Genomic DNA, 72,089 nt, shown 5'->3' with positions numbered 1-72,089 from the left:
CTCTTCCCCAAAGCATGTGCGCCAAACAAAATGCCTTTGCGTGCCATGTTCTGGCATGCATGCTGGGGGTTGCCTACCCCGTTATGCATAGTTTTGTTCTCCTCTAAATTTCGGTTGCTAATAGATGCATAGAGCATAAAGCAACATTGAAGATATGTGCAAGATTTCTAATATATAATTATATTAAATTAATACAATGAAAAGTGTGCATAAGTGATACTTAATAAGTGTAGATAAAGGAAAAATCTTAAATCAATTTAAGGAAGTCCTGAAATTAAAGACATAACTGTATCATCAGTCTAGACTAAATTGCTCAAGTTTTGTTACATCGTTGTAACAAGATTTCAACTTATCTCATAAAAGTTTGAAGCAGAATGAAGCAGAAGAGGATTTTATTATCAGTAAAGGAATAGTTAATATCCAAAAAAATAAGAACTGAAGCAGCCAGTTACAGCCGAAGAAAAAGTAGCTGAAATGAGAAATCTACATGAATAAATTATAGGGACACCCCGTTTGTCAAGTTGCTATGCAAGTAATTACGACTGTACCAACATTTCCGTTATGAATCTCCATTTCCAAGGAATTAATATTTCTTGACAGTAGAAATAAGCTTGAAGCAGAACCAAGGCTTATTGTATAGGGGCAAATTTTTAAATTAAAACTGGCCTCTCAAATTACTTCAGCAATTTTCTGAATGTAATCGTTTCCATGTGCAGAGACTCACATTTGCTCCTGAAAACTTGGTAGTTTTACAATCTAACAATCTACTGCCGAATCACGCAAACACTTACCACCAAACTGCAGTTCTTACTAGTGTGAATATTCCCTGGACACCAATGGGACTACTCACCATAGTAAAACCTGTGCCTGAAATGAAGTGTTGGTAGAACCTAGATTTTTATGCAAATGTTTAGTTTCATTTGCAAAGTTTTGGAAGCCAGTTTTAATTTATTCACTTAACTGTCCTACAGAGACTCAGACCAAGAGCAATTGTTTTTGCTTATTTACAGTTGAGTCTGTCATGGCGCGGGGTCCTGCGGGATGGCCGTGATCTCCCCAAGGCCCCCTTACTGTGCCAAGTTGGCCCAAAGGGCACCCTCGATTCTTGCCCACCACGTCTTTGTTGGTAAAGATAATAGGGAGGCTGCCCTTATGTCGTCTTGGACACGGTTCTGCTGTACTCTCTGACCACATGGATTCCTGAACCCCTTGTGGGTCCTGTTCTACAGTGGGTGTTTCAGGGCACCCTAGCCTTATGGGCTATGCATGGCTCCAACCACCCCTTAACCATGCCCCAAACCTCGCAGATGGAACTGAGGTTGTTTGGTCTGGGCCTTGTTATAATTTGGCCCCCTTGTCCTCCCTGGGCTTTCTGTGGCCCTGTCTCGCTCTGCGCCCTCACTGGCACTCGGGCTCTCCGTGGCGCTATCTCGCTCTGCGCCTTCCGGACGCTGGGGTCGGTGCACCCCAAATGCTGTTCCCTCTCTGGCACTGGGGGTCAGTGCACCCCAACTGCGCCCTCTCTGGCACCGGGGTTGGTGCACCCCCAATGCTGCGCCCTCTCTCACACTCGGGGTTGGTGCACCACCAAAATGCTGCGCCCTCTCTGGCGCTGGGGTCCCCACGCTGCCGTGGGTCCCCTATGAGGCCTCCTCCTTCCCCTAATAGCTCCTAATAGCTCCCCTTGCCAGCTGTCCAGGTCCTCATGCAGGCCTTCTATCTGGTCCACCTGGCTGTGGATTTCTTTCTGGAGGGCTTCTGTGAGGTTCTTTGATATTTCCAGCTTCTGTAGTACCTCCTTTTGTTCCATCATCTGGGACATACTGGATTCAGGGGATTTACTCCTCCATTCAGCCATCTCCTTCTGCATCTCTTGCAACTTCTCCTCCCGCTGTCTGCTATTCTTGGCCTCATCTGCCATGAGCCATTCCAGCACTTGAGTCTTCTCTGCCTCCACTGCAATCAGGCACTTGATCTCCTTAGACCTGCCTTCTTTCTTCCCGAGTTGTGCTCGCAGCTCTAAAGCAGCCACTTTCACCTCACCTTGCTCCTTTTGTAACTTCATCATTTCCAACTCGAACTCTAGACGGGCAGCTTTTTCCTCCACCTCGTCCACCCACAACTGCCAGGTGAAGGCTTCTTGCCACCTGACTTCCAGAGTTGCTACTTCTGTCCTAGGCCAGACCCAATGTCTTCCCTTCTACGACCTCTGATGGCAATCTAATCTCTACTTGAGGCTCATTTTCCTGAGCCCTGGTCTCAGTGCCTTGCACTTCACTATATCTGTTCTAGCCCTAAGGTTTCTTTCCCTTCTCAGGGACACGGGTTCCTCCCCATGCATGGCCTTACTTTTCCGGCCAATGCACCAATTTGTCACAGCGCAGGGTCCTGCGGGATGGCCGGGATCTCCCCAAGGCCCCCTTACCATGCCAAGTTGGCCCAAAGGGCACCTTCAATTCTCGTCTGCCACGTCTTTGATGGTAAAGATAATAGGGAGGCTGCCTTTACATTGTCTTGGACATGATTCTGCTGTACTCCCTGACCCCGTGGATTCCTGAACGTCCTGTTCTACAGTGGGTGTTTCGGGGCACCCTAGACTTATGGGCTATGCATGGCTCCAACCACCCCTTTACCATGCCCCAAGCCTCGCAGATGGAACTGACGTTGTTCGGTCTGGGCCTTGTTATAATTTGGCCCCCTTGTCTTCCCTGGGCCCTCCGCATCCCTGTCTTGCTCTGTGACCTCACTGGCACTCAGGCTCTTCACAGCCCTGTCTCGCTCTGCGCCCTCACTAGTGCTTGGGATCTCCACGGCCCTGTCTCACTCTGCGCCCTCACTAGCGCTCGGGCTCTTCGCGGCCCTGTCTCGCTCTGCGCCTTCCTGGCGCTCGGGCTCTCTGCAGCCCTGTCTCACGCTGCACCCTCACTGGTGCTTGGGCTCTCTGTGGCCCTGTCTCGCTTTGCGCCTTCCTGGTGCTCAGGATCTCCACAGCCCTGTCTCACTCTGCACCCTCACTGGCGCTCGGTCTCTCCACGGCCCTGTCTCGCCCTGTGTCCTCACTGGCACTCAGGCTCTCCGCAGCCCTGTCTCACACTGCACCTTCCTGGCGCTTGGGTTCTCCACAGCCCTGTCTCACACTGTGCCTTCCGGACACCCTGGTTGGCGCACCCCAAATGCTGAGTTCTCTTTGGCGCCAGGTTTGGTGCACCCCCAATGCTGCACCCTCTCTGGCGGTAGGGGTCAGCGCACACCCAATGCTGCACTCTTTCTGGTGCTCGGGGTCAGTGCACCCCCAAAATGCTGTGCCCTCTCTGGTGCCGGGGTCCCCACGCTGCCATGGGACTCCTATGAGGCCTCCTCCTTCTCCTAATAGCCTCACCCAAACCACTGGTCTTAAACAGCAAACACAAAATACAAGCCCCTGGGCTATAACATAAATCCAAGCCATCTGGCTATAACATCATTCAAGCCACCCCAGGCGTGCTCCATCCCTCACCAGTATCAGAGGCTGTACCTGCAGTCAGGCCTCTCCCCTTTGCTTGCTCCAGGAGATCTCCTTCCCCCTTGGCTGCTGGCAGGGAACTGCTATCCTGGCCTCAGCCCTGGGGTTTAAATGTGAGCCAGGCCCTGCCCCTTCTGGTCAGCTGACTGCTGGCAGGTGTGGGTCACTAGCTAACTCTGGTTGCCCTGGCAATCAGTAGTTGAGGCTCCTCACTCACTGCTAGGGCTCTTTCCCTAGCAATTTCCCCTCTTTAAAAGGATCAGGGCACTTAAGTGCTCTGCGACAGAGTCCTTTTATATTATAATACAGGAAAAAGGAGTGAGAGGACAGGTGTCAAATTCTGAAATTATTCTCAAGGTTGCAACTTAAACCAAATCATATAGGCAATTTGATCCTTAATTTATAAGCTAACTGCTTTTGAATTCAATTCCCTTGCTATTCTATTAAATAGCTGTTTACTTAGGGGCTAGGGACAGACATTCAAAAAGCCTAAGCCTGAATTGATTCAATCATTGTAGGTTAGTTTAACCTGGCTATGCTGGACCTGTTTGTAACTGGACAGACATTCTCTCTTGACTGAAGAAATTCAGGCACACGCCTGCAGTGGCTCAGGCTAGAAGCCAGGGGGTGCTAAAGCAGCCCTCCCTTTCCTTACCTAGTGCTGAGCTAAGGAGGGCGTGGCCAGGCCTCTGATTAGGGAGGTCTGCCTGCACCATCTCAGGCTTTTCTCCACTGGCTGCTTGTCACTTGAAGGTGTTATACAGCTTCAGCCTTCTCTTACCGGGCATCTTGCCCTGAAGTGATGTCAGGGTGGGGTTCAAGCTCAGATGCCACCTGGGTGGCATGGATGCTGCCCTTACTCGCCTGCCACAACTTTGATGTTCTAATTGGGGAGGCAGTTCCCATCAGGTGGCTCCTCCAACCCGAGAATGAAGACGCTTCAGTCCCTGCTCTTGCTTCGTGGGGCTCCAAACCTCCCCTTTACCCCACCCTTACCACATCCACAGCTAGGATAGATACTATCTTCTATCGGCGTCTGCTTTGGACAGCTCTTCCTCCTCACTTGACTTGCCAGGCCCTGATCTGGGTCAGGCCATCCCAGTCAGTCTGCCCTTCACTGTAGCTGGTTCCTTGGCTTCAGGTTGACTAGTGTATCTGGGCAGGCCCAGTCTAGGGTCAGCTAGAGCTTTCAACAAAACTCAACACCCGGATTTTCACTGGAGTGTACCCCCTGGGATCTTGTCTCCTAGTGTCCCTTTCAGAGTCCAATGTAAAGGGGAAACTTAGAGGACTGAATAAGGGACCCACGCAGGGTTTCTTATGCCCCACCCTGTCGTGCTCCCCGTGTGGGATACCTGCTCCTGCTGGTGCCTCCCACCTCCTGTGCCAGGGCCCTTGGCTTCCCTCCTCTTGCCTGCAGCTGGGGAATCCTCCTTCTGGCCACTTGCATGTCTGGGTCACCATATGTTCTTCCCTCCACCGGTGTCCCTGGATTGGTGTTTTCCTCTTCCTCCAGCAGCGTCTCTAGGTCAGCTTCCTCCTCTTCCTTCCTCAGTGGTTCTAGGTCAGTGTCTTCTTCTTTCTTCCCCAGTGTCTCTGGGTTGGTGTCCTCTTCCCCTGCCATTTGCTGCCCAGCTGCTTTTCTGGCTGCCATTTGAGCAGCCATGGTTTCTGGAGGCCCCCTTCCCCCACTGATCCTCAGCTGCAGGCAACTCCAGAACCATGGGACCACTGCCTGCATTTCCTCCAGGCTGCCACTCTCCGGGATCCCTAAGTTGAGTCCTGGGGTGCATGGGGTGGGGGTCTGGGACCCCTTAGAGGGGCTTCCACTGCCCCTTTCACACTGCTCAAGGGGCAAGAGCATTGCTAGCCCCCAACCCCAGGCTAATACTCGGAGGCAAGGGGAGGAGGGCGGTGTGCAATGTATGCATCAGTTGATGATATGGAGCTTTTCAATATCCTTCTCCCTGCTTCTTTATATTGTCTGCAGCAAACTGACAGGTGAGCAAGTCAGCAGGAGGCTGATAACAGTGATTACCATCTCATCAGCAAAACCATAGGCTCTCTCCATTTGTTCAAACTCTTCTTAAACAGCTTACAGCTGACCTGTTCATTAGCTCCAAATAGCCCTAAGTGGTCACCGTTCTGTCTACCTGTCCCAGGGAAATTGTAGAGAGACACACACATAGACACCTCTCAGCATTTGCTAGCATACCATGTGCCTAGTGTCCATGGGGCTGGTGCCTGTACTGTGGGAGACAGAAGGGGTGGATTCCTGCTTAAGCAGCAAGCAGCGAGGGGGTATAGGGAAGGGGGAAGCCAGGCAGATGCATGCAGTCTCTACTGGAGCTTCAACCAGGGAGCAGAGGAGAGGGGCCAGCTCTGGTGTGGAGCAGAGAACCCTGCCCAGCCCAGAGAGCATGCTGGGGCTGTCTGGTTTCCAGCAAGGGGTCTGGGATAGACGTTATATAAACCAGTTTGACCCAAATCAGTTAAGTCTGATACTACATTCAACCAGGTTCATCTCAAACCAGTTTCAGCCATCCTCAGACTCATTTATGTGCACAGAACATCTGTTCTGTTACAGGTTTAAACCAGTTTCTGATCACTTAAACTGGTTTGTGTGTAATGTTGGTCCCTATCCAGGATGTTAAAACATTTTTACTTCTTTGTGTACTAATAAATATATTAGTATCACAACAATGTCATTGTTTTAGGATAAGATACACTATTTTTAAAATTAAAAATGTTGTCTGTATTTTGATTAGTCAAAAGAAACCCTGTAAAAGAATAGCAAGGCACTAGGGATACAGGTTGTAGCCATATTGGTCTACAGACAAAAGGAATCAGAACTCATGTTAGAGGTGATATCTTTTATTAGACCAACTAGATATTTGCAAAAAAAATCTTTATTTGCAAGGTTTTGGGCACACTCATTTTTCTTCAGGCATAGGAGAATGCAAAGATCATAAAATTTCTCTGAGGTGGAAACAAAAATTCATATATCAGAGGAGACCTGAAGGTGTTGTAGGATCTCCTGGTTGGAAAAGTTCATTTTGTGCCAACTAGGCTCAGATAAAAGAACAATCTATTTACCTTGAAGTTGTCTGATGTTGAAGTGTTTCTTGTTTCCTTATGGTTATGATGTTTTATATTCGTTCTGGTTATGATGATTCATATTTCACAGGAGGATGGGGTGGTAGAATGCTTTTCTGGGAAAGCCTCTTTTGTGTTGAGGCTGTTTTGTGTGCTGTGGACATGCAAATTTTAGCTTGAAAACAAAGGCAGGAGCAAGGGTGTCAGCTTTCTGGTTTCCAGGTGTTGAATTCAGTTTCTTTCTTGTAAAATTATGAACTTTTCATTTAAAAAATGGCTAAATTAAATATCTTCCATGTTTCAGGGATACAGGTTGTAGCCATATTGGTCTACAGGCAAGGAATTAGGACTTCTTGTTAATTAGTCAACAGAGAAAAGCCAAGTTACTTTTTCTTTTCCATTGAAAGAATGTTTGCACTATTTAGAAAACAATTTTTACTTCCCAAGGATATCCAATTCTGTGCAATATAGTCGTATGTAATAGATATGTACTTCCTCTAGGTAGAAAGCAATTGTCAGATCAACAATCCATCTAGCTTACTACTTTTTCTTTAGAAGTAGGCTTTTGAAAATAAAATAATTATGAGTTTTCATAGAATATGAAATAACCTGTCCACCAAAGAAGATTCCTTCTAAGCCTACCCAATTAGTGGTGATACGAAATCATTATATAGTCTTATATTCTTTTTATCCTATAAGTCAATAAAGACATTTTCCTCTATTTTATTTCAACAGTATATTTTATGATTTCTGTAGCAACCTACATGCACTTGGAATGGTGTGTGTGTGTGTGTGTGTGTGTGTGTGTGTGTGTGCACGCAGAGAGAGAACAAGCATATTTTCTCACATACAACATGCCCTGGAATATAATATAGAAGGGCTAGTTTCTTTCCAGCTTCCTTGTTTTTGAAAACAGAATAAAAAAGACTTTTTCTAGAGCTATGGCTGCATAGAGTAGGGATAGGCCCTAATCTTCAGCTGATGAACCCTCCCTTTCCTGCTTAATTAAAGCTGAAATTAGAGGGGAGAAACCAGGAGCATCTGGCAGACAGCAAAATTGCTCTCAAAAAAGTTGGCCTGATTAGTGGAATATCAAGACCATGAAAAAGGAGTGGCCATCTTTAATTCCCCCAGAAATGAAGAACAAGGAGCCCTTAGGTCTACTGATTTCCTTAGCTACCTAAATAGTAATGCAACAGCTGCTGCTCTATTGAGCAGGAATCAGAGCAGCATGCTTCTAGCCTCTGTAGAAAACCAGTTTTCCTACTCAATACATGCACCCCAATTTTGGGCAGCTGATTAAGGGGGGAAAGTTGCATGTTATAATCAAAAAAATATAGTAGTTTTCAAGAGATAAGAATTTGCAGGTAGCAGGGAGGATTTTGGAAGAAGTCAGTCTGTATCCCCATAACTTGAATGCTAGCCAGAAGGACACCATGGGCACATCCAGACAAGCATGCACATGCCTGTTGCCCCGCCTCTAACCCCTTTGCAGTGTGGGGAGAAAATTAGACCCCTGGATATCCAGGGGTCTAAAAAAAACACTCCGCATTAAAGCGTTCAAGACCATGCCCGGAGCCAGTCCTCCAAAAGAGATGCTCTGGTTTTGGCCAGAGCATCTCTCTTTGGTGTTCCTGCTGCCCCTCAGTGCTGTCCAAGGTAAGTTGGGGATGGGGTTTCATGGGTGTCAGGGGGAGTGAGGGGACCACGCAGCTCATGCTGCCTGGCCCGGCATGTGGGGACCATGTGGAGCCAGGGCCCGCAGGGACCATGCGGAGCCAAGAAAGGTCCTGTCGGCCTTGGGCCTGCTTGTGCCACCCAGCTGCCAGGCAGCGTGAACAGCCTCAGGGCCAGCAGGACCTAGCTCAGCTCTGCACAGTCCCCACACACTGGGCCAGGTCCTGCAGCTATAGGAAGGGCCCAGCCGGGCAGCAGGACCCAGCACAGCATGTGGGAACTGAATGCCACACCAGCTCCTGTCAGCATGGGTCAGGCCCCAGGGCCAGCTCCTGTCTTTGCCCCATGCCTGGGGGGGGGGGGGCGGTGAGGACCTGGTCCAGCCCCATGTGGCTTGCTAGTCCAGCTTTGACCACAGTGGGTCACAGGGCTACGGGAGGCGCGACTCCTGTGCATGCCTCCCAGAGCCATGCAACCTGCTCTAGTGCAAGCCCAGACTAGCAAGCCACAGGGATCTGGGCCCAGACCAGCTGGGCTGCAGAGGGTCCCTAGGACCTGGCTGGGCCTGGCATGCAGTCCCCGCATGCCACACTGGGTCCTGTCACCATGGGCCCAGCCTGGATGGGCTACAGAGGGGGCCCACGACCCGGCTAGGCCTGGCACATGGTCACAAGACCAGCCCAGCTGGGCAGCAAGAGCAGCTCCAGGGCTGGCAGAACTGGGCTGGGCTCAGGGCATGGTCCCCCTGCTGCTGCTGTTAAAGGTTAGTTATGGACCTTGGGCAGGGGGGCTGGGGCCCTCCAGGGTGGAGCTGGGACCCTGGGAAGGGGGTCTGGGGCCCTGTGGGGGATAGGGTGGAGCTGGGACCCTGGGTGAAGGGGGCGTCCAGGGTGCCTGGGACCCTGGGCAGCAGGGCTGGGACCCTGTGAGGGATAGTGACTGTGGCCCTTCAGGTTGGAGCTGGGACCCTCGGCAGGGGGGCTTGGACCCTGTGGAGGATAGGGGTTGTGGCCCTCCAGGGGGGAGCTGGGACCCTGGGCAGGGGGGGCATTCCATGTGCAGGGGGGCCTGCACCCTGTGGGGGCCAGGGGACCCACCCCTCCTGAGCAGCCCCCACACAAGGTCCCCCACACCCACAATGCCCCCAGCAATTGCCCCACTCCTACCCACAAACCAACCCACATCCCTCCACATCCACCCACACACCTTCCCCCACACCCTTTACCACCCCCTTTCTACAAGCACCACATCCTCCCATCACATACCCATCATGTATGAAGAAAACCAAAAGCACACATCAACACATATAGGTATTTATAATTAATTTTTTCATGATGGTAGAGACACTGGTAGGCTTCCAAATTGCTTTAACATCATAAATATACCAATAAAGCATTACCCAACTTATCACTGTCTCTCTCTCTCTCTAGATATGTGTGTGTGTGTGTGTGTGTAGAGTATTTTTTTTGTTTGTTTGTTTTAAATGTGGGAGAACATGGATTTTGGGATATTTTAAAAAATGGATTTGGGATGGTGCTGCAGCAGTCCAGCTGACACAAGGGGTAGTGTCCCCAGGTATCAATTGGCTGGGCCCCAGAAGCTACAGAGTGCATAGCCCCAAGCTGCTTGCCAGGGCAGCTTTTTGTATGGATGGAGTCAGGACAGGGCAGCTTTTTATACTGCTGGGGACAGCACAGGTGCTGGCCCCAGGCTCTAGCTCCCCCTGGCTGTAGATTCGGGAGGAGCCAAGCAGGGTTATTTTGCCCCAAGTAGCACAATTTGCTCCACACCAAAGTGCACGCCCAAGCACATGCGCTGAGGCAAAAAGCCCCAGCTCAAATTTGCACCACTTCTATTTGAGCTGCTGCAAGCACATGTGCTTGCATGTGTGGATGCGCCCCATGTCTTATAAAAAGCCAGTTTATTTCTAGACATACTGAGTCCTCTCATGTTATTGCCTAATGTGTGGTACATGAAACAATTTCTTAAGGACCCAAACTTCACTAGTACACCATTGTGCTAATAGTTGTAAACATATAAATGACAAGAAAAACCCTGTCATCTATTGATCACAGTCTAAAATTATTTGCTGAAAGTGAAAGGGTGGCCCATTTTGATAAGACTAGAAACAACTTTGATGCTTTTAATTTTCAAGCTTAAGATAGGACAACAGTTTCTATCTATCATCATTACAGTCCCTTGTGTAACTAAGCCCCATTTCTTTCAATAGGACTGCGGTGTCACTATAGCCTGAATCTCCAACGTAATTATACTACCTCCACTAGACCTCTTCAAGGCAGAATCTTAATTCCACCTCCATCCTTACAACACATCTGTGATAACTATACACAGATCTGATTTTGAAAAATGCACAACTAATTTCACGTATGTGATATGCATATTGTTGTATCCTGGTTGTTCAAATGGCCAGCTATTGCTTTTTCTGGCCATCAGACATTCCTACACACAAATGTTTATTTTTATATGACTTGTATTAATTCAAGTAATACTTCGTTAAGAGTAGGAGATACAGTTGACCACTGTATAGGAACCTAAGTAATGTATCTTTGCTCAACAGGTCAGGGAAAGAGCCCAGGACCCAAGATTCCTGGACAGAAGTTTTAACCACAAAATCCTACTTCCTCTCATTAATTGTTAGAAGGTGATCTGCACTATTTTTCCCTCAATTTTTGTCCTTTAGCTATCTTGTAGTTCACAAACTTAGAGAACAAGGCTCCTTCCCAAGAGACTTTTCCCCAAGTCTTCAAGTTCTAGGACTAAATCTTTAAAACAGGGTGAAACACAGTATAAACAGTAATATTAGAGTTCTTTTGAACTGCATCATCACTGTCATCTTTATTCTCTATTTTTTAACTCTTCCTGCTGTTATGAAAACAAGCTAAGAATCAAAGAGGGAAATATATGGCTCTGATAGAGGAAAAAAATATTTCATAATCTCCTTGTCTTGTTAAAGCTTTTAAGACAGTGCAAAGAAACACCATAAAAGTTTTGATAATGTTTAGCTGTGGAAAACAAGCAGTTGACTCTTCTCTTTATCACTGAATTTTTACAGCCAGAATCCTTCCCTTGGTTACAGCCCTTTTGTGCCATGGGAGTTGTGCAAAGGAATAGACTTTGGCACGATCTGTCTAGCTGATCATTACCACAGTGGAAGATCTTCCAGCTAGTCAAAAGCTGGAGAAAAAAAAATAGCCCTTCTATTAATTGTTCCCTTATTCCTGTTAAAAGGGAGCATTATTGGTCAGAGGAGTAGAAGAGAATGCAATTCACCTCTGCCAGTTCTAGTGTATGTAGAATCCTTTAGTAAACAGCCACCTGCTGCAAATTGCACTAATCTCCCAACTGCTTTCTGACAGTGAGTTTGGAGCCAAAGTGATTTCAAAAAACAAGGGAGAATCCACTTCTTTACACTGTCACCCTCTACAACCTCACAGATTTTTCTGGTGATAAGCAGATTTCAACACATTAAAAAATCTGGCCCTTTTTGCACCCATCATTAGAATATGCCAAAGCAACAATCTAATTCCCACTAATGTGGAACACACCTATGATTCTTAATCATTTCTTTAAATTTAGTTTAAGTGACAATTTCTTTTGAAGAGTTTCCTCTCTTGATCACTAGTTTCTGAAGGAAAGGAGAATCTGAAATGAAAGCGGGGGAAGACAGAAGGGAACAAAAACAGAGGCAAGTTATTTGGTCATTAAGAACATAAACTTGTCTTTAAAAAGGGATTGGACAAATTCTTGGAGAAAAGGGGCATCACTAATTATTACTGACCACAGGAGTTAAGAGATATAGTCTTTGAATTAGAACTCCCTAGACCTTAAATGCTGGAGGCTGCAAGTGAGAGGAACAGTAGAAACCCCACTGGCCATACCCAGTTTACTCTCCTTTTCAACATCCACTCTCTGCCATTGTGTGACACAAGACACTGGACAAGATGGACCTACTGTTTGACCCAGTAAATGGCAATTCTCATGTTCTTATGACTTGGCTCTCAGCACTTCACCATCAAACACCAATAGTTAAGTTCAGTTTTAAAAGTTTGTGGTTATACAGAAAACTCTTCTTACCAAAACGATAGGATAGGACATTTACAGTCTTGTTACACATTAATTTTGGGTGGCTTTTGGTGCTTTTGGATTGTCTACAAATTAACACCTGACATTTGTTTTAAGCACACTTTAGGTGGCTTAAAGTTAAGCCACTGCAGGGCAAGTTTATTTCTGACAGGTTACCCAGCTCATATTCCATTAATGTCTGGCCACTCCTCACAGAGAAGCCACCCAGTTGCAGGCCTCCAGCATCCCAGGATGCAGTGTCCTTTCCCCCACCCTCCTGTTTTGAGTGGGCTGACTTTCCACCCCAGGGAAAGGGTGGGAGTTCTGGCACCAAGCCAGAGTGCACCCCAGGAGTGTGACTTTCCTGCCCCCAGGTATGCAACCCTGTGCAAACAGCCTGAAGAGCAAATGCCAGCTAACTTGATCGCAAGGCCCGGACAGGTATGGGAGTGTGGGCAGCATGGGAGGGGCAGGGGGAGGAAATGAGGTAGGGGACCAGATTGGGTCCCTATGACCTGGGACTTCCTTCCTGGGAAAGGGACAGCAGTTCCCACAGTCACCTTTCATCACTGTCTCTAGCTCCCAGCCATCCTGGGAAGCATGACTAGCACCTCTGCACCCCAATCCCATTCCCAATCCCAATTTATTAAAACATGAAACCTTTAAATGTACTTCCTCTTTATTTCTTTTTAAATTCCTTTTTTTTTTTTCTTTACTACTTTTTATTTTATCCTTCAGTGGCTGTCTTCTTTCATTTCACCAGCCATCCCTCATCCCTATTTCCTTTCCACCTCCCATTTCATTACCCACCCCCACCCCATTAACTCTCTGGCTCCCAGCTTCATGTTCCTGCCCCTCCCAACCCATCTCTGCAACACACCCCCACCTAAAGCAGGGATGGCTCCTAATCTGGCCACTAGGCTTCTAGTGGCAATTTACAGCTATGCAGGTCAGGGACAGTCAGAGAAGGTTTTACCCTTAAGGTCTGACTGCTTCAAACTCAAGGTGGTTCTAATACTGATCAACATTTAAGCAGCACATAGTACAGTGTGTAATAAGGCCCTTAATTTTATCAGTACATATTGGCACCACCCTTTAAATGCACAAATCTTTTTTAATTCTTTGCTGAACTGGGGCCTGAATTGTTTAACTAGCAAAGAGGTTATGTTTTTATATGCTTAGGGTCAAACCTAAACACCTAACTAGGAATCAGTGAAAAAAGTCTGAATTACTTTTTGATGGTATATGAACATTTCTTTGAAGAGGTAAAGTGCTCTACAAGCATTGTGTCTATTGTCTAAAGAGATGTTTAGGTAAGGTCTTGTGAAAGATACTTAAAAATGCTTCTTTTATAGCCAAGTCTTATCTGGCTTGCTGCTTCTAATTGATGAAGGAGCTATACTGCTTTACCTAAGTTTACTTTGAAAGGTAAAATACTTTAAAATTTTGAACTGACAGCTCAAAACTGCAGTTTCTAAGATGACAACAAAGGCTTAAATTACTTGTACATATGTCCAAATACATAGAATAATATAATTTTACAGCTGTAGATTAACTATCCACAGGAGGCAGTTTCGGCTGGACTTGTAAAATGTTCTCTACTTTGTACATATTAGTAGTTCTTGTGTTCCAAGAAACACTGTGGCTGGGAAGAGAGACTTTTGGTTAAGCGTCCTGCATCTGCTTCTCTTTCTTTCACCAAGAGATGAATCCTAATAAAATGGAAATATTTAAAAAGAGTCTATTCTTATTTAATATGCCCTGTGGGACAGTTTTATTTGTAGCATAAGCAATATTTTTCTTGTGCCAAATTGCAGTCACCCTAAATAATTGAATGTATCTTTTCCTAATAAGCAAACTAGAGAGAATAATTGTGGATAGGAAGCCAAATTTAGCTTCTAGCTAAACCAGGGCAGTTATTTCCACTTACTTGTGTTGCACTGGTATAATAGTGGATAAAAGTTGACCTATGAATTGTAACAATCTCTTCCTTGACTACAGGGGCAAATAAATGTCAATGGCATGTGTCAGTATTCAGCACCCATGGAAAGCAGGTCAGGTAGGTGGCTAAAGCTGTTTATGTATGCAAAGGAGTTGAGGTATGTCCCAGTAATGGGAACTACTATTGTAGAGGTTTCCAGGATTAGGGAACCTCATGAAAATTTAGGTGTCTAAATTAGGTACTACATTTGCAGGGTAAATGCCTTGTTTTAACACTCTATATAGAGAAATGCCTGTTTGTTGCATGCTTTGAGTTAAAGAAACACCACACTGAAGGCATAAGGCAAGTGCTATATCCTATTGTTGGACAAGGTTCCTTGGGTGAATTTGATATCTTTTATTAGACCAACCCAAATAGTTGGAGAATAGTTATTAAGCAAGCTTTCGGGTTCAAAAACCCTTCATTAGGCTAAGGAAGTTTCAGCAGTTGGTGTGTGCTCTTCCTGGATGGAATGAAAAGTAAAGAAGCCAGGGGCTGGGCTGGGGAGTCAGTTGCCAGGCAGATTATAATGTGTCAAAAATCCAGTGACTATATTTAGTCCATGATCTCTAGTATCCAGGAGGTTGATGAAATGGAGTTCATAGGCTCGTCTCTGGGAAGTGTTGTGTAAGTTTCCCTTGAGGATCAGGACTGAGAGATTGGAGAGCGAGTGGCCCTCCCATGAGAAATGTGCCCCCACCGGTAATTGGGTATTTTTGTCTTTGATAGATTTCCGGTGTGCATTCATTCTGGTGCGCAGTTGTTGTTTGGTCTCTCCTACATATTTTCCATCAGGGCATTTGGTGCATTGGATGAGGTATATTACATTTCTGGAGGTGCAGCTGTAAGATCCAGGGATGCTGATGGCTCTGTTGTGGGGTGTAGTAATAGTGGGGGTGGTGGAGATGTGTTGGCAGGTTTTGCATTTCTTGTCCTGGCACGGTCTGGATCCTTTTGGTGTGTTCTGGGCTTGAGGAAGTTTGCTTCTGGTGATGAGGTTGGCGAGGTTCGGTGCTTGTTTGAAGGCTAGGATGGGTGGCTCTGGGAAGATCTTTTTTAAGTATAGGGTCTCTTTCTAGTACGGGTTGCAGTTATTTGAGGATTTTTCATACAGGTTCAAGGGAGGGGTGATATGTCATAAACAACGGTGTGCAGTTTGTGGGGGGGGGGGTTCTGTACTGCAGCAGTTCTTCACGTGGTATCTGGGTGGCTCTTTCAAACATGCGATCTACCTCTCTGGAGGAGTGTCCTTGTTGCCTTTTTAAGATTGGTGAGGTGGCAATCCCAGGTGTTCTCTTCAGTACAAATGCGGTGGTATCTGAGGGCTTGGCTGTATATCACAGCTTTTTTGGTATGTTTAGGGTGATTGCTGGTTCTGTACAGATATGTATGTTGGTCTGTGGGTTTCTTGTATACTGTGGTCTGTATTTTATCATTTTGGATACTGATCATCATGTCTAAAAAGGAGATGCTGGTGTTGGAGTATTCTAGAGAAAGTTGGATGGAGGGATGGTGATTGTTGAATTTCTGATGGAACTCAATCAGAGATTGCAGGTTTTCAGTCCAAATGATGAAGATGTCATCGATATATCTTAAGTATAGCAAGGGTTTGATGGTGCAGTTCTTGAGGAAGTCTTCTTCCAGGTGGCTCATAAAAAGGTTGGCATACTGTGGGGCCATTTTAGTGTCCATAGCTGTTCCCATCATCTGGAGGAAGTGTTGATTATTAAAAGTGCAATTGTTGTGTGTGAGGATGATGTGTATAAAGTCAGTAATATCTTTGGGTCTGTAATCTGTGTTGTAATCTTGTTCCTGTTGATATGTAAGGCAGGCTTGGATGCCATCCTGGTGTGGGATGTTGGTATATAGGCTGGTAACATCCATTGTGGCTAGGAGTGTGTTGCTGGGAAGGTGGTCTATTTTTTTTAAGTTTCCGTAGAAAGTCTGTAGTGGCTTGCTCGGTGGGTGACGAGCGGTTTTACAATTGATTCAACAAAACCTGATATTTCCTCATTTAGTGTCCCATGGTTGGATATGATAGGTTTGCCAGAGTTCCCTTGTTTGTGGATTTTAGGGAGCATGTAAAAAGTCCCTGGGTTAGATAGTGGGGGGATCAAGGTCTGTAGTTTTTCTTGTTCCTATTGTTAATATTTCTGATGGTTTGTTACCTCCCCCAAATTCAATTTTTTAGGTGATCCTCCTACAGAGAAGCAAAACTCTCCAAGAGTTCTGACATTATTACAGTCTAAGAAACTCAGTGTCATCAACCCCAAATTCACCATGCTGGGTTTGTTGTTACCGCAGACCCCTCCTCGCCGTACAAACACAGCACACCACTCTTTATTCTCCCTACCTACTGTCGCCCCTTCAATATCCCCTGCTTAGTCTGCTGGATAGAGACTATCCAACAGAGACTACTGGGAGTCTGTTCCAGCCTCCTGGCATGTTGAGGGTATGTTTACACATTCCTTTAACCTGATTTACAATTACATGGTTTACTTTAAACCACATGACCATAGATTGGGTCCTGTTTGGGCAGACATTCATCAGTGCCACGAGCTATGACAGGAATATGATCTAAGTAAACTGGGGGAGGGGGCAGGAGAGATTGAGGGGATGGAAAGGTCTGGAGTGGGGGTTGGCCGTCTGATGGTGGGAAGGAACAAGGGTCTAAAAATAGCCAGGCCAGGTTGAGTAGGGGTAGGATGAGCACAACCCTGGAGCTAGAGCAAGCAGCTTTCATATTCATAGATTCATAGATGTTAGGGTTGGAAGGGACCTCAATAGATCATCGAGTCCGACCCCCTGCATAAGCAGGAAAGAGTGCTGGGTCTAGATGACCCCAGCTAGATACTCATCTAACCTCCTCTTGAAGACCCCCAGGGTAGGGGAGAGCACCACCTCCCTTGGGAGCCCGTTCCAGACCTTGGCCACTCGAACTGTGAAGAAGTTCTTCCTAATGTCCAGTCTAAATCTGCTCTCTGCTAGCTTGTGGCCATTGTTTCTTGTAACCCCCGGGGGCGCCTTGGTGAATAAATACTCACCAATTCCCTTCTGTGCCCCCATGATGAACTTATAGGCAGCCACAAGGTCGCCTCTCAACCTTCTCTTGCGGAGGCTGAAAAGGTCCAGTTTCTCTAGTCTCTCCTCGTAGGGCTTGGTCTGCAGGCCCTTGACCATACGAGTGGCCCTTCTCTGGACCCTCTCCAGGTTATCTGCATCCTTTTTGAAGTGTGGTGCCCAGAATTGCACGCAGTACTCCAACTGCGGTCTGACCAGCGCCCGATAGAGGGGAAGTATCACCTCCTTGGACCTATTCGTCATGCATCTGCTGATGCACGATAAAGTGCCATTGGCTTTTCTGATGGCTTCGTCACACTGCCGGCTCATGTTCATCTTGGAGTCCACTAGGACTCCAAGATCCCTTTCCACCTCTGTGCCACCCAGCAGGTCATTCCCTAGGCTGTAGGTGTGCTGGACATTCTTCCTCCCTAGCTTAGTTTTCCCAGCCCCAGGCTGTGCTTTGAATGTGCACAAGTATTCAGTAGATCAAGCTAACCCACACCCAATCTAACTTAGTACACCTCCTCACGTGAATTTAGTTATAACAGGCCAGTTATTTTTTGTCCAATCTAACCTCCCCAAATGTATGTGCAGATCAGTACTTAGACTGACCTAACCATAGTTAGTCAATCTAAGCATAATGCCTGTATGTACCATTAAGTTACTGACAAAGACAAGAATCTTTTTCTTTGGTGATTTTAAGGCAGGTTACATTTTGGAGCTTACTATCTTGGCAGTATCACTCTAGGACTTCTCTCCAACTCTATTTATTTTTAAATCCCCCTCATAGGTATGAGCTCAACCCAAAAAGCCACCATCCCTTTACCATCTGAAGATAAGTATTTCCAATTACTAATAAAGTGTAAGGTTGGCCTGGAGTCATCAAAGTTTTATGGTTTGGTTTAATTGTACATGAATTTTGCATTATCTAAGCTACTTTCACTACTAAAAAGTAGGAGTTTTGGAGAAGTCCTGGGCACATTTAATTTTAAATTTGCACACTAAATCATCTTCAGCATTACAGCTCTTATGTAACCAGTCCATGTGACACTCACTGTTTTAAGACTAGTACTCAAACTATAAACCCCTGGGCTCAATTACAGCTAGTATTTTTAGCTATTTTCTTTCTTTACTATTAATTTTTTCCAGTGATGTCATTATAGATATTTCTATCCACTCTGGATGTTTTACAACATCCTTTGTCCAGTTAAAAAGAAGTCTTGCACTGGAACTGTTTAGGTTCCCTAGATCTATTATGTTAATAGATTATTAACATTCACAGTATTTCTGTGATGGCCAATTCTGATTCTGCTGATTAAAATTCAGAGTTGTTCTCAGGTAGCTATTCTATGGCACTAATCTAGGAGTAGGTCACAGGCTTTATTATTCCTATGGCATGGTAGGCTGACCTATCTCTACATGATAAACTTACTGTGCAAGCCTCTAGTAAGTTATGCTGCTTGGAAGCTGTATAAATGTGCCTGAGAGGCTGCATGGGTGGGGTAGTTTGCTTGAGTGAGAGAGATGGCTAATTGGCCTTTCAGCAGTGGTAATTAACCCGATAGAAGCACTGCACAAAAGTAGCTTCTGGTTTAGGACATAGTCTACCTGGACCAGCACAGTGTTTGAGGGGCTAGTGCCAGGCACAGTAAATTTCCTGGGTAGACATAGCTTTACTGTATTCTAAAACTGGAATTCTGCTTTCTCTAAGTGAACTGGGTAGTGGGCACATGTTCCCTTGGCAACAGTCAGGTCCCAATCACCACTAATTTCACTCAGGCATTGTTGACAGAGGAAGGGAAAAAAAGAGAGCTTTAAAACACATAGGCATGTTGGGACTCACACCATGGAAGTACCTTTCCTGAGAACATCTTAGTAACACCTGGGTATAACTGGATCATAATTAGTCTCCTAGTCCAGCCTCAAAGCATGTAAACCTATGAAGCCCCCACCCCAAAACCTGTCTATGCATCTCAGTGGAGTAGCACCTGTGAAGGGGAAAGCAGCAGAGCACTGAATGCCATGTGTGATTATTTGTCTGTAAAACACAGGAATCTACTACAGCAATACATAATTAATGTCTTTACTTCTGTTTTTGTCTGATAGAAGTGCCATTTTCTGGAAATCAGGGTGAACAGGAAAGAATGCAGGAAGACATTTTGAAATCTATCATTTTAACTTAAAGAAACAGGGGCTTTTTCCCCCCAATGTATCCCAAGGAGATAGCCAAAATGGTGCACAAAAGTAAATAAGAGGGAGAAAAACAACAAAAAACTCTTGGCATACCACGTTTTGCACTTGTGATTTTCCAGAGTCCCTGCTCATCAGTATTTATTATTTACTTTTCAGCTTCACGGTGTTTCTGTTTCATTTGGGATATGGGTTATTGCTTTGCAAATTGTGAATTAATATTGCTTACCTACAAATAGGTTAGGTATGATCTCATGGGTGGTGTTGAAATGCATGTTAATGAACATTTGAACTCTTCTTATATTCAATACAATTTATTTTCACCAAAATGACAAGATAAAGTTGAGTTTCAAGTTTGATGATCAATTTGCAGTTCTTTATGCTTAAAAAGTGACTTATATAGAACACATTTTACCCCTGTGCAAAGGATTTGCTCTACTTAAACCACCTCAATAATAGAGTTTATGTGGTACATAAAGCAAGTCCTGGAATTCTGTACCAGGGGCAAATTCACCATTAATTGAGGAAATTTCATATAAAATAAGTGGAAAACAAAAATAATTGAAAGTATAACTGAGTTATTAGAAAATTTGTGACTGTAACAACTTGTAAAGGAACCAGGCAGGCTGGTTTATAAAATGAACAGTTGTTCCCTCTTTAGACATTAGTAAAACATCATGAGAGAATTAGGACAGCTAAAATACTCTCAGATGTTTTTAGTGATCATTCCCTAGTTTTGTATTTGGAAAATAGAACATATTAAAATTTCCCATAAACAAAGGTATTTAAAAAATGTCAGTTCTGGGATGTTCTTGGCAGAAATTGCTGGAACTGATCAGAAAAGATTTATGAATATAAATACCTGATGTGGATTATGTTTGGGAATATTTATAATAATAAGCAAAAAGTAAATTAAAATAACAATAAAGTCATGAGACAAAAACCTGACAAAGCCAGGAAATGGAGTTACAGCTGACTCTCCATCTTCGCTTATTCTATTATACCTCATTATGGTAGCACATGTGGTATGGTACATAACACCATATACTAATCCTAGAACTTTCCTTCCAACTGGGACTGTGTAAACATGGGCGTGATCTTTCCATGCTCTCTCTGTCCACATAAATGGCATTGTTTTGAACCAGTATGAGTTCCACACCATAGTGTTCTAAGATGCGAGAAACAGCAATTTCCCTCATTAATAGAGTTTCTGAAGTGCATGGAGGTTGTCCAGAAGGCCATGGGCTGTAATAATGAAGGACTATGTCGCAGATCACTGAGGCGCCCTGCTCCTAAAGAGGGGAGACTGCTGGGGAAAGAGCCCTAGCAATGAATAAGGAGCCCAGCTGTTGGTTTCCAGGGCAACTTGAGCTAGCAAGTGATCACACCTGCCAGCGGTCAGCTGACTGAAAGGGACAGAGCCGGGCTCCCTTATAAACCCTAGGGGCTGAGGCCAGAGGCAGTTCCCTGCCAGCAGTCAAGGAGGAAGGAGCTTTCTGTCATGGAAGAGAGGCGAAGCCTGATGCAGGAGCAGTGTCTGACTGCGATGAGATGAAGAATTCCCGGTAGGCTTGAATGGGGTTATAGCCAAGGGGCTTGCATTTGTGTTGCTGTTTGTTACTGGTGGTTTGGGTGAGGCTACTAGGGGTTGGAGGAGGCCTCATAGGGGACCCACAGCAGTGTGGGGACCACAGCTCCAGTGAGGGTGCAGCAGTCAGGATGCACTGACCCCAGCCCCAGAAAGGGGGCAGTTGAGAGGCCCCAGAGAGAGAGGCAGTGATTAGAAGCCCTAGTGTGGGTATGGCAAACCCCAGAAGGGGGTGGTGTTATTGAGAGAACCTGGAAGAGGGAGTGGCGTTATTGTGGAAAAGGCCCGGAGGGAAGGTGTGAAGAGAGACAGTACTGAGGAGAGCCTGAGTGCCAGAGAGGGTGTAGACCTGGACCAAACAATGTCTATTCCAGCTGCAAGGCTTGGGGCATGGTAAAGGAGTGGTTGGAGCCATGTGTAACCCATAAGGCTAGGGTGCCCCTGAAACACCCATTGCAGAGAGGGACCCACAAGAGGTCCGGGAAACCATGGGGTCTGAATGTCGAGCAAGAAGTGACCAAGAGGGTGTAAAAAGCAGTCTCCCAAATATTGTATCATCAAAGACATGGCGGGTGAGAATTTGAGGGTGCCCTTGGGCCAACTTGGCACGGGAAGGGGGCCTTGAGGAGATCACGGCCCTCCTGCAGGACCCTGCCCTGACGGACTGAATAACAGTTTGTCTTTAAATTAGGGACAGAAAGAAAGAAGAAATCTAGGAACACGAGCATGAAAAAAGAAGGCCAAAGTAGTAGAGGATGACTTTATTCAAGGGAAAGGATCCATAAATATGCTTGCTGTTCCTACCTTTCCCAAGAGCAGATAGAAATGTTCTATTTTTCCTCCCCTCCTTTCTCCCCCCTCTGAAAACTTGATTCTGTAGAGAAAATGCAAAGATCAGCACACTTTGGCTGAAATTTAATCTATTTTGATTATTCAGCTGTGTTGGTTTTCCATTGTGTTAGTTCATGAGAATCGTAGTTTGGATGCTTCAAATGGGAAGAAAAGGGAGACCCCCCCACCCCCCAAACTCTGAGAGCTTCAGTGTATTTTAATTGAAAAATCTGAAACTTAAAAAAAACAAAAGCAAAACAAAACCCTCAAACTATTCAGTATTTAAATAAGGCCACTTTTATTTTTCTAAAAGGTTTGCAAACAATAAGCATTAGCCATCTCTTTTTACCATTCTTCTCACCTCCCAGTGAGGAGATAAAACTAGAGCACGAGGTAGGAGTACTGACCTGAGGAAGCTCCTTTCCTTAGGGGGATATGCAACTCAAAGCCTGTTTTGAAGAATAATCTCTCTCCATTGCTATCCTGAAATTGCTCATTTACATATCATTTTCACTTGCAACTTTCAGACTGTACTAGTCATCACAGGTATTTACTAAATGGCCCTTTCCCTCAGAATTATAGCAAAAATGCACTCATGAAGGAACAATCTCCTGATACCAGTTTTGGCACTTCTTAAACTTCAGGCTCTTGCACCATCCACCTTCTCATCCTTAACAAAGAAAAGTCTGGAAACACAGGTGTGTACAACAGTCACAATCCCCTCCCTAATAATAATCAGGCATTACACTGCAGTTATTTAATCCAGGGATATCTTAATACCAACATAGCAGATAATCTCAACTAGAAAATATCTAGACAAGATTAAGGCTAGGTACAGACAGTTAAAAAGCCCGAGGTTGAATTGATTCAGTCTTTGCAGGTTAGTCTAAATTACAGATTAAACTGAAACACAAGTGAACAGACATTTACCTTTGTTTCAGGGAATGCAGCCCCAGGCCTGCAATGGTTCAGGCCAGAAGCCAGAGGGTTCTAGAGCAGGCTGTCCAGTGGTGTGTTTACTTCCTCTTCCTGCTGCCCCAGAGGTCTCTGGGATTTGCAGTCAGACTTAGCAGCAGGACTTCCTCATCCTGCTTCCAGATGCCTCTAGGATTTGTAGTCCACAGTTGCAGCCAGCAGTAAGTTTGAGTGGGGACGTTTAACCCCTGCCCTTGACCCCATCTCCCAGATGGTGTTTACTGGGATGGGGGGAAGAGTCCCTCCCTGCAGACAGGACTGCATTCCCAACTGGGCTTATTCCCCCATCAACTAGCCCTCACTGCTCCAACTAGGAAGCAGAGGGGCAGGGCCAGTCCTACTATCTGGAGCAGATGGCATAGTCCAGCCCAGAACTACAAAGCATCCTGGGATGCTGGGGGAATGTGATCTAACTTGAACCAGAAGTTTCATAAGTCAGTTTGACCCAAATCAGTTAAGTCTGATACAACATTCATCCAGGCTTATCTTAAACCAGTTTCAGCCATTTTGAAACTGGTTCATATGAATTGAGTTTATGTTCTGTTATAGGTTTAAACCAGTTTCTGATCATTTAAACTGATTTTATGTGTAACTTCTCTCCCTAGCATAAGAGAGGTAGCTAGTAGGGCTATGCAAAACAGCAGCGTGCCACTTTGGCATCCATTTCAATAATACGACAGAACAGTGTTTCATTTTGAGGTTTGCTTTTTTTTTAGTTTCAAAAGCATTATTCCGTTCTGTTTTATCGAAATAGTTTCACTGCTTTGACACTGTTTCGATGTTTTGCCCATAGGCTGTCATGGGGAAACCTGAAACAGCCTATACCTTTGTCACTTCTTGCCTAATTCTAATGAATCCTGCTGAGACGGTAGTCCCTTCTGAGGGCATGAACTCTGCCAAGTTTCAAAGAGATAGGTGCAGGGGTTTTTATGAAACTGCACCTCCAGCTGCTGACAAGCAGGAGCCAGGGAGCAGGAGCAACATCCTGTGATCCACCAGGCAGATCGGGGGTCTGCACCCCCACAAGGAGTCCAGCAAATCCCCTGAAGCCCTCCAGGGTGCAGGTGGGCCCTAGTCTGCCTGCCAGATCACAGGACACTGCTCCTGCCACCTGAGACTCAGCGCTGAGGAACTGAGCCCGGCTGGGGGAAGTGTCTCTTCCAGCCAGGCTGAGTTCCCAGCTGATCGCAGTGCTAGGAAACTCAGACAGGCTGGAGGAGGTGTTTCCTCCAGTCTGGCTGAGTTTCCCCAGTACCACGGTCAGCTGGGAACTGAGCCTGGCAGCAGGAGGCACTTACCCCTGCCAGGCTCAGTTCCTAGCAGCTTGCAGCCCAGTGAAACTCCGCCTGGTGGTGGGAGGCAGAGCACAATGCCAGTTGTGCCTAGCTTCTGCCACTGGGCTGAGCTCCATAGGGCTGATGGAGCTGATCAGAGCACAGCCTGGCAGCAGGAGGTGGGCAGAACTGGTGCTGAGGTCCCATCAGCTCTGCCAGACCCACAGAGCACAGCCTGGTGGTGGGAGATGGGGAGAGCTCCCTGCTCTGCCTCCCACCACCAGGCTGGCTGCTTCTAAATTTGAAACACTTCAAAATATTTCGACTGTCCTCATTTAACTTCAAGGCTGTTTTGAAGCGCTTCATTTTGTTTCAGTTTTGCTGTTTTGAGCACAAAATGAGTCGAAACGGTGTCAAAATGAAACAGCTGTCAAAGCTTTGCACAGCCTTAGTAGCTAGATGTATTAGTCTGAAGTCGGGGAGAAGGTAAGACATGGTAGCATGTTAGAAAGGTTCTGTCCTGCCCTGCCTTCTCCTTAGCCAGAATTTGTAGCTTCTACAGAGCTTAGATCTCTAGAGAATTTCCTGCAGACAGCTCACTGTCATTGCAACATGGCAGCACTAGACTTTATTTATTTATTTCCCTTAGCACTGGCCACTGGCAAAGTGGAAGAGCAAGGTTTAGGGTAGCAATTGATATTTTTGTTTATTTAGCTTTCACTGGGATCCAGGAAGTGTCACTACTACTAAAAGATCTAATTTTTATATATATTATTTATTTATTCTTTGGACAGGTAGGAAGAAACAATAGTCCTGCCCAGTATTGACTAGGAGCCTAAAGAAGAATTCCCTGTTTACTTCCATAGTCTTGGCAAAGCAAATACTCTGCTCAGTTTAACTATTAAGTCAATCTTTTTTCAGATAGGTTAGCCAAATACATTTTCTATGCAAGATTTTTTTTTTTTTTCAGTAATTTCCCCTCCCACCACTTTTCTTCCCCAAAAGCTATGCCATAGCTCTACCAAAGATAGAACAAGCCAAATGTGCTGAACACATGGGTATTAAAGGAAATTATTTCCCTAGCTACAACCACATGAAAACTCTCAGAATTTCCTTCCGTGGCTCATGGCTTTTTAGTGGTTTGGATGACATTGATAGGAAAAGCATATATTAAGCCTCTGATTTGAATTTTCTATGGCATATAAACACATACCAAAAAGTCTGTAACATTTACTAAGCAGGTGAAATACCCTGTATCGACAATCCATTTTTCACACAATTTAGTGGGCGCAAATGCAACTGTCTTTTTCCAAAAATATATTCAGTGCCCCAAATACTGCTGCCACCAAGATCCTGAGAAATTACTTCATCTTGATTTATATTTCTGTCTTGGGTATTTGTGCCATAGTAGTTGAGCACTGGATGAACTTTAATGCATTTGTCCTCACAGTTCCTCTATAAGGTAAGGAATTAAGTATTACAGATGGAGAATGAAACAAATACTACATTACACACAAAAATAATTGTTGTGGGGTAGAAACTGAGTTCAGGTCTCCGAGTCCCATATTAGCTTCTTTGGGTTTGTCTACACTGCTGAAGTAGCCTGCCTCAATTAGTTAATTCCCAAGCATGTAAATCCATAAGTCTCACAGACATGCCCCAAATGCTCACTTATGTACTTCCATATTTGAAGCATGCATGCAGGTGTGAGAATATAGGAACACCTTCAGAACCTGCTCATCTGGGACGCTTCACTTTTGCAATGTGGACAACCCTTTAATCACTGCAGCCAAGTACAGACACTACACTTTTACTACTATAAGTGATCGGAAGCCAGTCTATAACCATAACAGAAGTTCAGCACACAAAACCAGTTTATGCCTGTAACAGAATAGAAGTTTGGCACACACAAGCTGGTTTAAAAATGGCAGAACCTGGTCCAAGATTTGTCCCCATCACCAAAAGGTGATTGTGTGTTTTGTTCGTTATCGATCTAAACAATACCACTTACAGAAAACTGTATAACTTGGATGGATTCTGACTCAGGCTTTTTGAATGTCAGTACCTTGCTTGGATGATCCTTTTACTCCCGAGTCCTATTCACATATTTTATTATTTTCAGAAATGATTTAGAACCATGAGTCCCAGTGACTTTTAATGTTCATGTACCTAAAAAGAAGGATAAATCACTTCATATATGACAATTGTTGCAGATCTTCTTAGTAGTGATTGCTGGCATGATCCTTGCAAGAATCGCACTCAACTACTTTACTTGTCACATAACTGAGAAATGTCCGCATGACAAAGAATGCGGTTTTAGATGGGGGACAGGAACAAGAGATACAATCTTAGTTGCATGGCAGAGTGCAGAGAGCATAATACTGACCTCCATTGTGTCTTCGTTGATCTTGCGCATTTGATGTCATCAGCAGAGAAATTTTATGGAAATATTATCTAAGGCACTTCCATCTAAGACTGACTCCCTAACAAATTCATTGCAATGGTTAGATAATTTTGTAATGGGGTGATGGCACAGATATAGGTGGGGATAGCTCTGACCCACTTCCAACAAAAAATGGTGTAAGACAAGGCTGTGCCCTTGCACCCTCATTATTTAGTCTTTCTTGATGTTGCGCTGTTTGTTCCTTTGTATGACTTTGTGATAGGTGTTTGGATAAGGTTCAGGACTAATGCGAATCTGTTTAATATGAAAAACAAGGGTGCTTGAGAAATTTGACCACAAGCTTCAGCTCACTGATGACTGTCTTGATTGTTTAGAAAGACATGCAAACCATTACGGATCTCTGCAAGTGTATGCTCATGATTTGTAACTATTAATTGATTAAATTGTTCCAAGGGTTAATTACTTTCACTTTTAAAAACTTTTACCTTATTTCTAGTCTGAATGCATCTATATTCAACTTTCAGCTACTGGATGTTGTTATCCCTTTGTCTCCTAGAATAGAAAACCCTTTTTACCAACATGTTGGTTCCCTTATTTGAACATCAAAGTCAGTGGTAATTTGGTTCCAAAGGCACTTCTGTAAATCCCTGGACACCTATCTGCATTGCTAGGTGGCTAAGGGCATGGACAAAGGATCAAATTGCTGGGAGTTAAAAGGGACCAGGGAATTACTGCAATATGGCAACTGTCCATCTGCTTTCTCTTACCCCACCATAGTAAAAGCTAAACTGAGGCAATTTCCTTTTGTTTCATTCAGGGATAACTCTGCCCATTCTTATGCCATGGTAAGTGAAAGCTAAACTAGTAAAAGGAAAAATTTATCCATCGCTTCTCTCTGGTAAGTCACCACCTCCTGTTAACTTGCTATAGTTTAATCATTATCCATATCCTTAAGAGCTTTGTAAATCTGGCCCTGGAATGGAAGTTCTGGAAGGAATGCAAGATACAAGAAAACACATCTACCCCATAGAGGTAAATAAACCTTAAAATATTATGACTTTGAGCTGTTTAATTTTAAGCAGAGTTTCCTGGGAAACTTATGCCCACACATACACCCAAAATTCTTGATTAGTAAACACAAACATACATGGTTCTTACTATCAAGCTGTTTGTTTTGTTTTTCTGTTTTAAACAAAAAACATTGAGTAAACTGAGAGAAACCGCTGGCAGAAAATCAGGTGCTGTTCTGCAGCATGATTTATATTTTCCACTGAGATTTAATGCTGTTTTCTTGACCCCTTCCTTTACATAACTTAATTAAATGCTTTTAATAATTATGGTAATTTGGTCATGAATAAGAACAAAAGAATTTCAGAAAGGGAATTTCCCTGCTTGTATCTATATTTACTGTACATTGCATGGATTTTTTCCCTGTGTAATAGAGAAGCAGAAAATCATCTGTCAAGGGATGATGGATGATCAAGCCTGCTAGTTAGGCCTCGGGGCCTGGCCCTGCTGCTATACTTGACTTAGCCTTCAGTAGGCACTAAGTGCTCTGTCAGATTCATGCCAAGGGAAAAGCATATGCCTGTAACTCCCAAATGTGTGGGAACCAGAGTAAACAGAGACATTTTTAATGTTACCGCACATTTTAAATCTGCTGTGTCATTTTTCCTGTAAGCATTGTCCATATTTTTGTAATACCCGCAGTCATTATGGGTTTGTGGCTCTTTCCATCACTGGTGTTCTTTACTGTATGTTAACCAAGAAAACAAACGAAAAATAAAAGGAATGCACAGAATACATGACTATTTGGCTGACTATTGCATACTGTTAGCAGGATACAAAGTAAAGATGAGTTTTTTGGGGTATTTTTTTTTTTTTTTTTCCTTTCCCCTTGCTCCCAAAGACACTTTTATTGGTTTACTGCAACAAGGCTTTTCTCACCTCCCACATCTTTATTAATTCAGCATTTCTCAGAGTCCCCTTGGGCACAGTATCACCACACATGGAACTGTTACAACAGTGCCATAGTTAAAAGCCACATTCTACTTTCCTTTCCACCCAGAAAATTCCATCAATCAATAGTGCTGTCTGGGTAGAACGGATGGCAGCAACACATTCAAAATCTTAAGCTTTTCCATTACGAACCCCATTTCCCATGTATCCAGCCATAATGGGATGGGTAAATGATAATATTTCAAATGAGAAACATTGTTTTTGTAATCTTTAGTCTCTTTCTACTTGCAAATACCAAAACAAATTTATAAAATCAGATTCTGACATTGGATCATTTTCTTGTCTTTGGAAATCAAATGCATCACTGATGGCACTTCCATTCAGTAGATATAGGTCAGGGATTACTTTCTTTATTCATCTTTTTTCATAACTAGCTTAATATATAAAAAGGAGTTATGAAGTGATTCCCATATTTTTTTTCCCTCTTGTGGGTAATATGATTCCATGCAGATCTCCATGGAAAGATTATAAAATGCATCAGTTTCTCGTCTCCCTTTAATTCAAAAGTGCCTTTCTCTACCACCTCATATTATTTTTTTTTTTTTTTTTTTTTTTTTTTTTTTTGTCTGATTTCTCTTACAAATGAAGCACACACAGACATTTATACCATCAACCTTTTCTCATATACCGGTACCCTCTGTGTGTGCAGAAAGTAGGTTCAGTCAGCTCAGAGCACAGTACAAAAGACTCTAAAGCATCTAAAATGCAAGTAATAAGAAGCAATTGGAGCCTTTTGAGAAACTTGGGAAAGAAGATTTCCAGGCCGGCTAAAATCAACCTCAAAGTTCCTACTAACTTCGAGCTTCCTTGACTTTGACCTGAATGTTTATCAGAGCTGCAGTTCCTGCTCATGAAAGCCATCATCATTTTCTTATCAGGTGAAAATTGCCACTTAGATTGTCAAGCTTCAAAAGAACCATTCCCTTGGCTCAACTCATTTTAGCATCTCGGCTGAAGATCCAACCCTCTCTGGAACTTCTGATTCTTTCTTTATAATAGGCATTTATATAAGAATGTATCCAAATGTCCATTCAAATTGTTTTACAGGTTCACAAGATTTTGGGCTTAGCTGACAGGTATGAGTCTAACTTGTCTTTCATATCAGTTCATCCATCCCAGCACCACTCCAGGCTTCCCTACAATAAAGGCTTGTCACACTGCCTGCTGCAGAACACTTCAAATTCTCTTATGTGCTCAGTGGAAAATCCCTAGGGCAAACTGTTCCAGATGATCCCTTCCCTTCTCCTGAATCCAGTGCCCTGAGACCTAAGACAGCATTATGACCAGAGACCTGTGTAATGACAGTAATAATAATAAGCAGTTTAGCATAAGCTCCTTGTTGCAAACTTTACTAAATCTCATACAGTAGCCAACAAGTATCCAGAGTCATTGTGTCAGCAATTCTCTGGTACTATTTTCAATGCTATCAAGTTGAATAAAACTTAAACTTGCTATTACAACAAAGTACACAGTGTACTCTGTGTTCTTTTGAAATTGATGGAATAAGCCAATTTTTCCAGGTTTGTAGGCATAGCATGTATTGCATTATAATAAGAAAATGGCTATTTAAAACCATGAAATGAAAAACTGGGATCTCCACTTAGAGGTCAACAAGATTTTTTTCTTTTTTTTAATTTTGTGCTTTATTTGGAGGTACTGGGAGACAGCAGATGGGACACTGGACATGCACAACTGCAGGTGTGTCATTTCCCCTGTCTGGCTTGCTGTGTAAACCTTTCTCTGTTCCATGCTGACCTTGTTTACTGCATGCGAGGGGAAACCACCTACACTGCCTCTTCCGCAGCTGCCTTCACTGGTTATGACAAGTAGTTTTCACTCTAGAAGAAGCTTCTATTCTACAAAGAGCAGAAAAAAGGCATGGGTTTATAGCTAAGACAATGAGCTAGGGAACCAATAGAGCTAGGTTTTATTCCCAGCTCTACTATGAATTTTCTTTGTGACTTCCATTAAGTCAGTTTTGTATTCTGTGCCTTAGTTTCACTAATATCCTTGTAAAATGTGTATATTGACATGTCCTTATTTTACAGAGGATTTGATATCCATTAATGCTTGTGAGTTACTTGGAAGCAACAGGGTTTATCACCATTAAAAGCTCATAAAGGAATACCCAAGCTGAGTAGAATCTCATGTGCAGGAAGACTTGGTCAAATCTGACTTAATTTATAATGGCTTTTTATCATGGCAATATTTATTCTTAAATATATTTTTAATCAAAGTACACTTTTGAAATAATAATTAGTATTGAGATTTGTTTCAAGTACTATCTGAGCCTTTCATGCCATAATTTAATTCTAATAATTTGAACTGGACACCAGAAGGTGCAAAAGTCTAGGCAAATAACCACTCTACAAAGGAGACGTTTTTTAGTAAAATTTTCAGAGCAGTGTACCACTCAGCCTGGATCTGCACACATCTTCCACAGATGTCAGTAGTATCTATACACATGGATACAGGACACAGCATGAGGTTTATTTGGGAAATGGCTTTGCTCTGTTAACAATTAAAAGGATTTTTCCAAAATTTTCATCTGGGCCCTGATTCTGTTAAGCATGCAGGCATGTACTTAACATTATACATGTGCTTATGTTCCATAGGTTTCAATACAACTTCCACTGATTCTGCCAATGCTGTATGTATTTAGTGCACTAAAGCATGATTTCAAGTCTTTTGAAGTCAGAATAATGCTTTTCATTGTCTTCAATGGTAACTGGATCAGGGTCAATCTAGGAAACAGTAATCCCTTATGCCATTAACCTGGCACTTGATGTGAGCATTATATTCAATGGAATTTAATGATTTATGAAATATGTTATTTTTTAGGGGGAAAAACTGACAACATTGTACAAATATATAAAACACAACCAGGAAAACTTTGAATATGGTCACATACATAAATTCAAGTACTTGATGATGTTTATCATAAAATTCCCAGGACTCCTAAAAGTGCAATTGTGGTTAGGATATTATCATCTTGGGATACATGACATGTTAACACCGGTGTAATTTACATCAATTTTAAACACCAATCTGAACAGACAGACAAACAGTTATCCCAGGGTAGCTATCTAAGCAGATACTGTTACAGTGCCTTGTCACTGGGGGTGCAGACATAAGTGCAGCTCCCCGCTGTAATTGAGAGCACTTAGCAGGAAGCGTTCTGAGTTGCTACAATCCCCTGGACCAAACAGACATTCACCGTTGATTCTAGGGGACTAGGAAAACTAACTTCTGGCTGCAAGTCTGCAGCCAATTTCCCCTGGCAATGGCCTCTCCCTCTTTCCCAGCCTCTCCCTTTTTCAGAATGGGAGGGGGGGAAAGCGAGGAGAAGTTGTTCATTGTAGGGGTTCCCCAGCCAGTGCTAGATGGTGGGGTGCATGAATTGGAGCCCCCCCACCTCAAGGGGGGCTCCAATTCACCTACTCCAACCTCCAGTGTGGGCTGAACAATCCCCAGATCAAACTCCCTCCACTCTTTTTTTTCCCCCCCTCCCATTCTTCAAACAGCTTGAAGCTGTGAGGCAACACAGACAGAAGTTACAGAAGACACTGTATTTTCAAAAGTCTTGATCTGACCCCTCATGCAATGAGGATTCAGATTTTCATCTGATCAGCCATTTTTTGGAGCTGTCTGCAGCTGCACACTCCTGTTTGGTCATGGTTATAGACCACTTTCTCTGACTAGATCTGCTAAAAATTGTCACTTCTGTCTGCACACTAGGTATTGGGGTAGCAAGTGACTACCTCAACATAGCGGCAGACACATAACACTTATACCACTGCATTTTTTGCTGCTGTTTTTTTTTTTTTTTCTGGGGCAATTCTACACCATATTCAAGTAAGTTACACCACTGTAGACTCCCCACCTCTGGCACTTGCAGTTGCCTTGGCAACCTTGCTTGGAGACACTGGGGTGCCACAATCAGCTGATTATTGGTATGGGGATAGGGCAGCCTGAAGTTTTCCACCCAAGCTGGGGCTACCCTCCTCCCAATGCTGACAATCATCTGATAATCATGGGGAGTTTCAGAATCCTGCATGGGATAGCTACACATGCCATGAATTCAATTTAAATTGTGATACAAACAAGCCACAAAGATGTTCCATGTTATATTAAAAAATCTGTGCAGAGTATTTCTTGTTTTGTCATACAAGTTCATATTACCTAAGCTGTGTCAGTGTTACTAGTTATGGCATAATTAACATATTAACAGTGCCATAAATGTAATGTTTTTACTACATTTTTAGTACTTTCCACTCCTATAATCTCTGCAAAGCCAACATAGCCCTTGGAGAGTAATCTGGATTCAACTCTGGCTCATTTATTTTTTTTAAACAGAACTTTTTTTTTTTTAAATTTATTGAGAAATATGAATTACTTGCAAAGAAGCCAGCTTGACTTTCATATCTTGCATTGACTTTAAAAGAGAACAAAATTTGGCAGATAACACAACCAGAGGTTCAGAGCAAATGTGAGATAAAAGTAATGGAAATAAACATGGATTCCACAGAGCCATTTTTACAATTACTCTATCTTGTGTCAAAGTTTTGCACCTTACATGTAACACTGTAGTAACTGGGTAGCTCTATAATATGAAATGGTGTTTAGTTTTGGCATATGATTATGACACAACTGTATAGCCCAAGTTACTTGCTTAACAAGCTTACATATTATACTCTGCATACAAGTACATCAGTGTAATAGGCACACATATGTATACCATATGGCTATCTCTCCTTTTATTTTCAGATCACAGTCTGTTGCCATATGAATAGACTTCCGAAATTGCACAGTTCTCATATTGACAGTCTCTGCTCAAGGGAACTAGAGTTGATTGACTATAGACACACAAATCTCCTTCAGTCAGAGGAAGGATTTTCTTTTGATGCAGAAATGATAGCTCTGCCCTATACAGAGAATCCATCTTGAACAAAACTGCTTTCGACATAACTCAAAGATGCAACTAAGTTAAAAAAGAGGATTTATATTACTTAGATACTTATAGTTTTAATAAACAATGTCTCTGTGGTTTTTCTCTCAAAAATTTGAATATAGAAGCATTAGCGTGGGATAAATATGATCCAAAGGTATTTCGGGGTTTAAAATCACAACCTATATATATGCTGTGTCATTTACAAAGCTTAGGAATTAATATTAAAAACTCCAACTGAGAAAATTAATGTCTATTTTTAAACCATTTTTTATACCTGGTATATTTAATTTAAGGAGTATAAGACTGCACATGAGATGAATATTCTTGGATCTTAGTCATAAAATTAAATCACTGTTACAGATTTACTGAATGGTTAAATAGTATTCATAAATTAAAGTCACGACACTGTAATAATTTAGATTGTCCTGAAACAATACTAAAAGTGACTAAAAATAAAACACTCCATCTGGCCATTTCAATTAAAATAAAGCCTGTTATATTCTAATAAAGTATTTAGAATTAATATGGTAAAATATATGGTACAGAGTCCTTTGCTCTGATTGACTGAGACTGATTCAATTCTGCCGTGGGCTCTGGCCACCCCAGGGAAACTGCACTGGATTACACAGCACTACTGAGACATCTTCTTTAAATAGGTATTTTTAAAAAGTCATGATCCCCTTTTCCACTAGATGTTCTCTGTAAACATTTGGGAAATGAATCACTCAACAGTCACAGAATAGAAGAGAAGGAAGAAAAAACCCTTAGAACATGGGAAAAAATGGTCGTGTTTTTTTTTTTTTTAAAGAAACACAAGGCATTCTATAATATGAGAGCTAAATGAAACGGAAGATCTTTGGGTATCCTAATTGTGTGAAGATGAAATTCACCTTTGTGAAGGGAATTAGCACACAACTTTTCAACACTTAGATCCTAATTAAGATCTTAATTGGGACATAAATGGAGGTTGGACTTTGTGTTGGCTCTCTGCATTCAGATGAGTAGCATCCTAAGGGTAAGTTTTCACTGCAGAGTTAACTGAAATGATCTATTCTTGATTTACCTGTCTTGAGTTAGCTCAACTCAAATGAGAGTGGCCATACTGAAAAACAACCCTTGAATTGCTGTGTCCATACTGGTGTTATCCTCATTCAAGTGTGGGGTTTTTTACCATCTGGAGGCATCATATTCAGTGGCTCTAAGCAATGCAGTAATCTGACTTGGTCTATGAATGCTATTCTAGTCAGTTGTAGGATAATTTGTCTGTCCTTCCTGGGTACGCAGAAGAACTATGAGAAGGCAATGGGGAACTAATGGTGATCCAAGTTGTATTAGTCTGATCCTGGACTAAAAGCAGCCAATGAATTGTGCTTACTTCAGAAAAAGAACCAGAATAATTAAGTTAAGCATCTGTATGCCTGTGTGAACAGAATTTATCTAAGGGTACTACTTTAGTTGTTAATTGAGTAATTTTACAATTAAAGTCCTAAATAGAGACCATTATAATACATATTCTGGAAAGACATTTGCATTGAATATTGTTCATGAGTTACTAAATTCTAAACCTCAAATGCTTGGGAATTCAGTTTACAGAAGCACTTACAAATTTAGGGGTCAAAGGCCTATTGCTCCACTAAATGGTGTATTTCCTTGGGGGGGGGGGGGGGGGGGAAACTGTTTCCCTGAATTCTTATTGAAATAAACAAATCTGGAATTTCCAACTCTACCAAAACTTCCATTATGTAAATATCAAGTGGAATTTAGCCTGAGCAATTACTTCAGATTTTCACCCAAAAGGAAGCTGAATCAACTTGGTGTCTTCTAGTATTTTACCTGGGATATTTATACAAACATCTTAAATCTCTTCATTTTAAAAATTTGTCTGAGCTTTCCAGTCACATTCAATGTGTTCTCAGATCTTCTCATTTTGTAATACTGTATGCTTCCAAGAGCAATGCAAAAAAAAAGTGTGTTTATTACTATTTATTAGCACTTACTTATATCTACAATGCTTGAAGAGTTATTTGGGAAAATAATCAAACTGGGTGATGGATTTCAGGGTATGCTCTGTCATTTTGCGTTTGTAAATTAAAAATCTGATAAATTGCACAAACAACGGTTTTAGATATGCAAAAACCAGTTTGTGTATACAAGTTATGTGTGAATGCAGAAATATGCTAATACATTTTTGTTAGCCAAAAAATAAGTTTGACTATTGATACATATGTTATCCTAGAGATCCAGCCTCCCCCAAAATGTACAAAAAAAGTAAGAAGCAAGCATGTAAATTGTGATGAGCATTAAACTGAGTGAAATTTTCCCAATAGTAGGAAGCTGGCAAATTTATATTTTTTTGACACTTGTTCTGGAGTAACTATAAGCCATTTTTAAAATTTCCTCAGCTATTTAAAAAAACCAAAAAAACAAACAAACAAAAAAACCCCCAAAAGAGTAAAAGTATCTGGATGTATTCTCTTTTGGCAGTCAGAGGTGGAGTAAGAAATGGAGTTCAGATTCAATGGTCCACAGAAATCCAAATATGTTTTTAAAATTGTTTCCACACTGGACATCACATGCTGTGTTTTTGTGGAAAGGAAAGTCTGGATTTAATGAAATATGTTGCAAGGCAAATATTTTTTGCAGTCTTATAGGGACAAAAGTTAATGACACGTTGAAGTAAAAGCTTTATGGAAGTCTTAATTTCCCCCAAAAAATGTATCTTTAGAATTATGTGGGGGGGGGGGGTTGTTTTGTTTTTTAAAAAAGAGAGAAAAAGCAAAATTTTTGTTGAATAATCTCAAAAAATAGCCTCAACTCTTTCTTCAAAGAAATGAACACTAGACAAACAACACCCCCCCCCCCAAAAAAGTTTTCTAGTCAGTCTAAGTGAAATCAGTCATTTCTGAGAGAAATCCCAGTTTCCCAATATCAACCATTCTTAATTGGGATAAAAACAGCATAGCTTAATCACAATGATCCAATAATCTTTTGCTTCATGCAATGGTCTGCCTTTACAGCTACATCTTGTTCCAATTTTGGTTTTATCCATTCCAGTTTCCAAACAACCATAACTTTCATATAGGTTCTCCATACACCAGATCCCATATGTTTGTGACCTTGAATAAACAAGGAATCTTTGATGTTCTTGTGCACTTCAAAACACTTTGTCGTTTCCAGTGATATATGAGCCACACTGTAGTGACATGCAGTCATTATTGGTTTGTGGAGTGCCTTCTGCTTCTTCCCTTGATGTAAGTTTACCAGAGAACAAATTTACTGTAATCTTTCTGTTAACTGGTGCTTCCCTACTGCAGCACAGGCTTAGGAGAGGGTCAGGAAAACAACATTAGGAGGCTGAAAAGAGAATTGCTGCACATACAGTATTGTGTTGTACTGTAAGATGCAAAGATGTGATTCTAAAAGAGAAAGAACACCCCTCTCCCCCAACAGACTAATTAAGGATCAGAAAAAGAATTTCCAGAAAACAAATATTATAAAAAATGTGTTAAGTTACAGGCTGACTTATGCACCCAGCACAACAGATTTGTTGTGGTACTGTGTATTCATCCTATTACATTTCAAGGCTGCTGTTCAAGGCTGTTGGTTTTTGGCACTGTCAAAATGAAACAGAGATTATGTAGTACCATATGTCAGGCAGCTGAAGTAAAGAGTTACTGTTCTAAATTGTTTGCTTTTCCCGTCTGGAGGAGAGAGAGAGGGAGTGTATGAGCGGAAGAAGTGGGAGGTAGTGGGGGACAACAAAAACAAAGGGCTGGTTGCATGGAGTAAGGTGGGGAAGGCAGGTGTCCCTCTTGCCCCTGATGTTTCAGCAATTCTGGCAGTATTTCTGTGGACAAATGCCAGGTTATTTCTGTTCCTCTCAAATAATACAAAACAATTAATGCTTTTCTCCAAGGGGGTAAAAATAAAATCCTTCAGCAATTATTTTTTAATGTAAATGCATGTTTATTTTATGCCCTCAGGCTTTTTAGTCCTGCTTGTTTGTGACAAACATTCCACAATAGCCTCTTTAAAGACTGGCATATGTGCCAGTACTAAAATACATGCAGCAGTAGACATTAGGCAATTCAAATGAAAGATGACAATAACATGTTGCTAATGGTTTTAAATTATTACATTGTAGAATATTTACTTTTATAGCCTGGGCTGGCTATTCCCATTGCTTGATGCAAACCTGTACTCCATCAGTTAACTGATCTTCATGTAATACCCAGTTCCCCTCTTACAATGTTTCTTCTGTGTTATGTTCTCTAACATAAACAAGGGCCACATCCATGGATGTTTAGTTCCCTGGCAACAACTAGTGGTGGTGCATCTAGTGCCGCTGCTGGTTGTCCCTGGGGAACTCCCATGCCACGCGTGCTCTGGCATATGGCAAGTTATCCTAGGTTGGGAAGGGGAGGCTGGGGCCAGCACTGGGCTGGCCCTAGCAGCCTTACCTAGGGTCCTGGTGGCCTTCTGGGGCTACAGCAGTGGCAATCCTGCCACATAGAGCCTAGAGCCTTACTGATATTCTAATTCTATTGGGCCATACCCTTTCTTTGGCTATCACTCAACATCTCATTGGTTTCGGTACATGTTTTTCACATATGACAGCATAGGCACTGTCTCTATTGTATGTACTATCATGTAACATTATGAGGGACTGACACATGATAGCCAGATTAATCTGAAAGTCCATTTACCTATTTTATCATCTTTCACTGGGAAGCAGAAATAAATGCAAAATCAGATATACCTTAAGGCTGCACTTTTTGGTTTAAAATTTCCTCCTTAGTTAACTATTTGAAAACAAAACAAAACAAACAAAAAAAAAAAGGCCAGCCACATTCAGACCAGGCATACATAGGCTTTATTCCACTGACTTCCATGCATTTTGTTACTTTATGAAAGTCTGAGTTGGCCTTCAAAGTAAATTGCTGAGAAGATAATTATGGCAAAACAGACATTATGATCCATCATGTTTTTCCTCTGCTACAACAGACCTTAGAGTAAGAGCTATGGTAAATCATTTACAGATCTGTAGTAAAAATACTGGTGCCATGAGGTAAGATTTTTCAATTATGGACACCTGTATACATGCCCAATGCCTGCTCCAGTGTGTACTAACTAGCACACATCATGGCAGACTAAATTAACTGAGTCTGCTGGAGCGTGCTAATTAGCACATTCCAGCAACCTTGGCATCTCTTGTATTCAATGTCTCCATGCTTCAAAATGGCGGCGGGGTACTTTAAAGCTTATTGAATGACCTTTGGTTAAAGTGCCCCACTGGCATTTTGAAGCATGGGATACTGAATATACAAGACACTGCAGGCACTCTAATTAGAGTAGCTCTCAGGAGATGCTCTAATCAAAGTGCCACCCCCTTCTCATTGCAGAGCACACTTAAAGATGTCTTAAGTGACCTTCAAGCCTAAGGGAATCTCTATACTTCAGACTACAGTGTATTATAGCAGGGGTAGCAACCTTTTTTTTTTTACTGCAGGCCAGAATGACCCATCCTGAGTCAGAAGTTGGCAGGTGCTAGGACCCAGCTGTCACTACTCCTTGTCACTGCGATGGCTGGGTAGAGTGCCAACAGCCAGCACTTGTCCCTGTGGTGGAACAGGAAAAGTGCTGAAAGTCAAAGACCCCTGCCGCCAAATGCTGCCGAAGTCCCATATCTGCAGGTTGGATTCAGTGGTTCTATAGGCCTTAGGTTGCCAACCCCTGTATTATAGTTACCTGAATTAGCTTTGAGTAAGCTAAATTGGATAGTGGAAGCTGTCTAGCCACAGTGAAAAGGAGGTCTGCATGAGAAATGTTACTTTGCCAAAAGGCAGGTTGAAAGTTATCCCTAAGATTTGTCTACAATAGACTGGAGTCAGTCACTGTGACTTTGGCTAGGTTGTACTTTCCAAAAGCATATAAGTGATTGCCAAAAGGTATTTAAGCACTTTAGAGCCTAGGTGGGTTGCATTTCATGTGAGAAAAATGTACCCATTTCTTGTATTTCTGTAACTGCAAAAAAAAAAAAAGTGGGAAGAGCTCTCTGGAAAAAAGAATTATTTCATAAAAAATATTGATATTTCAAAGTCTGATTTTTGTTTTGTAGCAGAACTGGCCTTTCTGACATCTTTCATGGGAAAGAGTACCGCCCCTGCAACATCTTCCTTCAAACAGATTTCAGAGCATGCTCTGTCATTTTGCATTTGTAAATGAAAGATCCAATAAATTGCATAAGCAATAGTTTTAGATATACAAACTGGATATAGACACACAAATAGGCAATAACCAAGTGGTCAGGGAAATCTCTTGGGATGTGACAATTCAGGTACAAGTTCGTCACCTGCCAGATTCACTGTTTACCTATATTATAGATGAATGTCCTAACCATTTAGGCTGTCAGCCATTGTAAAACTGGATGATTCTCATTGGAAGAGGTAAGAGAGAAAGGCTAAAATTTGGTTTTTCAGATGTTTTGAGCAATTCAGAGCTCCAAGTGAAGTAGAAGCTGCTCAGCATCTCTAAAAATTAAACTTCTTATTTTAGAAGATTAAATGTGGCTTTAGGATCAATGGAAATTTAATTTTAAGTACCCACAACTAAAAAATTTCCCTGCCATTTTAAAGCTTTTGGAAGGATGCTGCACACATAAGGGAACCTTTTCTTCCTTTCCCCACCCCCAAAAATGGATTTATTATTGTCTCTTTTTGTAAATATTATGGATAAGAGCTGCAACATTTTTTTTGAAAACCCATATAAAGCTTCACAAAATCTTAATTTTGGTCTCTTTCCCATCCCATTAAATTTCTATTGCTAAACATGTTACCTGTACAGATGCATCAAAATAGCTCTTACAGAAGCTGGTACGAAGTAATAATTTAGAGTTAGACCTGCATGCAAATGATTCTATACAAAACTGAATTATGGCTAGTGTCAATTTTGTTTTTAACAAAAAAATAAAATAAAATACCAGGAAAAACTATCATTTACGGATTCTTATAGTTTTTCAAGCTAATGGCATAAGTGTAAAGCCCACTATAACTTTTGAATCCATGGCGCCTGAATAATCTATACTACTGAAGTATATGAGCACTGTATACTCCTAAAAGTGTCTGTTCTCACAAAAACCCTGTGAGATAGGGAAGTGTCGTTATCTCAGATTTATACACAGGGAATTGACACAGAGACTGTGACTTGTCCAAAGAACACAGGAAACCTATGCACAGCAGGGAACAGAATCTGTGTATCAAAGGCAAGCAAGCACTAAACAATCTGTCCTCCTAATGGTGCAAAAGTAGGTTACAAAACATTCAGAATAATAGCAACCTAATTCACTCACTGACATTTGACAAAGCTTTTGATTTGTTAAATCTGATCTAATACTACTACTAGTACCACACACATACATATATACATACACACACTAAAAGTCACCATAAATTCCACAAACATCCACATCCTTTAAATACATCTATGTGTAACTAGGGTTGTTGGTTGTAGCCATGTTGGTCTAAGGCCATAGGCAGAGAGGGTTCTTTGGGTAAATGTAATATCTTTTATTAGACCAATTTAATAGTTGAACAAATTGTTCTTTGCAAGCTTTTGGACACAAAGACTCTTCTTCAGGCATAATGAGAGTCTGGTGGGGATTGGCGTGCTCTTCTGGGTGGAATGAAAGCCAATATGCAAAATGCACATCTGTGAAAATGCAAATGCGTGGCAGTGAGGATCAAAGGTAATGGGAGACAATAGGCTGAGACAGGTAGGTGGGGAGGGGAAAAGGGGAATGTTGAACTGGTGATAGCATATAGCTGGTGAAATGCAGACGGGTTACTTGGGTTTATCAGATGGCAGGCAGCTTGTAATGTGCTATAAATCTAATGTCTATATTTAGTCCATGATTTTTTGTATCCAGAAGATTTATGAAGTGAAGTTCATAGGCTTATCTACAAAAGGTATTGTGTAAATTCCCTTTTGAGGATTAGAAGTGAGAGACTGGAGAGAGAGTGGTTGTCTTGTGAGAAGTGTGTACCCACAATTAATTGGGTGTTTTTGTCTTTGATAGATTTTCAGTGTGCGTTCGTTCTCGTACGCAGTTGTTGTTTGGTTTCTCTTACATATTTTCCATCAGGGCATTTTGTGCACTAGATATTATATTTCTGGGGTGCAGGTGTAAATTCGATGAATGGTGATGGTTCTGTTGTGGTGTGTAGTTGTGGGACTGACTGGTAGAAATGCATTGACAGGTTTTCACATTTCTTGTCCTGGCATGGTCTGGATCCATTCAATGTGCCTTGGGCCACAGGAAGTTTGCCTCTGGTGATGAGGTTGGTGAGGTTTGATGTTGTTTAAAGGCTAGGATGGGTGGTTTTGAAAACATCTCTTTAAAACTTGGGTCTTCTTCTAGTATGGGTTGCAATTGTTTGAGGATTTTCCATATAGGTTCCAGGGGAGGATGGTATGTCATAACTAATGGTGTGCGATTCGTGGGGATTTTTTGTTGTTGTACTGCAGCAATTATTTACATGGTATCTGGGTGGCTCATTCAAAAGTGTGATCTCTCTCTGGAGAAGTGTTCTTGCTGGGTGAAAGCCCTTTTGAGAGTTGTGGGGTGATGATCGCATGTATTCTCTGCAATGCAAAGTCAGTGGACTTAGAAGGTTTGGCTGTATATTACACCTTTCTTGATGTGTTGAGGGTGATTGCTGTCTCTGTGTAGATATGCATGTTGGTCTGTGGGTTTCTTGCATATGGTGGTTTGTATTTTACCATTCTGGATATTGATCATAGGGTCTAAAAAGGAAATGTTGGTGCTGAAGTTTTCAAGAGAGAGTCTGATGGAGGGGTGATGGTTATTGAATTTGTGATGGAAATCAATCACAGATTCCAGGTTTTTGGTTCAAATGATGAAGATGCCATCTATATATCTTTGGTATAGCATGGGTTTGATGGTGCAGTTCTTAAGGAATTCTTCTTCCAGGTGGGCCATAAGAAGTTTGGCATATTGTGGGGCCATTATGGTGTCCATAGCTATGCCCACGGTCTGGAGGAAGTGTTGTTGGTTATTGAAAATGAAGTTGTTGTGTGTGAGGATGAAGTGTATAAGTTTAGTAATATCTTTATTTTTGTACTCGGAGTTGTACTCTTACTCTTGTAGATATGAGGCAGGCTTGGATGGCATCCTGGTGTGGGATGTTGGTCTATAAGCTGGTAACATCCATGGTGGATAGGAGGGTATTGCTGGGAAGGTGGTCTTTAAGTTTTTGTAGAAAGTCCATTGTGTCTTGGACAAAATTCAGTCTTTGGGTGACAAGAGATTTTAGGATGGATTCAGTGAAACCTGTTTCCTTAGTTTGGGATCCATGACTGGATATGATAGGTCTGCCTGGGTTCCCTTGCTCATGGATTTTAGGGAGCATGTAAAAGGTCTCTGGATTGGATAGTAGGTGGATCAAGTTTTGTAGTTTTTCTTGTAGTTCACATGGAAATGATGTGATGGTGGTTTTAAGTTTTAAGGTGAAAAGGGGAGTTGGATCTTTTTCCAGTTTTTCATAGTAGGTGGTGTCAGGGAGTTGTCTGTTGGCTTCTTTTACGTAGTCTTCACGGTTAGAATAACTATAGCTCCTCCTTTATCTGATGGTTTTATTGCTCTTTAGTGGTTGGATCTTAGAGATTCTATGGCCCTTCTCTCTGAGGGAGAGGTTGTTGTGGTGCTGTTTGTTGTTGATTATTTCATTTTTCATTCTTTCCCTGAAGCAGTCAATACAGTAGTCAAGGTTTGAATTTTATCCACTGTAAGGTGTCCAATCTGATGGCTTTTTGGATTTGTTGGTGTTAATCTTTTCCTTGATACTCACACAGGATGAAGTGTTGTTGAAAGTGGATTTATTTTGGTTGTGGAAATATTCCTTGAGACAGGTGTCAGAAAATTCTTCTAGTTTTCTACATTGTAGTAACTTTTTAGGGTATTTTTCTAGACGGAAATTAATGCCTTTAGAGAGGATGGATTCTTCGTGTTTGGTAAGTGTGTCTGTGGAGAGACTGATAATATTTGAGGGTTGACTGGTTCCTTCAGTTTCATCAGGTGTGAGATTGAAATGTTGTGCAGTATCAGTGTTGTTTTTCTGACGGTTGTTTTGTGGCTGGGAAAGTTGTTCCTGTAGTAATAGTTCTATTTCTTCTTTGTATGTTGGATGAATGTTGTAAAAAATCTTTGGTAGTCTTTTTGTGTATGTTGTATAATGTTTGGGAAGATATCCAGATTTATCTCGTTTAAGTTGTTATAGCATGTGTTGATTTCTTTCTTGAGTTGATCTTTTTTGGAGTAGGTTATATGAAGGAGATAATTTCTAAGTTTTTCTGTAGTTCTCCTGCATAGTTGTAAAGCATATTTGGAATTGTGTGTAGTAGTCTGAAGATTGTAGATGTTGAGTCCTCTGGGAATAAAGTTGTATTTCTTGCATAGGCTTAGAAAATATATGGCACTGTTGAATTTGGCTTCTTTCTTCTTCATGTTGTGAAGTTTCCATTTCAAACAGCAAAATTCAACATCTTCCATCCTCTATGTGTAATTAGATTCTAAGAGTATGAGCAGATATTCACCATTCCCTGTCTACAATCATGCAGCTTATTTTAAGCCACATGATTGCAGGTCGGAAGTGACTTATACAGGAATCACAATGGGAACCTGGTGTAAGTAACTCGGAGTGGAAGAAGGGGTAGGCAGGATGAAGGGGGTTAGCAGGTCTGGTGGGGTTTGGCTGGTCTGCAGGGTGGGGTTGTCTGTCGGGGTGGGGGGTAGGGGATAGGAATCTGGGGGTGTGAAAATAGCCTGCTCAGGGTTGGGATAGGAAGAGTGCAGCCCTGGGGCTGGGGTGCGGTGAGATGAGATGGGTAAACTTTTCTTTTTTTGGTCTGAAAGGAACAGTAAAGAGTGTCAGGCAATACTTCCTGGCCAACTATTTCACTTTACAGCAACAGGGAGGTTCTCATGCCAGAACTGCAGCAGCCAATCCATGTTCTCACTTACCCTTAGATTAGGGGAATATTTGAATCTCCCTATGAGATTCTGCAAAACTGAAATAAGTATGAACTACAACTTCAGATGCAGAACAGGGCCATGCTTCTGCTTGATACACAACCATAAAAAGGCCCTTCTGCTGGTTTGCATCTGGTTTATTCTTGCCTTTCCTTCACAGATAGAGAATCTGAATCATGAGAGTGAATCCTGTAATGACTCATATTCAGTGGCTGTCATCCAAATAATCACTATACATTCCCAGTGAAAAAGACATCCTGCCAGGGTAATGAAGGACGTTGCATGCTAGGACAAATTAAAGTTCTGCTGACTTACAGCTCTCATTTTTCAGGCCAATCAGTAGTTTAAGGTCATCTGTAGTTGACCACATAACATTTGTAGGGGGACATGAAAAGGACCTTCTTTTGCATACTGGGAAACAGTAGCAGAGCCTATAGAGGCTACACACAAGTGGCTTCAGCAGAGGTATTCCAGATCTACCCCAAACCCAACATCTTTTTTACTATACTATACTTATTTTACTATACTAATGCAAAAACAGTTTAGAAGCCTTCTTCTGCTTGAAGAGTTTCACCAACTCATCTTTAATTACAGGCAAACATGTAGAATTATCAGCACTCAATAATTCAGGATATTTAAATGTGCACATTTTCTGGAATTCTTTGTACAGACTATTCATGTAGTCAGTCATTTTTCTCTTGCTAGAAAGAATTTACAAAACATCAAAAGGATGGAGAAAAAAAAATTCTCAACAGTTATTTTAAAGATTTTTACTCATGCACATGCCCCCAAAACCAAAAAAACAAAAACCAGGAGAATCCATTTAACTTGGTTTTGTGAATAATTAGTTAATGGTCCCAAGCTAATTGAGGCAAAATTCAGGCTGGAGATAAGAAAAAACTTTTTTTTTTTTTTTCTGTAAGGGTTACCAGAATCTGGAATACACTCCCAGCAGAGGTGGTACAGTAGCCATCTATGGAGGTATTCAAGATGAGGCTGGATAAGCATCTTGTTGAGCTCACTTGACCCCAATAACTTCCTGTCCATGGCATGCAACTGGACTTGATGATCTTGCAGGTCCTTTCCACTACTTTGAATCTATGATTCTATGAACAGGCTACTTGGACCTTCCCTCAGCAGAGCATGAGAGTCAAGCACACGCTTAAGACTTCTGCTGAAAAGGGATGGCCTTAAACGTGTACCAAATACCTTGCTTCAATGGTTTGGTTATTTTTTTTTAACTGATAAAATTTTAAGTTATTTCTTAGCACATTCTCATAAGGCACACAGTCTTGGTCCCATGCTTTGCCAAAAAGTAGGGACTAGATCACAGAACTTTCAAACTCCACTATCTATCTTATCAGTAACACTTTAAAAAAAAAAAAAAAAAAGAGACCTATTATGGGAACAGAAACTCACAGGAAAGTAGGGCTGGAAGGAACCTAAAAAATCAAGTGCTATGTACTGATCAAGGTAGGATCATAGTTTCATAGTCGGTAGGGTCGGAAGGGACCCGAGCAGATCATCAAGTCCAACCCCCTGCCATGCTCAGGAAAGAACGCTGGGGTCAAATGACCCTGGCAAGGTGATTATCCAGCCTCCTTTTGAAGACCCCAGGGTAGGAGCAAGCACCGCTTTCCTTGGAAGCTGGTTCCAGATCCTAGCCACCCTGACTGTGAAGTAATGTCTTCTAATGTCCAGCCTGAACCTACTCTTGGTCAACTTATGACCATTATTCTTAGTTATTCCTCATAGTGCTCGTGGGAACAGGGTCTCTCCCATTCCCTGCTGGTCCCCCTTGGTAAGTTTATAGACAGCCACCAGATCCCCTCTCAGCCTTCTCCTGTGAAGGCTGAACAGGTTCAGATCCCATAGCCTCTCCTCATAGGGTCTGCCCTGCTGCCCCCGATTATGCGAGTGGCCCTCCTTTGGACCCTCTCAATGCTGTCCACATCCCTCCTGAAGTGCAGCACCCAGAACTAGACACAGTACTCCAACTGTAGCCTGACCAATGTCGCATAGAGGGGGAGGATCCCCTCCTTGGACCTGCTCGTGATGCATCTGTGGATACATGACAAGGTGAGGTTGGCCCTACTGACCGCATCCTCACATTGGTGGCCCGTGTTCATCTTGGAATCAATAGTGACACCAAGGTCCTTTTCTGCCTCTGTGCTGACAAGAAAGGAGTTCCCCAGCCTATAGTATGCTGCTGGTTCTTCCTTCCCAGGTGCAGTACCTTGCACTTGTCAGCATTGAAACCCATCCTATTCTTATCCACGCACTCTTGTAACCTGTCCAGGTCTAGCTGTAGCCTGTCCCTCCACAAAAATAGGTTAGTGCAACCTATCTGTATAGTGGTAGTGTCCACTGAGTGCAGTACCCCCTCAGCACCTGTTCTTTTTGAAGTCACGATGACCAATTAACTGAATACATTTTGACTTCCTCTTCCTTTCCAGAGCTGAGTTGCACATTTCTTTCTCATTTCCAATCATTCCTGTTTCTTCACCAGCCTTAAATGTCTGGCAAACATCACCAAATTGGGGCCAAACAATTCGCCCAGAATCCTCTGCCCGTTCCTCTCTCAGCCTATAACATATTAGGGCTGTGTGAAATGTCATTGGCTGTTTCATTTCAACACTGTTTCAACTCATTTCAGGCTTGAAACAGAGAAATCTAAATGAAATGAAGGGCTTCAAAACAGCCTTGAAACAAAATGAGGCTAGTCAAAACATTCAAAAGTTCTGAAACATTTCAAGTTTCGAAGCAACCAGGTGGTGGGAGACAGGGGAGAACCAGGGCTGCACTCCCAGCATCTCCGCAGCCCCATGTGGCTTAGCTGGGTGGGGAGCACAGCTCTGGCTCTCCCCACCTCTCACAGCCAGGCTGCAGGAAGCTTATCGCAGTGCTGGGGAGGGGAACTGATCATGGACTCAATTCCCTTCAGGCTGGGGAAGGCAACTCAGTCCAATCACTTAGTTTCCCTCCCCAGCACTACAATGGGGCTGGGGAAGGCAACTGAGCCCAGCAGAGCTGAGTTCCCCTCCCCAGCACTACGATCAGGCTGGGGATGGGAACTGAGCCCAGCTGAGCTGAGTTCCCCATCCCCAGTGCTACCATTGGGCTGGGGAAAGGAACTCAGCTCAGCTGGGCTGAGTTGCCATCTTCAGCCCCATTGTAGCACTGGGGAGGAGAACTCAGCTCAGGCGGGCTGAGTTGCCTTCCCCAGCTCGATCGTAGCACTGGGGAGGGGAGCTCAGCTCAACTGGCTCAGTTCCCTTACCCAGCCCCATTGTCATGCTGGGGAGGGGAACTCAGCTCAGCTGGGCTCAGTTCCCTTCCCCAGTTGGATCATGGTGCTGGGGAGGGGAGATAAGTGATTAATTGGGTTCATTTCCCTTCCCTAGCTCCCAGGTACAAGGTGGCAGTACCCGGCTTCCCTCCCTCATCTGGCAGGCAGATCGGGGGCCTGAAACCCCGGGAGGACTGGCACAACCCCCGCAGCCCTCCCAGGGGCTGTGGGCCCCCCAATCTGCCTTTTGAATGAGAGACGCTATTTCAAGCTTCCCCATTATAGCCTATGGGTGAAACATCAAAACAAAATGGAACAGCGGTTTCGAATCTAACAACATTCAAAACAAAACACTGTTCTGTCAAAACCTCAAAACGCAAGTTGAAATGGAATGGTGCCATTTTGCACAGCCCTATCGCATATGATTATGAGTAATGTGCCCCTGCCCTCCATGAGGTGAAGCCAGATTATGTTGCCCTATGACTTATCTGCTTTAAAAAATTTGGACAGTCCCAGGATTCATGACAAGAACATCCAGTTCCAGTCATGACTGGGGGACTAATTAGCACATGGATCTTTTGTGGGGTGTATCTAGAATACACACACATACTGAGCAGTGCTAAGCTGTGGGGTCACCACAGCTTGACATGCTGTTGACTCTACTGGGGCCCAACCCAATTAACTCTGTGGTAAATCATGAGCCTCTCTGCTTTGGACTAATATCATGCATGGTTTGTGCTTTCTTTAAGTAGCTGCTAAAGTAGGTACTTAAAGTTTTTTTGTGGAGTACCTATGCTAAAAGTTGAAGCAGTTTCAAAAAAGGTAAAATGGATCATTTCTGAGCAAATTAAGTCTATGGGCACTATATTCAAATTGCTACAGGTATGTTTATTTCAAGGTCAGTTTTTTTTTTTTTTCAAATTTGCTCCTCACTTCCATGTACACAGGGAGAGCAGGGTCTAACAGTAAAGACAGGGGCAAGAGCTGCTGGGGGAAGAAGTTGGGGGGGTAGAGGTCAAAGGGGCTACCTGAGCCCCCAAAATTCTTTCCTCTGCTGTAGGAGTGGGAGGGGGACAAACTAGAGACAAACCTCCAAAAAAATTAGATTCTATACATGGACAATTATATCAAATTTATAATTTTTTTTCATATATAGAATCTAATATTTGGGGGGTCCTCTTACATTTGAGTAAATATGGTATAATCCTTCTTCCAGGCCCTGGACAATAGTAACCAGGGATGGCTTCAAATTTAAGGGTCTAACACAAACTATAGTAAAAAATTGTGTTTGTCAGTAAAAAGTTTGCAGATTGTCACTAAAAAAAAAAAAAAAAAAAGAATTTCTTACATTGGAAACCCTGCTTGACTGCTGCAAAGGTTTTAAACCATGCTACCTCTACTCCAGGAGTCCCCTACTCACTCCCATACACTAAAACTTCCAACCACACTACACACCATACCTTTTCCCCCCTCCCCCACCTGCCAGCCTTACCCCTAGTCCTGTCCTGACATGGACCCCCATTCTCTGCCTCTCCCCTATCTCAGTCCCTCAGCTTCAACCCAGCTACACCACCCCACCCCCATCCTTCCCAGGGCTATACTACCCTGCCTACCTCCAAGGTGCACAGTGTTACAGGCAAATGACAAGATGCAGAAGCAGCACCACATGGCTAGTGGGGGCAGGAAGCTATGGAAACTCTTGCGGCCCAAAAATCCCAGAAAAAGCTCCCTGTAGGGTAATATGCTTCTGCTCATACACCAAATGATGTTGGTCTGCTCTGTCTGTCTGCTCAATGCTTTACATCTGGCCTCTTTCTGATGACAGAGCTTCAGTCATGGTTACGGTTGTTCAATTTGGGTTTTTTGCTAGAAGGTATTTTTGTTTTTTAGACTTTAGGGACAGGCATTTTTAGCCTTCTTTTACCTACCATCTGTAAACTTACAGGCAATTGGCAACCCTGCTTGACTGCCTCCCCTGTTAGCATTAGAAGGTGGAATCGTTATTTACTCCTGCTGTAGGAAAAGTTAGAGCAAAAGTTTTGACGAGCAAAAGTTTCTTTTGTGATATTACCTAGGGACAAGAGAAAAATAATCTGTGCCTTATAGTACATTGTGATTTTGTAGCATCATCTAGCTCAAAATGATTTGCAGTCACCATGGTTTAATGTACAGGAGGAGTCTGCCAACCTTCCCTGATTAGTGGCTTGCATTAAAGCTGTACATTCACCAGGAAAACCTTGAAGAGGAGAAGAAAACTTTCAGTGAACAAGGGTGCATTTACATGTCACCGTACAATGCACTATGGTGATGTAGCAATTAGTGTGTCTTCACATGCTTACCAGCTACGTCGCTATAGCGGTGCACTCCCTGAGTATAGCACGGTGCTATGGCAACATAGCCATGAAATTTACCCACGTGCACAACGCAGTAACTGCCCATACTGTACCGTACTTTAGTACTTCCTTTTGGAAGGAGGCAGGGGCTGCTGGAAGGAAATACTAAATCACAGAGCCATAGGAACATGAGCATACAGTGATGTGTAGATGCACCCTAAGTGTAGCAAAAGCAGATGCCGCACACTGCAAAGAAAATGATCACTGGATTGATGCTCTGAATTGCAATTTTAATAAATAATCACAACATACTGCTTGCAATTTAAATTTCTTTCTATAATTCTATACTTTCTTTCTATAATTTCTACATTACAGGTTTGTTTAGAACAGGAGCAGGCAATTATTTCAGGCAGAGGGCCACTTACTGAGTTTTGGCAAGCCATCGAGGGCCGCATGACAGGCAGCCAGGAGCAGATAAATATTAATTTTCTTAATTTTGAGGGGGCCCCGCAGCCCAGATAGAATGGCCTGGTGGGCCGCATCTGGCCTCTGGGCCACATTTTGCCCACCCCTGGTTTAGAAAGACCAGCAGATAGCCTGAACCAAACCTTAGAATGCACATAGATATGGATGCACTACAAATGCACTATGGAAAAATGTAGTTTGTTACTTGAGCATTCTGCTTGGCCCAAGACCATGAAAAGCATATGTAATTTTACAAATAAGTCTGATCCTGTAACTTTTTGTCATATAGCGAATCCTTGCCACAAGTCAGTCCAATAAGCCATCATTCATACACAAGTCCATCATAGGTGGACTTATTTAAGGATGGCTCATATGAATAAGGACTCTCAGATCAACCTTTCATTAGGAGTATGCAGTTAGACTTAAAAAGGAAAAAAAAAAAAAAAAAGCAGAATAATAGGCTGCAGCTGGAATTTCATTGACAACTTTCAAACCTTCCCAGGGAATTCCTTTTTGGAGCACAGATATCTTTAGAAGGGTTAACCAGAAGGGCTACTTTCAACTAGGAACGACCAACAATTTCTTATCAGCTCCTGTTAGAGTCACTCCAACAGGAACATCTCACTATTTGTTACCCTCTAGGTATATATTTTGATGTTCACTTATTTATTTTGAGGCTTTGATCAGAGTGGACTATGGTAATAACACTTTTCTCCTATTAACATATCTGAAACTTTATAAATTGCATTTCCTATGTAAATAGATCAGGTAGGTCGGAAGGGAAATATGTAGTCTTTCCAATTTTATTCTTGAAGGGTCTATAAATTTCTGTTTCTTCACAAATATATCTAATGGAAACCCAACAAATCAGATGCAGCATTCACCCATAGGTGGAAAACACTGTAAACTCCATGTGAATGATAAAATGAAATGAACAGTCGTTGACTAGAACCTAGTCCTAGGCATTACAAGCAATAGAAGACTGGTTTGTTTATAAGGTCCAAAGAGAAATAAGAAGCTGCTTGTTCAAAAATCAATACCTTTTTTTTATAGCCAACCTCTCCTAATAACATCTTCACACTTTTCTTACTCTTTCCCTTTACAGGGACTTACGCTAGGAATAGATATTGTCCTGGGACAAGTTGGGCCTGCCTCTGTCCTGGAACTAAAAAGTTCTGGGATTGGCAAGTATGAATGCTACCCTTCCACTTGGGGTTTAGTGAGCAGCTGAATATGCTGCACCTTTATGCCATTGGTTCAATGATGCAATCCCAGGATAAACCATTCAAATGCATTTTGTAATATCCCTGGACAGGTGTAAACACTTCTTATCCCATAAACCTTTTTAGAGTTTGTCCCAGGACAATGGACATGGAGATCTGAATGATCACATTTCAAACCAGTTTTTCCTGGGATATCTCAGAAAAATGTCTGTTTGTAGCTTTAGTTTCATTATCAGATTTTACAAAGTTCTACACAATACTGACCATGCAGGCAGCAAAGACCAGGATATATGGAGTTCCATGAATTAACTTTGTGTAATGTTGTAGATAGAGGGAGTCCCACTGGCTCAGGTCTTAGTTACATTGTCCCTGGAAGGGGCACAGAGAGACATGGCGAAGTGTCAAACTTAGAACTTGAAAGACTCAGGTTCAGTTTCCTGTTCTGTCACAGGCTTCCTGTGTGACCTCTGGCAAATCACTCCATTTACCTGTTCTTCAGTAAAATGAACTGTGGACAGTGTAATTTCCTCATCTCATAATTTCCTCATTAATGCATCATTCTGAGCATTAATATATCAATGTTTGTTAAGGAATGAAATTCAGCAGTGATGAAGGTGACATAAAATTCTAACAGACATTGAATAAGTCACTGAGCAAATTTATGTTTATGTTTGCCCTGGAACAGAAAGGACCCAAGATTGGCATGTACACATATCACCCTTCTAATCAGGGTTTAGTGAGTGACTGAATGCACTGTCATTTTTCTGCCATTGATTCAATCCCAGGATAATCATTTGGACCCACCTTGTAAAGTTCTGGGAAAAAACTGTTAGTACTTATCCTGTAAATCTTTTTTAAGATATACCCTGAGACAACAGACATGGATGTCTGAATGACTACACTTTGTCCTGGATAAAACAGTTTATCCCTGGACAAATGTGACATATGTTTGTAACCTAAAACAGACAGAGAAATATTGTGGGGAAGATTATTCTGCACCTGTGCATTCCATGATTATAGAGAAAGAGCTTCAGTTTTAAGGCTTCAATCCAACACTTTAAAGTGTTGGACTAATCATTACAGCTAGGGACCGATATTCAAAAAGCCTGATCCTGAATTGATTCAATTTTTGCAGGTTAGTCTAACCTGGCTAGGCTAAACCAGTTTGTAACTGTACAGACATCCTAGACATGCAGGCACATGCCTGCAGTGCTTCAGGCTAGAAGCTGGGGGGAGAGGGGGTGCTAAAGCAGTCCTCCCTCCCTTCCACAGTGCTGAGCTGAGGAGGGCCATGGCCAGGCCCCAGCAGGATGCTCTGATTACGAAGGATTCCCCCACTCCTGACCAGCCCAGCAGAGAATTGATAACAGTGTTTATCATCCCCAACTCAATGTTTATCACCCCATTAAGCAAACAACAGAGGGACATTACAAGCTACCTGCTGATTCTTCCTTTGTCCCATCTGCCACAGCACAGATCATAGCCAGCATGTGGTATGCCAACTAATACTGAGAGGTGTTTGCATAAGGCAGAGGGGAGGGGGCTTAAAGGGTGGGCAGAAGGGGAAAGCAGGCAGATGCCTGCAGTCTCTGCTGGAGCTGCAGCCAAAGAGCAGAGGGGAGGGGTCAGCTCTGCTGTGGAACAGAGAGCCCTGCCCAGCCTAGAGAGCATGCTGGTATGCTGGGGGTGTCTGGTTTATCTTACACCAGTAAGGGTATGGGACAGACATTGCACAAACTGGTTTGACCCAAATCAGTTAAGTCTGATACTACATTCAACCTTGTTTTTCTCAAACTGGTTTTAGCCATTTTCAAACTGGCTTATGTGCACTGAACATCTCTTCTGTTACAGGTTTAAATCGGTTTATGTGTAATGTCTGTCCCTAGCCTAAAGGAGTAGAATTCAATGTACATCTATATATCTATATATGCACAGAATACATAAGAAGCACTGTTCCAATTTTTTTTCAGCCAGCTTCTGAAAACTAAAGATATCGCTGGGATAATCTCTGCTCATTCACACTTTATTCCACAGGTCTATTTATTTATTTATTTTTAAAGCAGCAGAGATCACAAGCACACACCACAAGGGAGAAAAGGGCTTATTATGTCTGGTCACTGAAGTCCACCCCCCTTCAGAAAACACATCTTCAACTCAGAGAAAGGAGAGTGCTACCCCCTAGATAACAATACATCCATTTTCATAAGTTCATTCTGAACTTAGGAAAAAAAAATCGATTCCATTGTTTTGAAAATCCTGCAGTTATCTCCAGGCATTTTGCTTGGAGGGTAAAAGCCCCAAATCCCTTGCTGTAGCCAAAATCCTAAAACCTTCTATATTACAAAGGAAAAAGAATGCTGCAGTGTTTTGAGGAGTTAGTTCAACACAGCACACATACGCTTATAAAATGACTCTCTGAATAATACTAACCAAGGCAATTATTCAAAGCACATCCTGCTTCTGATCATTTGTCCATTCATTATAGCAAGATTCATGACACGAGGGAATGGCATGCTAAGGGAATAATGGTGCCTCCCATGACTCCTTGATCTTCTTTTACACAATAATATAGAGCTGTGCAATAAGAATTCTATCATGTTCTATACATGTAGGAAATTCTTACACTGAAACCTAAAATGTCAAACTTCAGGCTAAGATTTTTAAAGGAGACTATTTCAGGGGGGAGTTGGATACCTAGACTCTCCCAGCTCCTTTGAAAGTGTGAGCCTTGGGGCCTAGCATTAGAGTCTAAATCCATTCAAGACCCTAATCAAATGAGCTCATGGGAGCTATGCATGCTCATTGTCTCTAGAAATCAGATCACATATTTAAGCAACTAAATACAAAGTGCTGTGAATTTGGGGGAAAATTCTGACATATTAGAGGTAGGACTGATTTTACTAGATGGGGACCTCTTTCCTCAAATCAGTAATCTTAGTTTGAAACTAGTTAGAGGGCACTTCAAATCTATATTTTTCAAGTTCATCCTCTCTCTCTTTCTCTCCAGGCATAAACACAGGATAGTTATCTGTTCCTTCACCCCTTGCAATAATGTTGAATGCTACATATGAAAGAATCCCCAAGCCTTCCAAAACTTAAGAGTCACAGAACAACTAAGAAGAAGATATCAATCATACTTACTTAAGGCCATAGAAACTATAACAGTCTGGTTATCCTTCCAGATCCTGCCTAGACTAACCTGGCAAAGAAAAAAATGGGAGGAGATGATATGAAGAGGAAGCTATCCGCTCTTTTGTAGCACCATTTGCAATCACTCTTTAAACACATTTGTGGTAAATATATGGGCAGGTACCTAGGCTAGGAGTATAACAGGAAGGCCCCATATATATGCAAACAGTTAATTAATTAATTAATTAATAGCTGCCAGGAGATGGTGATCAAGAATACATAACATATTTCAACAAGTCTATTTTGTAGCTCTAATCAAACTTGTAAACTGCAAATGGATGGGAATTACTAAATCAGAAATGTAGAAGAGGAGGGAACAGGTAGAACAGACTTGAAGAAATCAACTAGGGTGATCCCTGTACTGAGTAATGAACCTAGAAAGAAACTCCTAAGAAGGCATATTTCTTTTGTGGTATGGGATTGCATTACAAACATTTTTCAGAGTTACACCTTCCCATGACTGTAATACCCCATTTCTTTCAAAGAAATACACCTATCTATGAACATTTATGTACAATGAAGGTTGATGTTATGGAAAGACTGCATGTAACAGTATGAAGAGATATACAGTCAAGTTCTAGATTTATTTTATTTTCTTTTTCCTTCCAAAAAAGGTGTCCACCTTTTAAATCTCATTTTCCAAGTTTTGTTTTGTTTTGTTTTTAAAGAAACAGCTATTCTTGAGCTTCATCAGAAATGACATGGATGATCTTCTGTTAAAAGAATGACTTTTATCCTCGTTCAAATACATATTGTATTGGCTTAGAAACATCAAAGAGGTGATGTCTTTACATATTCTATTTCTAAGAAAAGAAAAGAAGTTTGCTCTTTATTAACATTGGTAATGTTGACTCTTATAATGAAAAATGCACAAAAGCAATATTTTTGATGACTAGGTAATAAATCAGCCCCAAATACAAGAGCCTTATTTTTTTTTCCAGTGGCTCTCTAAGATAGTGCACTGGAGGGTTTTTAACAAATATACAGTCATGAGTAAAATGAGGTTGGTGGTCTTAATCCAACTGTCCCTCCAGATGGACATTTTTATTGACCCCCCAAAAAATCACATACTTTAAGTACAGCCAACAATGTCTGGCTGTCACAGCTTAGAACTAATTTAGTATGAGTTTCTTCTCTCAGGTAGAAGTACTTATCAAGAGGGCAGCTAATGCTTTGTGACCATATACTATGTAAACATATCTGAGGCATTTTTTAAAATTATGATGAGGCAGAGGAATTTGGATATTGCGAGTAACACCCAAGAATGAATATTTTTAGGACTCTTATCAAAACACTTGCAGATAACCAGCACATGACTAGTGGGTATGTATCTTTTTTCTTTGCTGCTTCTATCCTTGTGAACTTGCCTGCCTCTAGCCTGGAGCAGAGCAAAGTAAGTAGCTATCATCATCAGTGTATTTCCAGAGCCATCCCATTACCAAGGACTCAACATGGAGTGATAAGAAATAAAAGAGCCCACAAGACCTCAGGAGAATCACAAGTGGACCTTCCCCAGATGAGGATTTTACTCTGTCTTTTACATTTTCCAAGGCAGACTTGACTACCTATCTGTTAGCTTCTTATTACAATCATCTTCATGCATCCTGCATGCATAGCATAACCTAATTTAGGTCACTAGCAAGGCCCTCTCTCTGTCCACACTTAGACCCTTTAAAAAACACAATACTGTCAGGATGTTTACATTGATTTATCTATAAGCTATCTATTGTTCATCCCCTTCTTTTCTTTCCCTATATCTCTGACTACTTCCCTGTCCTTAGATGAGCTACTCACAGCAAGGACCCTTTTTCTCCTATGCTTTGAGCCCAGCACTCAGGAGGAACCATTATAGATAAATAATAATAATACAATTTAATCTGCACTCAGTGTGATCAGTGGAATAGCAATGTCTTGTTTGAAGTCTGGTATTACATTTGGAAACAGCAAACAAGAAGCTAATTATTTTTGTGTTTCTAACCATCATTCTTTTTTGTATAGATTGAGACCCTGTTTCAGCCTGCTGACTTATGTTTCATAGAAACAAAAAACCAACAGAGTTGCACTCTGCTTCAAAAACTAAAAGTTCAAACAAAGAGAAATAGTAAATCAAGATGTCTACAGCATCACATGGAATGGTCCAGAACACTAGTGTAATACTAAGTTGCACAAAGAAACACAGGTATTTTGGTGATTATGGAGTTCAAAGCTAGTCAATCAAGCTGGAATTAACAAACATAGTACAAAATGCATGGGGAGATATACAGGGAAAAAGAAAGGGAGAAAAAAATTTGGATTAGGGTTGGGATCCTAAAAGATTAAGATTAGGAGCCTGCTCATGTCTTTAGTCAGCTCTCAGGGTTTTTAACATCTGATGTAATTTGTGTAGGTGAACAAACCTTCAGAGATAGAAGCAAAGAAGAGGACTTAAAGGAAACCAGCAAACCATCCCATTCTCCTTTAGAATCTAAACAGAAACAGCTTTAAAAAAATGTTTAGAGCCAAAACTTGCAAGACATCCCCATGGAACCATCAGCATCAAGGATTTAACTTTAAAAGTGACTCGGAAAAAGATGCCATGTAAACAATGCAGAAATATATTTAAATCAACTCTTAATATACAATAGAAGTCATGGAAATAGAGTTTTCAAAATTTGGTTTAACTTTAAAAACTTAAACAAAATGGAGGGCATTATAACAGCCAAAAGAAAACTTTTGTACCCACAATAAATCTCTTTCCATTTTTTCTTTTTTGTATATCATATATCAAATCACTGAATGCTCGTGAATGAGAGCCTGGTATTTTCACTGCTACAGTTGTGTGGTTGAAGGATATTGTGCCTTCCTTTATTATAAATTTGATTTTAGTCTTAATTTCATAGGCACTTGATTGCACACCAAAATGCATATGTAGATATCCCAAGATATGTATATGTGCCCAACACATGTGTCCAAGACCAATTTGTTTGACTGATATTAATGTAGAAAAGATTTGCTAATTGCTATACAGGGGAGACTGGTATAAATTAAGATCTGGTGTAAATAGTCTTGGCTCTACTGAGGCCAATGGACCTGCTATCATTGTACCTGAATTTGTCCTTGTTAATGTGAATACAGAACACAAAAGAGGACACAACACAGATTTTTACTGCGCTTGGGGAGAGATGGGGAGGTAGAAGGGAAGTTCAAAAGCACCTACACAATTTAAAGAGCCCACATCCCACTGATTTTTCTAAGCCCCAATCGATTTGTCTGTTGTTAAGTCATGGGCCACAGTTAAGTCCCCAGAAAAATAAGTATGTTTGACATATCATAGGTATAGCCCCATTCTTATTAAAAGTAATATCTTACAACCACTAATGCATTTCGTGTCACAGTATATCTGTGAGAGACAGAAGTGCCATTATCTTCATTTTACAGAAGGGAAACTGAGGTGCAGAAAAGATAGGAAATGGAGATAAGTCTTCTGAGTGTCACAAGGGCAACATGGATGGAAATGGGAAGGAGATGGATTCCTGTCACTGCCCAACTGTGTTCTGATCACCAGCCACAGCAGGTATGTCTGATGCCCCCAAATGCAAGTCCTATCTCAGTAAGCACTAAGAAACCATCCTTCCTCATCCTGACATTTTTCCCTTAAAACACAGTTCTTGTATAGCACATGGGCTACTGCAGTACAAATCATTTTTTGAGCAGAATACAGGTAAAACTGAATTTCAGTTTTTTTAAACCTCAGTCAGTTTTAAGATTTTAACAAAATACAGAAGCCATAAATGATAGCTTCCCAACATAAAAATAGAACCCTGCTTAATTATTTCACAACCACAAAGACTAGACAGATTAAAAGCTAGAAAACCTTTAACTGAAGTGGATGCATGACAGCTAGAGGGACATGGCAGAGTAAGGGAGCCAGCACAGCACAGGGTGAACAAGAGTTCTTGTATTACTAGGGAGAACTGAAGTACACACAACAAACAGGTTGTGGCTAGAGAACAAGACAGAGAAATGAGGAAGATAAGGAAATAGAGAAGACAACGTATTGAGGATAAATTACAAAAATTCTGTGTAAGAATATTATAGCAAAAGAGAACATCTCATAATTTCTCTCCTTCTGTCCTTTATAAACCAACCATTATTCCCTTCAACTCAACTAGGACCTGAGGAAAACAAAGCTCTTTAAATGTTGATGTCAGTAGTATTGTGGCCCTGTAGGCATTAGTATATACTGAACTCTGTTTTTCAGTGGCAGGATAAACCATGATTAGAGAAGAATGACTCAGTGGAGTGCCAGAGTTGCCTTGTGCAATGCTACCAATGGTGTTATTTTGAAATGTTTGTTCTTTTCTACAATTCACATCAGAAAGCAGAAAAGCAAGAGCTATCTGGAATTTGGTGTAATAAGATGTGAGAACTTACACGCCTGGACGGGTAGCAGCAGAGGGTTCATACACATAGCAAAGAACTATTTATCTTTAAGTTTCAAAATGGAATACAAATAAAACTAGTAGGCAATGAAGTTCATGGAACAGGTAGAACAAGCTTTGCCACAACCAAAACTATAATTGCTTTGTTCTCAGAAAACAAACAAATCTGAAGGACCAGGAGCTGGACTTCCCCTGGCTTTCTTTGTGGTAATTAGCTAAATAAATAAGTATTGTTACAAATATTATTAAAGCTTAGAGATCTGCAAACAACATGAAGATATTGTTATTTTTACTTTATCTGTAGTCATGGAAGGACATGCATTTAACAAGGAATATTTGCACACCCTTTATCAAGTTGATTGACACTTCCTCAAAGTGAGTAGGGCACATTTTTTTCAAGAAACAACTTCTCACAAACATTCATTGGATGGTAAATTACTGATTAATCCTGACAAAAAAAGGGGATAAAAATAATTTCAGCTTCTTATTCCACTTAGATTTTATAGCCAAAGACCTACCTTAAAAAAGGAATAAACTGAAATTAAGTGAAAACCTCACCATGCTTTATTGTTCTGTCTGTGGCTCAGCTGGCAGTTTTCTAAGCAGCAAAATGGGAGAGGTGGAGTTGGGAGTAAGATCATGATTTCAGTCACTCAGAGTGGTAGCTGATGGAAGTACAGTGCCATACTTTTATTATTAAACATGTTACAATAGCATCAAGAAACTCCAGCTATGAGCAGAGACAGATGGTGTGAGGCGCAGCACCTTAGATTGCAAGAATCCAGTTGCCTTTGTTCAGCTAATTTTTTAACGCCTCTTCCGCGTGGGTTTAGACTAAATACATTGCGAGAGAAAATCATTGTCCCCCAAGGCCTTATATTACAAACAGGCAAAGGAAATAATACTATTTTACAGATGGGGAAATGAAGCACAAAATGATTAAATGATTTTCCCAGTGTCCTGTGGAAGATTTGTGCCTGGGCAGGAACAGAATCCTGACATTCTCAGGCTTCCTCAGACCATGGGACCATCCTTCCTATTGCCGTAAGGGTCAATTTATGGCATGTGCCTAAAGGGGGTGTAGGTGGTGGGTGCATCTACAAATGCAATTAATGTAATGCAATAAATTCCAGAGCTGGAATAAACTGCTCCCAGGTGCAGCGTCTACACATGCACCCAGGACAGCAACAATTTGAGCCAGAGTAGAGCAGGCCACTGGCTGATGGGGCTGACCACATGCAAATATACTCCCAGTCAGTGTCTACACATATGTTTCAGCACAATAAAGTTATCCATCATAAGTTAGTACCGTTGCTGATAGTACTATCCTACAGCAGAGTTAATTAGTTTACTGCACCCTAATACTGGTACACACGTAGATGGTGATGCTTAAATGTAGATGGTGATGTATTACTGCAGAGCCAATTAGTCAACTCCACAATAAAGTGCACATGTAGGTGCACCTGGGCTGACTCGATTGGAATTCTTCATGCAACTCCCAGAGAGATCACACCTTGTTCAAGGCTAATATTGATAGTGATTAGTTTTGTATGATGTCCAGGACACGCAAGGGTTTATGAGAAAAAAATCCTTTCCTTTTCATTTTGTGCACTAGCCCAGGTCAGATACAAGTCAGCCCTTAATCTCTGGTGGCAAAAGCATAATACTTGTTATCCTTGTCTGCCAAGTGTGAACAGGGCTCAGAGTCTGCCAAATATAAGGCTTTAAGATGTCCCCCCCCACCTTAGGACACTATAAAGTGGAAAGCCTCAGGGGATTCTGAAACTTTTATTTGCCTTTGGAAGAAAGGAGGGATATACAAGAAATGGGAATGGAGAGAAGTTACAAAAAGGAGACTGAATCGGCAAGTATGAGGAGCTCAAAATGCTTGAAAGAAAAAATAAAGTTGTATTTTTAATACTGCTTTAGGTCAACAAGTTTCATGTAACAAATGGCTAATCACTGGAAGCTGCTCTGTCTGTTTGAGGCTGGACAGTTCACAGTCTAACTAACATAGAGTACCTCCATCATTAGGGAGACACCAGCCCAATCCTGCCCCAGGACTGTCACAAAGAGGAGAGAGTCTCATCCTTATGCAGCTGGGGAGGTAGAAGGCAGAAGACAGGGCCTGGGGGTGGAGGAAGGTACCCCTCTACTCTCCCTTCCCTGTCCATCTGCCCTAGCTCTGGCCCTGGTACACAGTTGCCAGGTTGCAGCTGCTGGCTCAGTTTTGCCACAGCCAGAGCTAGGGGAGGGAAGTTGGAGTGGGAGTGGACTCCCCCTGAATTGTGGGCTCCCACCAACTACCCCAGTTGGGGTATTGGGGGGAGCTGGGCTGGGCTCATGAGGTAAGGGGGCTCCACTCCATGCTCCCACCCCAGCTCTGGCTTATAGCTGCTGACCCATCTTTGCCATGGCTGGAGCTGGGATGGTGGGGGTGGGTGGGCTGGGCAGAGGGGTTGTTCATCAGCCTCCTGGGAGGCTGCTGATGCACCCCTGCCTGCTGGACAGGGCCAGTGCAGGTAGGTTCCCCCCCCCCCCCATGTCTGTTGAGTTAAATGACACTCTAACTCATGTTGCTTTCTGTAAAGTGCCATGAATTAGAGCGCCTCCTTGATAGACTGCCTAAACATCTGTAGGCATCCTTAGACCATTTTAAGTGTAATGTCTGTACCTGGCCGTGGAGTGTAAACTTTTAAAAACAACAAAAAACCCAGTAAATATCATAAGGCTTATAATAAAATTGCAATAGATAGTAACACTCTAGGTAAAGAAAGTAAGAGGCAGACCCTACCTCAAATAGAGAAGACAGAAAAAAAGTATCTTTGTCTTCACTTTTTGGATGGATAACTAAGGCAGAGAGATTAAGGTTCCACAGAAAAGTAATGACAAATACAAGAACTGAATCCAGTTAGGTGCCTTAAGTACGCAGCCATACTCACAAGGGGAATCTTTGGGCCTCATGAGATCTGAAGTCATGCCCTTCGTACCTTTTGTCCTTGTACCCTCTCATCATGACAGGAAAGTAAAATGAATTGGTATTGTCCTATCAGGACTATCACTGTTATTATAAATTTACATTTCTGCAATTTTTCTAACATAAAGTAAGAAATTGTTCCATTACAGTAAAAGATAGTATTTTGTAATTATTTACTCTTGACAAAACAGCACCTTGGATTGCATGGAAGTGCTTGCTTTTACTCTGCTAGTTTTTCAACTTTCTGAGTATGGGTAGCCATTGTTTTGGGTACTAGAGATACTCAGGCCAAATTCATCTCTGTGTATATACATTCAGTTTCTCAAAGGTGCAAGGTGCAAACATGCATAATACATATGGGTCAAGTCTGATTGCTTAGGAAGGAGGCAATAATGCAGGACTAATTATTTTCCTGACCTGATGGATAATATTTTATTTAACTCCACAGTAAAGAAGCAAAACTAGCTGGCGGGGAAGAGAGAGAGAAATGTATTCTCAAAGGAATAATGCAAGTTTATGCAGCACCTTTGATTTTGCATACACCAGATGATTGAGATAATTTAAAAACATTATTTATTCATTATGTTTTTATTTGGGCTCCGAATGCAGAGGTTCAATTTTCCTATTTTCCCCCATGCCTAATATTTGTTACAGTTGCATTTTTCAAACCATTTACTGTCTGGAGGGTAAGTAGAGTGACACTGCTCATAATGTGCAAATAAATGTGAAATAAGCTAGTCAGCTCAAGTGGAATGAATTACTGTCGCTGGTAAAATAAGGCAAGAGGGAACGGCTGCCTTGGGAGCTGAAAAAGACTCTAGAAGGTACTGCTATTGAGCGACTGGAATAACACTTACTATGATTTATCAAAGACCACTTGAAAGCACTTCTGAGGCATTAAATAGGCATGAAAAGAGGCTTTAGTGGCAACGGGACTATGCCAGAACCGAGTGATTAGGAGACTCAAAAGCTTGACCCTAACGTGCAGCCTAGGAACAAGTGAAGCCAAAAATCTTCAAAAGCTTGTGGAAGAGACTGCAGAGCACAGTCAATTTAGGAGAGAAGGGATGACCACAAAGCTTTTGGGTCTCTGTTACTAAAAGCTGATAGCAGCATAGCTGTGGAGAAAGGAAAAAAATAAAAGAGAAAGAAAGGAAAAGAATCAGCCCTTCATGATTCCTACCACAACCACACGCCAGAATGTCAAAGGGACTTTTTTAAAACAATGGATTTGTACATAAATAATCATTTCAAGAAAATACTTAAAATATTTAAGTTGCAATGTTGTTGTGGTTTTCCAGGGGCAATTTGCTGCACCCGCTGTTTTCACAGATAGACTGCAATTATGGTAATGCCTTTGTGGCAGAAGCTAGAATAGTGGTGCTGGATAATGTGCTGCTTGTCAGGCCCTTGTACCTCTTAGTCCTTGGCTCATGCAGATGTCAGGTCATAACTTTGTTTTGTGCAAACAAGCATCATGTTTCTAGATCTCACTTGTGCTGCCACTGCTTTCCCTATTGATGACAAGGAAAGGTTCTGTTGTAAGACAAGTTTAAAAAGGTCCCACTGCACACAGTAAGTCCCATAGTGTACAAAATATGGGCTGAATATGTAATAGCTCATGACCAAGTCAGTAGCAAACAGCTATAGATTTCACTGTAGCTGATCTCACACAGAGATGTGCTTTGCTGTTCTGAAACAATATGAGTTTTTCCCAGATGTGGAACGTGCCAGTCCACCTGTAGGTACAGTAAGTAACTTTCTCTGTGTCCCATTTCTCTGTCATTTGAGCTGATTATTGCTAAATGCTTGTAGTATGTGGTTATCATGGGCATTCCAAGCAGAGCTGACCCCCCTGCAATGCCATTCAATTTAGTCTTATCAAAGACAGGAGGAAAACTGCCCAGAATTGATGTATGTATGGGGTTTTCTTGGCCATGGAGTTTAAGTTATTTTTGTACAGTTCTGAGTCAGCATGAAGCAACTTTTACTGCACACCAGATGGCTCTGGAACAGGAGTGATAAACATGACATTATTTTAACCTACCTCTGGTGACTTTCAGAAAATATTGCCAGACTCAGCCTCTCCATTACTTATGTTCAATGGTCAGAGAAAAAAAAAAGGAGCAAGACTTGCTTTTAGTTTAGTATTTTGCTTTAGAAAGCTTCTTAACTTCAACAGCAACTAGCTTGTCAGTTATAATAAAAGTTACTTACATCTTATTAAAGAATGATAATAGCAGTCAGCTCTTAGCACTTTTCACCATAACTGCTCAACCTGCTTTACAAAGGAGAGAAACATCACAATCTTAATTTTACAGATGGGGAAACCAAGGCACAAAGCAATGCACTGATTTTCCTGTGAACCGATTTTCAGCAGGCCAGAAGCAAAGCTGGGAATAGAGCCCAGGTCATCAGAATCTCAATCCAAATCCCCACCCAGTCTGCCTGTGCGGATAGCCTCGTGGTTAAAGCACAGATTAGGATTGAGTAGGTACATGATCTGTGATGGACTCCTGTGATCTTGGGTAAGTCAATCTTTCTGTTACTCAATTCCTCCATCTGTTAAATGGGTTTAATTTCTCTTTCTTCTTAATTTAACATGTACTTCTAAAAGATAGGGATGACCTCATCCTGCATACTGTAATAAATACAACAGGACTTTGATTTTAGTTGAGGCCACAATGTGTTATTGTAATACAAGAGCCAAGAGTTAAATAGATCTTCTTACCCTTGTAGAAGTAAAATTACAGGTAAAGCTGTGTTTCAAAAATATATGGGTGGCACTTGGATCTGTGTCATCTGACTAGTTAGTTCAAGGTTGTATGTACAGTTTTATAAGTACCAGAGGGAAAAATCAATTCTTGTGTGACTGCTCAAGTGAGGGATTTAGTGATATTTCCCATTACTACATATGCAGTGCCTCCCTCCAGCAAGAACTCAACCATTTTAGTGAATTACCCCAGACCCTGCAATCTTTTATTTTATATGCAGGATGGTGGCATCTAGATGCTAGAGACAGGCCAGGAATTATGAGAATGTATGTCTGCCTTCAAGCTACTGGCCTGAATCTAGACTGCATTGCATCTAAAATATTAAAATGGATGAATTTTTGTAGTTAACCTTTGGCTATCTTGTCTATGAGCTTGCTCAGGAATGGGAAGTTGGACATCACATGGAACTTGGGTAGAACTGATACATCTAGCACAGATTTCTTCAGTTTTTGTTATACTGCATGCTTGAAGGAGAAAGAGAACATTCCTTTTCCAAATGAGTCACTGGTTACTTTCATTAGTGGTGACAGTTGTTAGTGTCTTTTGTTCATAAATAAGAACACATTGACAAATCTTGGGTCATGACCCCTTCAGGGTATCCAATATTTTTTTGATGACTGAACATCAGAAATATAGGCAGACTGCTTATGGCTTTATATAAGTGGATCAGAACCATGTTTCTGAGAAGGCTTCCCAAATGCCCTTAGTTCTGATACACACTGTAGGCATTAGGGACTGAGGTATATAGCTCCTTTACCTCAGTAAATTTAATGCATTTGTTATGCTTCATTATGTCTATATCAGACTTTGTCATTTGTGATAGGCATCAGACAATCAAGAAGATAGAAACGAAAGGGAGTAAGGAGCCTTTTGGGGCCCAGAATACTAATGGCTCAGACTAGAATATAATGATGATAATTCAACAGGTCCTTGACTTCCTGCTATCTGAAGTGATGTCCTTTAGCAGGCTTTGGAATTTGTTGAATCCATGGGTTGAATCAAGATCATGGACCTTTCCTGTTGTCTAGGAGCTCAAAGGTCTTAGGCAGCCTTAAGGCAGAGACTGGATTGTAATTTCTTTGATTTTGACATATAGGCCAGATCTAGGGTCTGACAAATTCTGTGGGTTGGATGAGAGGTAAGCCAAAAAAGTCCTAGAGAGGCAAAGAAGGAAATGTCACCACCATCATTAATATGCCATTTAGTCTGAATTGGTCTGTAAATGAGCACAAAACCCATGTTAGCTTTGGCTCTGTTTTATATATCTATATCTCTATAGACATATGGATGAATTGGAATGAAACTGGAACCGTCTTAATTGAGACACATGTCAAGCATCTGATATTTACAGAAATGTATGCATTGATGCCTTCCTTTTTTTAGCCTGTCTAAGTCTGTAATGCACTGAATAACACAGAACTTGCACGGTGATCCAGGCAGGCTTTAGTAATGCAGGCTATATTGGGCATGCCATTGTTGAAGAAGCATGTAGAACTTCTTACAAGCAAAATTTGCAATGATATACCAGGATCAGACTCACCAATACTAGAATATGGTAGCAAGAGAAAAGACAGCAGTGCATTGTGGAAGATGTATTTTGATCAGGAAACATGACCCACAAAGGTAAATGAGAGCAGGGGACTCTGAAGCTAATGAGGCACCACAAGAGGCATTCCAAAATTATAGCATTCTGTTCTAAAATTAACATTTTTGCTGTTTTAATTCACTGTGTGGTTCTTTGTTTTTTCTTTTAACTGAACAGTCATAATTTTCAGTGGAAAAGAAAAAAATTCTGACCAGTCTCTGTTCACGTTCTGTGTTTTTTGTTGTATTTGAAATGTTCCCTTTATAAAGGAGCATGCACTCCTGTGTATGACTCTTGGGTAGTAAAATTAACCCCCTTGCCAACCAACCACAATTACCCACAACTAAAAGAGCTGTATCTCACAAGTATGATGCTCTAGGTGCTTCATATACTTTAGAGTGTCATTGTGGCAGAAGAGCCTCAGAGCCCCCCACAGCAGCAGAAGTCTGAGTTCTCAGACAGAAAGCAAGAAATTCATTTAATTGCAGTCCAAAGAATACAACAACAGGAACATCTTGAGCTTCATGCTCAACTGACAAAAGAGAAGTTGCTCAGAAAGCTTAAGAATCCTAGATACCATTTAGCAAGTATGGGAGCAACTGTTTTTGTTTTCCGTACACAATGTTTGCACAACTTAGGGAAATGGGGCTGTAACAAAGAGGGTGAACCATTAAGCAATGCAGTAATGTGATGGGTTAACAAGTTCATGTTCACATCTGAACATGAACTGGTGTGCTACAGAGTCCCTCATCCTTCCCATTCAGAGAAGAAATGCCTAGTAGGCTCCTACTAGCAAAGGAAAAATATTAAATGGGGAGAGAACTGCAACATGGGATTGGGCAGCAGGTTTTCCCTTTCTGTAGATCTCATGATAAACTACATTTCACCAACCTGCTTTAATGATTTTTCACAAGGAAGAGAGATCTCCCCATTTCTCAGAAAAGATTTAATAGCAGCAGGCTGTAAAGTGATTTCATATAACCAAGACTTAATTATTTTTACAAAATATACTACTGTCTTTTACTATCACATTATGAAGTATTATCATAAAATGAATCTTCCACAGTCATTATGAATGTATGAATTAGTGGAATTCTCTTGTCTGTATATAAATATCTGTTGCCTATGCTGGATCTCGTCAACCAGGGGTGTCAACTATACAGCCCATGGGCCAAATGCAGTCTTGTACAGCTGCTTCATCTGACCCTGCCAAGCTATCAGTGGGTCATGGAGTCTGGAACCATGGCCTCAAGGGAGACACCCTGCCTGGGGCCCCAGTAGACATGGCCATCAGTGGCAGGATGGCAAGTGAGGGCTGTGGGACACAAGCACAGCAGCCATGTCAACTGCCTCATGCTGCGTGCCAAATCTAGCCTGTGAGGAGCCCAAGGTAAGTTAGACACACATGTCTTAAAGGAATGGATTCTGTTACATTGACTGAAAATATATATAAAGGTTGCAGCTATTGGGAAATACCTAGCCTGTAGTATTTCCATTGAATGGTTCCAGATGTTCAATGCAGAGGTACCAGACATGATTATAAAATAATGATTAATGATATGCATAGTCCTAAAATGTGTAGAATGTTGATGCCCATGAAATCATCATGCTATGGTTGTGACATTGAATACAGCAGCAGTTAGAGGAGATTCTGTAGCTAAGATGAGAGAAGCTAAGATATGAGAGGCAAGGATTTCTTAGGGTGATATTTTTTATTGGACCAACCACATAGTTGGGATAAAATTAGAAAAGCTTTTGCAACACATTCTTCATCAGGCAAGAAATCCTTGTGTCTCACATAATTTATGGACCATCATGGCTACAACATCAATCTTACACTACTGTAAGCTAAGATGGGGGCCAGGGGAGTGGTGTCAGGATATTCTCCATCAGGGCATCTTGTATAGAACTTCCTCTCCTGAACTCACCAGTTCAATCCAACAGAGCTATAATGTCTTGACATTTCAGACATGCAGCAGGATCCATTTCTCTGCTGGAGGATGTAGATAATGTCTGTAAGTAGGAGATTTCTAGAGTAAAGTGGTAGAAGGCAGCTGATACAAAGCTCTCCTGATTTGTACTTTGCTCCATGAGACTGCTTTTCAACAGACACATGGCTAGCAGGCAGCAATAATGTCTCAGGAGTCTTTTCAGAGCATGAGGATTACATTTCCTTACTGGTTCTCATAGGAGACCATGATGCAGGGAAGCTTTGGGTGTCTTCATACACATGTGCATGCACAAAGAGAAAAGAAAAGAGAAGAGCTGGACCTGATAGTTACTGCAACAAATCAGAGGCAGCCTAGGTTGTTCCAGGTTTCTCTGTCCCAGAGCATATACAAATCATCTGCACAATTTTGGGATAGAACTTTTTATACTTTGGAGAATCACTTTGAGAAGAAAGCTTTCAAAGCATCTAAAAGATTGGTAATACATTAACCAAGTTCAACTGTAACCCCTGCAAAATACAACAACAGAAAAGTCCTTGAGTATTATGTGATGTCATTGCATCATCTCCAGGATCCTGTTGCAACCTTAGGTGAACCACATCCGCAAACTAAGTGAGATTGTATGCCCTATATTGTACTTTATACCTCACACCCAAGATAGAAACAAGCTGTGTCTCACATTATCCACCAGTGCTGCCTAAAGCCCCACCTGGATTTTTTCCACAATGGATTGTTTGTTTGTTTTTTTTACAGACCTCTAACTGAAGGACCACTTCACTTGAATTGCTTAAAAGGACAGAAAAATTATTTGTTGAATTTACTTTCAACTCTGAAGTTGGTTAAAGATCATGCAGATGCCACCAGGGAAATATCAGAAATATCAAGTTTAAAAACAATTATACCTTTGCCAAAGAGAAATGTCTGAAGACATCATAGAATTATAGAAAATTAGGGTTGGAAGGGACCTCAGGAGGTCATCTTGTCCAACCCCCTGCTCAAAGTAGGACCAACCCCAACTATATCATTTCAGGCATAGCTCTGTCTACTTGGGTTTTAAAAACCTCCAAGGATGGAGATTCCACAACTTCTCTGGGTAGCCTTGTCCAGTGCTTTATTATCCACCTAGTGAGAAAAAAATTCCTAATATCTAACCTAAACTTTTCTTGCTGCAACCTGAGACAATGTTAATTCCCAAATTACAACTGTACTGAAATTTTTTAAAGTGATAATTGGATTGTGAGTCTAGCCAAAATAGGTAAATTAGTGGCACTTACAGTTGATGATGACAATTAGGGAGCTTTTCAGTACATGCACAATTTCAGTTGCAGCATCAGTGAAGAAGTCCTACAGGATTTAAAACAAAAACAGTGTAATTTAGCCAGTCAGTAAAAAAAAAAGAGAGCTGTAAACAGATTCAGAGACAGTTCTATAAGCACAGTTATTTGTATATTTCATGAGGCAAACACTATCTCCTTCCACCCCCCTTTTACATATTCCTCTTCCAAACACATCAAGCTTACCAACAAAACAATGCAACTTGGCTGCTAAAGAAAGGATTTATCTTTACTGCTTTCTCAGATCTTATAATAAATATAATCCCTCCTTTCATCCACTAGTTTCAAAGATTTTTTTTTAAAACACTGGAAGTATCATACTGTTGTTCTACTAATGTGATGGAAGGTTCAGCTAACAAAACTAACTGTACAGTACAATGTCTTTGAAGACCACACTTTTGTTTCTGTACTATAATTTTAGCATAGGAACTGATTTACACACATCCACTAGACATGATTTGAATGTTGGATTTGCATTTTGCAGGATATTTGCCAATTTATTTTTTCTCCTCTTTCAAAAAGAAATAAAAAATAAAATAAAAAACCCAAGGTATGTATTGGATGCAATGGGCAAAGACAGGCCTAATCAACAGAGTATATAAACAATCACCTCTACATCCCTGAAGGAATTTATTTAGATATTGGCTAAAGTAAGTAGCAATGACAACTGTAATGTGACTGAACTCATGAGAGAAGCTTTGGTGATGTCTACACAATAAACTTTCTATGCCAGCAGCAGGGCCATTCAACATGCCACACTACTCCAAGAAGGCAGCCTCCTCAGCTGGAAACAAGGTAATCACTGTCTTGTGGTCCTACAGATGGGCTAATTAACTTAAGAGTGGGCTAACTGTCAATGTTTCAGCCCTGCTATTATCCCACCAAAAGTATCATGAGGGGACTGCTACACTCCTTTCAACTTATGAGGCAATCCACACAGGGGCACCAAGGACAATAAGCTTAGCATGTAGATGTGGTCTCTGCATACATCTTTCTATGTCTTTATATATAGAACAGCAAGAGCTATTCGGTGTTGATCTCCATCCAAAAAGGTAATGTAAATGAAAAGCCTTTAGTTCTAAAAGAATATGACAAAAGTATCCTATAATCATGTACCAGTATCATAGAACTAAACAATATTTGTCCAAAGAAGTGAACCCCTTCTTGACAGTGATACATTTTATACAAGTAAACTTTGGTGCTAATCATAGACTATATCAGCTACAAAACAAACATTTCAGAATGATTTTCTGTGCAACTGAAAAAGGAGGGTTGGCGTAAATAATTTTCATTATTTCAAGCTATGTGTATCATCACTCATGTAGTTTGCTACATTTAGACATGGGTTACCAGTTATGGATGGGCAGATAATACATCTTTTCAGTTCAATTGCAGGTACAGATTGTCCAAAAATTCAGTTCAGATCAAACTGATATTTAGTTTTGGGGGATTTTGAACTGAAATGAGTTCCTCTCCCACCAAATTTTAGTTTGTTTGATATAAAAGGGCCCCAAAATTAAATGAAATTCATAGGGCTACAGCCAAGCTATCCCCACCCCAACCTAATGCTCCCCTTGTCTTTATCTAAATATTTCATTCCTGTTTTATTTTAATGATAAGCATCTCAAGGACCTAGACCTTCTCACTATTTGAACAAAGAAAACTGACCTCACAAATGAAAACATGTTAGTAAATGTATTTAGAGAAGTGGATGCTAATTCAGCCTTCTCAACATCACAGCTTTAGTGGAATGATCAGCACATTCCATTTTTCCAGCAGCACTCTAGACCCACTGTGTATATGTTTGGAGAGTCTGACACATGCTATAAGACCCAGCTAACTCAGTTCCCTTCTCCAGTCTGCCCTGCT

The 72,089-nt window shown here is 41.7% G+C and overlaps 1 long non-coding RNA gene across 3 annotated transcripts; it reads left to right on the top strand.

Annotated features, from left to right (window-relative positions):
* The first annotated feature begins 21,060 nt into the window (after positions 1-21,060).
* On the top strand, positions 21,061-58,898 carry LOC132243454 (uncharacterized). Of its 3 annotated transcripts, XR_009455032.1 has the most exons (5): positions 21,061-21,157; positions 27,482-27,509; positions 27,620-27,696; positions 57,179-57,359; positions 57,567-58,898. It is a non-coding gene; the product is annotated as an uncharacterized LOC132243454 (long non-coding RNA). The 3 variants fall into 3 exon arrangements; XR_009455033.1 differs by lacking the exon at positions 27,620-27,696 and having other exon boundaries at positions 57,567-58,897; XR_009455031.1 differs by lacking the exons at positions 27,482-27,509; positions 27,620-27,696 and having other exon boundaries at positions 57,567-58,897.
* The last annotated feature ends 13,191 nt before the right edge of the window (positions 58,899-72,089 follow it).

This window comes from Alligator mississippiensis, chromosome 10 (genome assembly GCF_030867095.1).
Source record: "Alligator mississippiensis isolate rAllMis1 chromosome 10, rAllMis1, whole genome shotgun sequence".
Lineage (NCBI taxonomy): Eukaryota > Metazoa > Chordata > Crocodylia > Alligatoridae > Alligator > Alligator mississippiensis.
The sequence above is the reverse complement of the archived record's forward strand: the minus strand, read 5'-3'. Positions and strand labels throughout refer to the sequence as shown.